At 37.1% G+C, this 70,629-nt stretch overlaps 6 protein-coding genes and 1 non-coding gene across 14 annotated transcripts; 5 read left to right on the top strand and 2 right to left on the bottom strand.

Annotated features, from left to right (window-relative positions):
* The first annotated feature begins 17,016 nt into the window (after positions 1-17,016).
* LOC113298725 (pentatricopeptide repeat-containing protein At2g01860-like) lies at positions 17,017-19,471 on the top strand. Of its 5 annotated transcripts, none has more exons than XM_026547566.1 (3): positions 17,017-17,158; positions 17,426-17,521; positions 17,745-19,471. In XM_026547566.1, the coding sequence occupies exon 3, from the start codon at positions 17,846-17,848 to the stop codon at positions 19,376-19,378; it is 1,533 nt and encodes a 510-aa protein (XP_026403351.1). In that variant the 5' UTR covers positions 17,017-17,158; positions 17,426-17,521; positions 17,745-17,845; the 3' UTR covers positions 19,379-19,471. The 5 variants fall into 5 exon arrangements, with proteins under 5 accessions (XP_026403351.1, XP_026403336.1, XP_026403344.1 ...); XM_026547551.1 differs by having other exon boundaries at positions 17,725-19,471; XM_026547559.1 differs by lacking the exon at positions 17,426-17,521 and having other exon boundaries at positions 17,029-17,158.
* LOC113342259 lies at positions 17,495-17,557 on the top strand. The gene has a single exon (XR_003356539.1). It is a non-coding gene; the product is annotated as a small nucleolar RNA snoR101 (small nucleolar RNA).
* Positions 19,472-21,057: 1,586 nt separating the features above from the next.
* LOC113298698 (BTB/POZ domain-containing protein At5g48800-like) lies at positions 21,058-28,546 on the bottom strand. Of its 3 annotated transcripts, XM_026547518.1 has the most exons (9): positions 28,251-28,546; positions 28,097-28,161; positions 27,819-27,994; positions 26,038-26,146; positions 25,120-25,409; positions 23,743-23,809; positions 22,469-23,641; positions 21,845-22,384; positions 21,058-21,553 (listed from the first exon to the last, which is right to left on the bottom strand). In XM_026547518.1, the coding sequence occupies exons 1-8, from the start codon at positions 28,513-28,515 to the stop codon at positions 21,845-21,847; spliced, it is 2,685 nt and encodes an 894-aa protein (XP_026403303.1). In that variant the 5' UTR covers positions 28,516-28,546; the 3' UTR covers positions 21,058-21,553. The 3 variants fall into 3 exon arrangements, with proteins under 3 accessions (XP_026403303.1, XP_026403296.1, XP_026403309.1); XM_026547511.1 differs by having other exon boundaries at positions 21,058-22,384; XM_026547524.1 differs by lacking the exons at positions 25,120-25,409; positions 26,038-26,146; positions 27,819-27,994; positions 28,097-28,161; positions 28,251-28,546 and adding an exon at positions 24,239-24,529 and having other exon boundaries at positions 21,058-22,384.
* Positions 28,547-28,682: 136 nt separating this feature from the next.
* On the top strand, positions 28,683-31,505 carry LOC113298718 (probable pectinesterase/pectinesterase inhibitor 51). The gene is made up of 2 exons (XM_026547536.1): positions 28,683-30,012; positions 30,646-31,505. Exons 1-2 carry the CDS (start codon positions 28,956-28,958, stop codon positions 31,329-31,331), a joined length of 1,743 nt encoding a protein of 580 aa, XP_026403321.1. The 5' UTR covers positions 28,683-28,955; the 3' UTR covers positions 31,332-31,505.
* Positions 31,506-32,105: 600 nt separating this feature from the next.
* LOC113298680 (transport and Golgi organization 2 homolog) lies at positions 32,106-34,516 on the bottom strand. The gene is made up of 5 exons (XM_026547490.1): positions 33,949-34,516; positions 33,652-33,835; positions 33,051-33,257; positions 32,605-32,802; positions 32,106-32,508 (listed from the first exon to the last, which is right to left on the bottom strand). Exons 1-5 carry the CDS (start codon positions 34,029-34,031, stop codon positions 32,338-32,340), a joined length of 843 nt encoding a protein of 280 aa, XP_026403275.1. The 5' UTR covers positions 34,032-34,516; the 3' UTR covers positions 32,106-32,337.
* Positions 34,517-34,649: 133 nt separating this feature from the next.
* On the top strand, positions 34,650-38,968 carry LOC113298670. 2 transcript variants are annotated; one of them, XM_026547477.1, is made up of 10 exons: positions 34,650-35,084; positions 35,543-35,591; positions 35,671-35,752; positions 35,868-35,913; positions 36,013-36,111; positions 36,767-36,835; positions 36,919-37,216; positions 37,331-37,470; positions 37,660-38,656; positions 38,853-38,968. In XM_026547477.1, the coding sequence occupies exons 1-9, from the start codon at positions 34,689-34,691 to the stop codon at positions 38,653-38,655; spliced, it is 2,175 nt and encodes a 724-aa protein (XP_026403262.1). In that variant the 5' UTR covers positions 34,650-34,688; the 3' UTR covers position 38,656; positions 38,853-38,968. The 2 variants fall into 2 exon arrangements, with proteins under 2 accessions (XP_026403262.1, XP_026403254.1); XM_026547469.1 differs by lacking the exon at positions 38,853-38,968 and having other exon boundaries at positions 37,660-38,822.
* Positions 38,969-39,022: 54 nt separating this feature from the next.
* Positions 39,023-41,534, top strand: LOC113298689 (protein RKD5-like). Its single transcript, XM_026547501.1, has 5 exons — positions 39,023-39,446; positions 39,672-39,843; positions 40,497-40,746; positions 40,966-41,186; positions 41,269-41,534. The coding sequence occupies exons 3-5, from the start codon at positions 40,599-40,601 to the stop codon at positions 41,464-41,466; spliced, it is 567 nt and encodes a 188-aa protein (XP_026403286.1). The 5' UTR covers positions 39,023-39,446; positions 39,672-39,843; positions 40,497-40,598; the 3' UTR covers positions 41,467-41,534.
* The last annotated feature ends 29,095 nt before the right edge of the window (positions 41,535-70,629 follow it).

The following is a 70,629-nucleotide window of genomic DNA, read 5'->3' as shown; positions in this document are numbered from 1 at the left end:
TATGGGAAGAAATCAAGATGCCACCTCTAAATGAAAGTGTGGAGAAGATATGGGAAGCTATAATCTTGATGGAAAATATACCAACACCGTGGAACATGGGAACGGAACCACCTCCAAACCACAGAAGTCATGAATTTTGTTCTTATCATCATTTTCATGGACATACCACAAACGATTGCAAAAATGTAAAAAGAATTATTTTGAGAATGATAGATCAAGGAAAACTAAATGAATCTCTGGTAGGGCATCCGCAATCTCAACCATTACCACCACCACCAGAACATCACAAAGTGAATACGATGAAAAAGAAAGAAACATTCTTCATAGAAGTTGGTGCAAAAGCAAAAAATCTATTCTGTCACTCTATCGTACATTCATATAAGACAATTGAAGATTTTCATGATAATGTTTTGAGTAGAGTGTTCGCAAGAGATAATGATGGAAGAGAAATTATGAATATTGCGAAAATATCGCCACTAGAGGAATGGCAGAAACAGATCATTTCTTTTACTGCAGAAGAAATTCCCGAAGGAGAAAAGGTGCATGACAATCCATTGGTAATAAAATTAGAAATTAATCCAAAACCGAAAGAAGGTGAGGATGATGAATCTTAAGATTCATGGGCAATCAATAGAATTATAGTCGATACTGGAAGCTCTGTGAACATCTTATTTTATCATACTTATAAAACCATGGGTGGAAGAGATGATGATCTTATACCATCAACATATAAGATATATGGTTTTAATGGTACTGCTAACAAGCCTAAAGGGGAGGTTACTATGCGAATTCCATTGAAGGGAATATCTTATGAAATCTCATTCTGTGTCGTTGATGTAGAATCACCCTACAATGCGTTAATTGGTCGACCTTGGCTACATGGGATTCTAGGTGTAGCTTCAACTTTCCACCAATGCATCAAATTCCCTCACCCCAATGGTGTAGGAATCATAAAAGGGAGATTGGGTCGAAGAAAAGAGATGTTACGAAACTGAGATAGAATCTTGCGAAGGAAGAGCAAACAAGAAGGAAAACTGGCGACACAAAATCAAAGATGTACAAAGAAGTTAGAGGTTGATGGTGGATACAATCGAAAGGAAAGGAGAAGAGATGTTGCGAAATTAATGCTAGCTCGGAATAAAAATGATGAACATACCACTACCAAGGAAGCAGTAGCAGAAAATAGTAAAGAAGCAGAGGATGGCAAAGGTAATAAAAACAAGAAATGTATGAATGATTAAGTTGTTGCGATAATCTCGCAATAAGTAAATTTCTCAAAAACAAAAAAAAAACATTTGATTGAACAACAAAATTGAGATTGCAAAATTCAGATACAATATAATGATTTGCGAGACTCTCGCGGAGATAATGAATTTTACAGAAATTAATTAGAGAAGAATGACAAAAGAGAAAGAGGCGAACCTTTATGGCGTACACCCTAGTTCGCGAATACAATTTCGCAAGAGGCAAATGTAAGACCTAAAGTACGTCATATAAGGGGGTACCTATTGCATGACTCAGGAAAAGGCTACACCGCCACCGGAACCTGAGTCATGGAGATTTGGGGTCAATGAATCCCATCCGGGAGAGGCACCTTGGATTCTCAACTTAAGCATATGACTTAGGTTGGGCGACTAAGGTAATAAGGACTCTCCCAAGGAGTGCAGATCTGATCAAGGCGCCGAGGTACACGGTTGAGTCAAGAGTGCCAGAGACGTTTGAAGCGTACTTTGCCATTCTTGACAAGTCTTGGATTATACTGCACTCGTCCTGAAAAAAACCCCACTTAGGGTGCAGTCTCGTAACCATAAACCCTATAGGTAAAAGGGATAAGAGGCTGCGAAAACAACTGGTTGTTGTTAAGACCGGATGGGAGGAGCTAACCTTGTATGGTAGAAGTACGCCTCCTTGAAGGGGCAACCAGGGGGGAGATAAGGGCGGCACCCTCCATTAGGGAGATGATAAGTGTCTTAAGACACAAATGTCATGAGGCTTCTTATTCGCAAGGATATTAAGACTTGTCATATTTGTGCAACAATCCTGAAGAGGAAATAATACAAAAGAAAAGGATAAGACGAGATCAATGGGTTTTCGCATGAAAGTGCGAAGACGTCCTGCGATTTCGTCGCAAGACAGCAATGTCATGGGGCTTCATTTTCGCAAGAATATTTAGGCCTGTCATATTGTCGCAACATTCCTGAAGAGGCCATAATACAAAAGAAAAAGTTAAGGCAAGATCAATGGGTTTTTGCATGAAAGTGCAAGGACGTCCTGCGATTTTGTCGCAATGACAAGAGGTGGCATAATAAAACCTTTAATTAGGAAGTCAAAATAAGACCACACAAGAATGAGATTTTGAAAAGAAACAAAATTCACTTCGCAAAAGGTTGCGAAGTTATACAATAAGAATTTTTTTTATGAAATCTTTCATTTGGATTCAAATAACAGAGGCAAGTATGGGAATGTATGAAATTAGAAAATGTTATTTGTTTCCATATGAGAGATTTACTCAAAAATTCAAGAATTAATGATTATATTGATTAACTGTATTGCAAATAAGAATTGTTTTAATTTATGCAGGTCAAAATGAAAGAAACACAAATATACAAAAAGAAGAAATAAATGTACAAGTATTACAAAGAATCAAAGAAAGAAGTAAAGACTATTTCTTGGTTAATCCTTCATTATCTTTATCAGACTTGTTTTCTTCTTCATCTGCGTCAGAATCTTCATCACCATCAGAACTTCCATCACTATCAGATTCTTCATCGTTAGCTTCGCTATCAGAGATAATCAAACTGGGAGTATTCTGTGGGATTTCTTCTAAAATACAAAGATAATCAGAATGTGGGATATTATGATCATCACAAACCATTTGGATGGTTTGATTGCGAAAATGCATAGCGTCATTCTTAAAATTCGCAACGGTGATCTTGATTTGATTCTTTAATCTAGAATACTTGTCGTCGCGAGAAGAAAGATTCTTTGCGAGTTCCTCCTTTTCAGCTTCAAGTTCTTCAATCTTTTCACGATATTTATTTTCAGAATCTGCGAACAAAAGACAATCAATTATTAACTTGATGAAAATTCATAAGAAGAAAAAGATTAGTAAAGAAGAGCAATTAGCAACCTTCTCTGTCAGAAATCATATCTCTAATCAAGGCTGTATGTTCAACTTGGAGACTAACATTTACGCCTAAATCTTTTCTAGCATCATCTAAAATTTTCGCAGCCCAAATAAATTCATCCTCACTACTTATGAGAAGACGAGAACGAATTTGATTTTCCCTTTCGCAGAGTTCAACATTCTTGCGGTTAGCTTCATCTCGCTCAAGTTGAACTTCAAGGAGAGCCTCTTGGAATTTCTCCAAAGCCTTGGCACCTTGATCAGAGATACGATCCTTATCATCTATGAGACCGCTAATTTTGGTTCTTAACTCATTAGTTTTCTCTTTGGAATCAATAAGGAGACGCTTAAATCTGTTGGCTAAGCCTAAACTGGATCTATGATCAATTTCTTAGAGGCGGAATTTAGATCTAAGTTCATTTAGAGAAAGAGATGAAATTCTATCATTTGAGAAGCTATTTAAGGAATTTTTAAGACGTTCAAGAAGGGTATCATTGTCCAAGGCATTAGGAAATGAGCGAAGAAGGGTAGCTTTATCAGAAAGACCATAAATGTCTGCAAAAAGGATCATTTAAATAAGATAAAACAACAATATGAATGAATAAAGAGAAAAGAGAAAAGTAACATACCGTAAAGTTGATTATTAGCTTGCTGAAGACTAGAAATTTTGTTCTTATACGAGGAAGAATCAATTTCCAATTGTCTATTCTTCTCGCGAAGAACTTTAACTTTAACTTCAGCTTCCAATTCTTCATTCTTTTTGCGAAATTGAAGATTCTTCTTTTCAAGATTTTCACGTCTTCTCTCTAGATATGAGGCAACGACAAAATAAGCTTTTCCAGCCTGCGAAAAAATATAAAAAATATTAATATAGAAAGAAATTTTGAATTATAACAATGAATAAGTAAAAGGATAAAAATATACCAGACTATTAAGAGAATGCAAAAAATCGGGAGTCACTGATCTAGAAACTCCGCGAAGAGAGCTATCACCATCCAATAAAGGAACATCGCAAAGGGTAGCGAGAGCTTTGCAGGTATCTGCGAATTGGCTATCTCCCATTCCATGTAGAGAATCAGAAAAGAGGCCAGATAACTTAGCCATAGAAGATTCAGGTGGAGAATCTTCACTTGCAGCAATATCATCGTTGTCCTCATCACCCTTATCACTTTCAGAATTTTCGTGAGGAGGAATATTTGAAGGGGAAGAAGAACGAACTTTACTTTTCTTTGGATGAGGACCAATTGATTTTTCCCTGCGAAGAGTACCTTTACCTTTATCACCAATCTTCGCAACATCGGAAGATTCTTCTACTTCAGCAATAATCTTCACACAAAGACAGAAATAAGAAATGGAAGCATGGGAATAACAGTATACTATTTAAAATCAAAAGAAAAAGTTGAAGAAAATTTAAAATCATAAGAGAAAATTTCTTACCTCATCTGTGTAGGAGCGAAGAGCTAACAGAGTACTAGATTTCCCAGTCCTGTTATAACTATCTTTCAGTTTTTGGATCTGCGGAATGCCGCAAGAGTTAGCGAATAGAATAATAAAAATAAATAAAGAAATATAAAGTAAGTTAAATGAGAAGAAACGTATCTCTTTCTCCTTTTCGGGCCAAGAGAAAACCCAAGGTTGATAAGCAGCGAGGTTCGCAGGAAGAATATTTGACCCAGCAATGTAGGGTCCCTTTAGCATTAAAGGAAAAACACACCATTTATCATCTTTAGATTGGCGAGGAGTTGTGTTTTTACCAGAATGCCGGTCAATATCTTGCATGAGAACTTTTGCTTCATCAATGTTATCTTTCCTTTTTAAACGAATACCCCAGCGAGTATTCTCTTTCTTCATGGACATAAGTTCATAGTTCTCAAAGAAATTCGCCACTGTATACTTCTCAGCAACTATCTCTAGGTTTGTGAATTTAGGATCCCTAAGTTCTTTGGAGTACAGAGATCCTCTACCAGCACCACGATTAGCGAACTCTAGCATCAGACGGATGCAGTCCCCACTCAGTTGGAAGATGGCTCGCGAAAATCCCGAATGAGCGAGAATTTCATAATATAAAGGAAGATCTGGGTTATAAAGAGGAATGGGGAGACCTGCGAGAATCTGACCTAGCGAAATTATGATTGATTGATCATCACAATATTGATCAGAGAAAAGCTTGACAGAAAGAATTGATTTGGCATTCTCACCAGGAATGGTGGAGAGTGTGAAACCTTTATCAGCAAGATCTTTTTGGACATCTTGTAAATTCTTCTCATATCTATGACCACTTTAAGCCATGTTTGAATATAGAGTATGGGAATGTATGGAAAGTAAAAGGATTGAAGGAAGAAAAAGTTACAGCAACAGAATTTGCAGAAGGATAACAGAGTTGCAGAGATGAGAGAATAAAAATAGAAGAGAAAGTAAAAAGAAAAACAGAAAGAATAGTAAGATGAATATATAAAGGAGATTTTTTTTACTCGAAGAAATAAACACCATTAAGACGAAGAGACGTGAGTGGTTGAAAAGTTGCGGTTACAGAAGATGTGTCAAGAAACAAATGGACAAAAGAATACTGTGATAAATGCAGAATATGAAAAGATGAACAGCTGCGGCATTTCTCATATCATTTTCTACTTTGCAGAGAAGATATGAGAAGAGGCAAGATGTAGGATCAGAATCTCGCAATAATAATGTTTCAGCGAAATTATCATTGACACAGCATAACAGCGTCGCAGAACAGTTTCAGAAATGATAGAATAAATGACGCCATCTAAGATCACGAGAAAGATGTGATAGTCCTGCGAAGATTAGAGAGTTTGCGAAATTAATGATTGTAAGTTTGCGAGAATATCGCAAATGATATCCGAAAATAAAGGACAGATTAGTTGTCATCCACTATGTATTTTCTTATAAATAGTCGTTCGAGTTGTAAAAAAAGGGAGAGATCTTTTTTGAGTAAGAAACAAGTAAATAGGAGAGAGAAAGTTTAGAGCAGAGATCATTCTTGACTTCTTTATCTTTCTTGTAAGAACATTCAAAGATTTATCAATAAAATTAAGAGTGTAAACCTAAAAATGAGTTGATCAACAATGAAATCATATGAGGGGTGTCGTGTAGGATTTCCTGCAACTATAAAAAGCATTCCTTAGTTTAAATAAACATGAGTTCAAGAACAACCGGTTTTAGATATAACCTACTCAAGTTCGCGGACTGGGTTCGTGGACTTAAGCTCATGGAAGAGTTCACAAGATCCAGCAGAAATTCTCGGGTCGAAAACTTCCGCCAGTTCGCAGACTGAGTTCGTGGACTTAGTTTGCGGACTTGGCTCACGCCACTTCCATTTCTCTTGATCAACAAAGTTCGCAAACTTTGGTTCAAGGAATAAGGACTTATACATATATGTGTTTCCACAATAATGCTTATATCCTACCAATGGTTATGTAATCTAAACTCTCATTTCAATCATTGAAACATTCTCAGAGGACGGATATAGCCGTTATTCACTGACCATTTTTCGTCAGAGCAATTTTCAAAGTGATTGAAACATAACATGACTTTCGTCACTAGGTAAAGATGAATTCAGCTAAAGCGAAAGCTTACCAACACATATTTCGAGAAATAGATAGGCGAGATAAACTCGGCTCGAAATAGCAAATGTGTATAATGAAAGTCTATATATCAAAACGACTTTTGTCTCAAGAGTAGGAGATAGGATAGATAGATTTTTGAGTGACATATAAGTTCAAGTCTCCACATACCTTTTAGTCGATGAAGATCCACCAGTTCCTTGAGTAGTCCTTCGTCTTGTATGATGATTGCCATGGAGTTATTGAGCTCAACTACACTTTCTATCCTATTCCGAGACCTTTAGCTATGTAGGCTAGAAATCAAGACTTATAGTTTTGATCACTAACATTGACAAACATGCTTGAGATAGCAACACATGCGAGTTCGACCGAGCAATGCTCTAACAATATCTACTACATATGATGTCGGGTTAGGTAGATGGACTTTTACAAATTTAGCCCTGAACTAAAAACCACCATCAACATTAAGTACCCTGCTTAGCTCGTAACAGTGGCATTTTTGCGGAGTAAGCATGAGATGGTAACAGACAAGGATAAAAATCAAAAGGGCAAGTCATGAAGAGATTTCCAGGGAGAATTTGGCTAACCTTTGGCAGGAGGCATGAGTAATCTGTGATCCTTGTATTGGCGACTTTGCGTAACTCCGGCTTGGCCATAGGGTGCTGGGCAGATATGGCGCTGCAACTTGGTCCGCGGATCGGTGGATGACGCTAGCTGGCTAGGTCACGGAATGTATGGAGATGGCGATTGGCTTCAGTCCGGGGAATGGTGGAAACTGGATTCAGTTCATGGAATGGTGGAAACTGGCTTCAGTCCATGGAATGGTGGAAACTGGCTTCAGTCCATGGAATGGTGGAAATTGGCTTCAGTCCGTGGAATGGTGAAAATATGGCGCTGGAACTTTGGCTACCAAACAGTGATGAAGGCGCTGGAACTTCGGCTACCAAATGGTGATGATGGCGCTGATGGCTTCAGTTCGTGGAATGGTGGAAATGGCACTTGGAAGGCTTGCTGGCTGGATCACGGAATGTCGGAGCGTTGGCGCTAACTTAATCATAGAGTTCTGGAGCCATGGAGAGTTGGCTTGACCACGGAGTGCTGGAGCCATGGAGAGTTGGCTTGATCACGTAGTGCTGGAGCCATGGAGAGTTGGATTGACCACATATTTTTGGTGCCATGAAGCGTTGTAGGTTGAGCGACTGGTGTTCCTCGTGTTGCCGTGCTGCTGGTTCAGTCATGAAGCGGAGATATTGGAACACTACTTGTTCGGCTATGGAGCATGAGCGTGGTGCGCGTAGTCATCTATTCCCGTTCATGGAGCAATAATGAATCCTTATTCTGTCCAAGCTCTAGAAACTGCGTTCGTATGAAAAGGGGTATCGACCCTCTTCTGTTTTTGTTGTTTGTCCGTCTCCATGCTTTCATCTGCAACATCTTGCTCCTATTCGTCATTTGTTAGCGATGGTAGAGCGAGCATTAATGGAAACAAATCAATCTCCAATAGTTATAATCAACAGCAAGGCAAGCCAGGAGAACTCAAGGTAGGTGCTCTCGCATGTATCCACCCAACAGTACCATCGATCTTCTCCAGAATGTGTAATAAGGTTCTAACTCCAGAAGAACGAGTATCTTACCTCTCTGGTGAATTTCAAAATTTACCAAACTTAATTGCGCTCTTGGGATGAATGGATGAAATAATGTCGGGTATAATCTTGGAGATTGTGGTTGCGTTGTTGGTTCATCCTTGACTTTAGGTTATTTGGTACCTAGACTTTCTGATTGCGATGATGATATGCTGCGGATGCTTGTATGGTCGAAATCTTCCGGAGCCATTGGGTGAAATAGATGAGTTGAGAGACGTTCCGTTGCCGATGTGTTGCTATCAAGTCTTTAAGGACTTCGTTCCAAGCGACATCCTTTGAACCATCTTCTGAATCTTGGACTAGTGCATGGAACGGGATGCGATGAGCAGTCCTCATTTATACTTCTGTTAGATCCTATGGCGTAGTCGGATATGTGAACGATCTCTGTGGCTTGCTTTTGGAGTCTTTGATGGTTGTCAGGATGGACTGCAATGAGCAGTCCCCAGTCGCACTTCTCTTTAGTTTCTGAAGTTGTTTTCTCCGAGTAGGTTTGGGATCCGCCGCGGCCTCGTAAAGTGTTGCGGGCGCCTTCTAGACAGAGAGGTGATGATGTTCTTACGCTACACCCTTGAAGAGTAGATGGCCTTGTCGTGGTTATGACCTTTTGGTTGACCGTGTCTTTTAAGCTTTTACAGTGAAGGGATTCCGTGTAGAGCCTCAGTCCCCAAGTGTGGTTTACATGTTTCTATCTGGTGTGGTCGGTGGGTTGACCATGATAAAGATATCGCCGTCTTGCATCAGTACTGGTGACTTTGTAGTAATTGTTGCTATGGTGAAGCTCTGGATGGTATCAACAAACGAGCGAGTAAACTGTCCACGACCACGAGCTTTTGGCGGTATGGATCAAAAGGTGGCAACGACTACAAACCCTGGCTGGCTGCGATCATGATCCTCGACAGGGGGAGTGTGGCAGCTACGACACGATACTTGGAAGTAAGAAGTGGCTTCTATGACACGATCCTTGGAAGGAAGGAGTGGCGGCTACGACACAATCCTTGGCAAGGAGGAGCGGCGGCTACAGGGGAGAATGTTGCGACTTCGGGAGCGAACGTTGAAGCGGAGCAGCTTTTGGAGAAAAACATTGAAGAGGCTCCTTCTGAGTTGTGGCCATGTCCGTATGAGTTCTGGCAAGAACTTCCTGTCTCTCCATTAAATCAATAATGGTAATGGGAAGTTTGGTTTCTTCTGGCTCTTCTAGTCTCTCGTTCTGACGAGGAAGTGGTGGCAGCTCTGGTGATGATTGGAGGTGGTCATGCTCGAAGAAATATTAGGAGTAGCGGCGGCTCTGGCTCGGTAATAAGAGGCGTCACGTCAGAGGGGATGCTTCTGGTGCCGCTGGTGTTGGTGGTATAGGATGTAACGCCATGGGACGCGCTGACTGCGCTTGCGGATGGTACATTGTTGTTGGCCATTCCCTTTTTGCTCTCGTCTGATACATCCACATACTCTATTCGCTTAGGGTCTCTCCACAAACTGAATTTTCAGGTTGCAAATCTGAGTTTATTATGTGACGCAATCCTGGCCGCGAGAAGTCCCTGGTCGTCCTTTATTTTCTGTGTAACATCTTTATGCCGATCTGCGAAAAGACGGAGGATCTCCAGTCCCCGGGCGCAATTCCCCTGAATCTATATTTTCTTGGATGATGCGTTTCAGAGCATTGCATTCACTGGTAGGATGATTGACGAACCTGTGGTAATGGAAATACTTGGGATTTGCCATTTGTTCTTCAGTTGGTAGGCGCATAACATGAGGTAGTTTGATGGCATCATCTTGAATCCATACTTCCAGGAGTTTGATTACTTTCTCGATCGGGAACGAGAAGTTTGGAGCAGTATATCCAGTTTCTTGTTGTTGCACAGGAACCTTAGCCGCGACCTTCTGGGGTGAAGCCAACTGATGCGCTGGTGCCACACGTTTGGGTTGTTGTTCCGCTGCTGGAGTTTTTCTCTTTCTCCCTTCATTAGCGATTGACTGGAGGTTGGATATTTTATTAGAAAGACGCCTGCTTTCCTGAATGTCTTTACAAGCTTCTTCATTCTGGAACGGTTCAGATCGACTGAGTAAAGCAGCAGCGGATCTCTTAGCAGCTTCTGATGCAATATGGGAATTGATATTTTCCAAGAAGGATGCACATAATGAAATCACCTTTTCATTGCGAGGACTCTGATGAGAATGTGATAAATCCCACGAGTTTTCTTTCCGATCTTGAGGAAACATCTTTTGATCTTCATGAGCAGACAAGTTAGCTTGGTGGATACCTTTCCATTCAACGTGACCATAGGCTTCATCCTCCTCACTAGGAGTAGGAATATGAGTCTTGGAAAAAGGACTACCACCATCAGCATTGATCCAAAATGAATGGTTGATAGCGCTTCCCACAGAATGAACACGCATTGGTTCCTTTAACAGTTGATCTGTGAGCGCTTTCAAAAGCGTAAATACTCCGTCCCGCGTCTTGACAATAATAGCTTGATTCTCGACAATATCATTCAGGATTTTCGTCAGATCATGAACAGTTGTTAAATATCGAGACTCCATAGCCTCGACAATGGTTTTGAATGAAAGAACGGATTCAGGGATAATATGTGGAGTATTTTCGGTGCTAGGAGAAGTAAAATTGGGATTGAGGGTTTCTGAAGCATTCCTAAGATCAACCATCTTGAGAAATTTAGGAAATTAAAAATGGGTTTGAATTTGGCCTAAGACCAATTGGGATGAAAATGAAATTGGGAATTGAATTTGCAACCGAGAGATTTGATCTCCCACTGTGGTTGCCAATTGTTTGTGGGTGAAAACTGTTTCTATTGTTTTTGGTAAATTTGGGTGTGTGGATGAGAAGCAAGTCTAGACCCTAAACAATGCACTGCACGGGAGTACTTTTGATTCGAGAGATCAATCTGTACATTCCTGGCCTAAACCAAGAAATGGTTGTTCCATTCTTGCTTCGGTCACAAAGTGAAGGAGAAGGGTTGGTCTTAGGGTGGGAAGCGAAGAAAGTGTTGAGACCAGAATGGTTAATTATGAAGGTGTGGCTGTTTTATGACTTGTATTAGAAAGTGGAACTGGCTTGCAGAAAGCTATCAGTTCTTTGGTGATTTCTGAATACTATGTTGTTGCTGACCAAAACTTGTTCTTTGGTGTAAATAGGTGAAAAATATTTATACAAGCCATAATAAAACATACCTTGGTCTCGTAGGAAGTGGGAACGATTGAGTGATGGAAGAGTGTGTAACCGCCAGAAACCGTGCTTCCATGATGAAGGAAGTGGATCCGTTTACATCCGTTACTTCTTTCTACCATTAATCGTCCCGCTTCATGACACTTTCTTGTAACCGGCGTATTGCACGCCGCACGCTGTAAACCGCCAGACCAATACCCTGATGGGTATCCCCCAGTTTGTACATGTTTGATGTCTCGAGCGTTTTCGTGGAAAACATGTAGCAGTTTTCTACGTGTGGCAAGTCAAAGTAAATAGACTTGCCGCAGGAAAATAACATGTGATGCTATTAGGCTCATCTTGGCTTGCCACAGGCCTGTCAATTCGGTAGCGAACTTGGACGGCCGAGATTATATCTCGTGAGGAAGGGTATCCATCGATTATGGCCACAACATGTTGATGCATGGCAATGGCGTAGTGGCGTTTTTTAGTGTATGCGAGTGGCACCGCGGCATGGATGACATAGTTCATGCATGTCAGTGGCACAGAGGTGCAAGTGGTGCCTAGCGTAGCCATGGCCACTAGATTTAGGCTCATCTCGGCTGGTCACCTAAAACTTTCTACAAGTCTGTCAGTTCGGTGGCGAACTTGGATGGCCGAGATTGCATCTCATGAGGAAGGGTAGCCATTGATTATGACCACATCTTGTTGGCGCCTGATAATGGTACAGTGGCGCCTTTAGCGCATGCCAGTGGCACTGCGGCATGGATGGCATAGTTCGTACATGACGGTGGCACGGTGGAATGGCTGGCATAGCCTGTGCATGCCAGCGGCGCGATGGTGCAAGTAGCGCCTGGCGTAGCCATGGTCACTAGATTTTGGCACATTGGTGTTAGACTCCAATGTGGTGTGGAAACATCAGTTTCAGTGGCCACATCAATCCCAATGCTCTGTGGAACATTATCTGACTTGGTTGGCGTAACAACTTTGCCTAAATTAGGTTTTGGCATGCCGAAACCCTAATTAGCGCATATGACATGCGGCATGCGGTAGGTGGTCATGGCATGTCATTTTCTACAAACGGTGTCGGAATCATGCCAGAGGAGCCATAGGCAGGCCACCATGTAGAAACGGTCACAAGAGCAAATATTTCCACGAGTGGCTGTGGCTTGGCACCTTTTTTAGGGTTTCCTAAGTCCGCACGGCTTGTGGCATGTTGTGGACCCGAGGCGGCATAGTTTTGTGCCACGATTAGAAGTTAGGGTTCCATCCACCGCTACTAGAGCATGGTCGCGCTTACAGTTAGGCTAGCCAAAATTGAAGTCTGTTGTGATGCTGGTCACGAATAGAGAGTGGGTACGTTTTGGCATGTTGCCGAGGTAAGTGACACGTTTGGCATGTGTACTTGGCATGCCCATTTGGCATGTGTGCTGGCATGCTCGTTTTGGCATGTTTAGCATGCCGTTAGTATGTTGGCGCGGTTTTTGGGAAGCCAACTTAGTATGACGACCTCTTGACACAATTTCCACCTCTTTTAAAGTTGTGGCAGGTTTGGAGCAACCTGATTGGTCAATAAAAGTAGGGGGTCGTCCAAGCACGGGCGTGGCCACCCTTTTGGTGCATGTGGCAGGTTTAATGAGACCTGATTGGTCGATGGGGAATAAGGTCGGCAAGTATGGGCCCAACCATAACTCATGGAAGCGTGGTAGGCTTAAAGCGATCTGATTGGTCGACAAAGGAATTAGGGCCGGTTGGGTAGCATAGGGTGTGGCCAAGTGGCGCCGGCTGGCCTAGGGCATGGCCATGCTTCCCTCGTTGTTGCTCCTACTCCGCGGTTCTGTTTATTCTTTGCTTTATGACTGAGTATTTTGTGCAAGGGCCTTAACCTTAGTACTTAGAGGTCCGTGCTACTCTGCTGCGAGTGAACAAAAATCCGTCATGCTATACCAATATTAAGGGTTCTGCCGAGGAACATAAGCACAAGAAAAGTACTCGACAGGCTCCGGCATTTGTGAGTAATGCAACTAAGAGCTTATACACTCATTAGGCTCTATACTAGTGAACAATTCATCTAGGAGCTTGAGTTTCAATATAATATGAAGAAAGACATAAGCACTCATCAGATTTTGATATATTCTCCAAATTCCCTGCGAAATATAGACATATCAATATCTACTACATCTGATGTCGGGTTAGGTAAATGGACTTTTACAAATTTAGCCCTGAACTAAAAACCACCATTAACAATACCACATGTCAAATCTCATACCATATTTTTCTATAAATGCAACATTATTAATAAATGAGACGGAGAGAACAAGACAACTTGCAAGAATGGAAGTAGACTACCAGAAAAAGAAAGAGTTGGCTGATTTTAGCATACGAACAGAGACAAGAATGAAGGCCACACAGGAAAAGACTGCAAAAAAGTTGTTAAAACAGAAGAATAGACTAAACTTCAAATTATATGATAACAAATTAGATTAACAAGTCTTATCTTGGATAACCACAAAAAGGATTGGTAACAAAGATTATGTCATGACCCGACCAAACTTCACATTAACCAAACTACGCGGTAACGCAAGACCATAAACCCCTGCTACCCATAAAAATCTCCTACCACAAAATGCCAGGGAGGCATTAAAAACAAGAGGGATCCTTGGCTTTAAGACCAAAATTACGTATTTTTAGGAAAAGGAGGTACCTCCTCAACAATTTGGGACTTCTCAATGGAGTATTAGACTTCACGGGATTTTACACGGTCCGTGTAGCATCACTCCTTGTTTTTTAGTTTTCTCTTCTATGTGACGTGTTAAGAGGAGTAATCTCCAATTTAAGACACATCACTAGACACGTCTCATTCGCTAGTATTAGTCGGTTACACCGCTGGTCATCTAGCACGATTGAGTTCAAATTTGTTCACACTCCTCTAACGAGTGTATATTTCACATATTTTTATGATTGGTTGATTATTTAACTGATGACCCCATTACCATCCATATTTAGAATCACGACCCTCGTTACATAACTCCCTAAATTAAATTAGGGATATAGATTGAAATGTGAAATATACACTCGTTAAGGAATGTGCACAAATTCACACTTGACGTTTAATAATCGCCCATGCAGAGTTGGCAAGCTGATGTGCTACCAATTCACGCGAATTTTTCTGACTTGGATTTTCATTTCTCTCTCTCTGTCCAAGTTCTTCGATTCTCTTCCTCTCCTTCTCTCGATTACCTTTTCTTCCTTAAATACAAGTCCAAACTCTTTTCAATCACTGTTAGTTTCTGCTTTCAAGGCTCACCAAACTTACCACTTCATGATTGCCTACCAATTGGGAATTGCAAATTGTTTTTTTCCCTCAACATATCTCTACAATGTTAGGAAAAAGAAAAATACCAAAATTCGAATTCCATCTCAACACAAAGGAAGATCTATCACTTAAATCAACTAATCAATTTCATAAACTATGATCCTGAATAAATTTTGAAGAAAGACCGGAAGGAAATGAAAATCCTAAAATTGAATAAAAATCAATACTTTATCAACTGCATCTAAAAAGTAATTTTCATCTGAATTAATAGATGCATATCCACAAACCCAATTGACTGTTCTTCGATAAAAAGAATGAAAGGAATTTTTCGGTTCAAGTTTCTGTGAACTCTAATGGGTAGCAATAGATTAAAAGTTAGCTTACAATCGAACCTCGATAAATGAATGTTTTCGGGACCAAGAAAAAATATTTTTTTAACGGGGTTATTTATTTATCGATAAATAAATACGAATATTTATTCATTTAAACAATATTTTCTTAATTAAGAAGTTAAATTGTATAGGAGAAAATGTACAAATATACCTAGGAAATATTGGTCAAAATTCTTATCAATAATTCAATTAACATTCATTTTCTTTTGGATTAAGTGGTGTCATTTCTAATTTACGTTATAGAAATGTGATGGACGTCGAACATCTTTTGAACTATCCTAACGAGAATGATGCAGTTATGGAGTCTCCAACAGACGAAGAAATTATTGAGTAAGAATGAATAATGAGAATGATCCCGAACCAGATGATAGTAGCGTTGTACCAAATGTGTCATCTAAAGATTCTTTTCAAGCAATGGTCATATTAAAAAATTACTTGCTACAACACGAGCAAAATATTCCAGAAATTGTGCAAGCATTGCATAAAATTAAGGATATGGTGCATTTAGTTTGGGTGGAAGAAAAAGACAACCATAGATGATTTTTTTTTATTTCATTCCTACATATATTTTTATGTAAAATTTTCTGATTATGTATTTTGATTTAATTTTATATATATTTTTCATATATAATTCAGTGATTATTCGTTTATATTTCTATAGGGCCTTTAAGGATCCAATTTTATTTATTCATTAATGTATTAAGCGAGGTTATTCATTTATCACCTTGGCCCAAATCGGGACCAGAGAAAATTATTTATTTGGCGAGGTTATTCATTTATCGAGGTTCGACTGTATTTCAATTTGCTTAAGTTTGAGAGCGCGGAAGAACAAGATAAGAGGGAACACAGATATAGAGATCAAAGGTTAAGAACCCTATTAGGCACAAATAAATTAAGAACACAGTTCTTAGAATCTCCGGCTTTCATCAGGGGGAGAATAAGTAGAGACAGAGATAAAAGAGTTCGCCTGATCTAATACGTGGCTTCAACTTTTTGTACAACTCATATAGCCACGTTAGATGGGCGGAGAATAGGGCGCTGAGTGGGGCTTAGAGCATCTCCAATGCAAGGGGTAAAGGTCTTAAAATTGAATGACACGTAGGATTCAAGATTTTTTGCACCAAATTTCCATCTCCAACACAAGGGTCAAGGTCATAGAGAGAGATGACATGGCTAAGTGGGGGTAATGGAGAAAGTGTAAATAAGACTTCCACTATGACCTTGGGTCTTAAAGCCACATCATTATTTTGTCTCTAAATTCAAATAATGTTTGTTAGATAATACCTTGGGGGTTGGAGATCAACTTGAGGTAAAAAAATTTACATTTTTTTTTGTCATTTAGCAATGACCCACACGTAAGAATGTGTTAACAAGTCCTCCACGTAGGATGACCTTGGCCCTATGCATTGGAGATGCTCTTAGAAAAGCACTTCCGTATTTTGTATGTTGGGTAATCAAAATAATGACACATGGCGACTATATATTGGTGAGACACAGTGAGACACCTAACTAGGAGATAGGCAACCCGAAGTCCTATCCAGCACCGGTGCGGCTACGATGTGGTCGGGCCACATCATAAGTATGTGACCCATCTTTAAATAGTGACACATAGATTTTTTTTATCCAAAATAGTTTCATTACCTAACTTTTTGTCTTTACTTCCTACTTATTTTTCAAAAAGATAAATCAATTACGGGGATTTAGAGGGGGCAGATTTTTAATTTGAGTACATGTCAACATACGAAGAGGGGCCACATACAACATATATGCGGCCCGACCACATCATAATCCGAGCGATCCAGCACCAAGGCCTATCAGTTGCGTAACCTCTTCTCTCGGGTTCATTAACGGAACTGGTAGTAAGGAACCAAAACCGATCCCTAATTGACTTTGAGTTCACTATTCTCCTTTAAAAGCAACATCCTGGTTAGGGTTTCCTCAGGTATATCTTTCTTCTTTCTCCGTCTTTTTTTTTTCCCTCCAAAGATTTACAATGAACTGTAATAGATAAGGAATTTCGTCTGTGTGTATTGAGCTATTACGATTTCCTCTTTATGTATCTTCACTGAAATCGTTTGTGTGGATAAAAACTTTTCTTGCATTTTTTGGTGAGGGTGCAAAACCCTAATTAACACCTCCATACATTTAGGGTTTAGGGTTTTAAAAGTAGGATATATACTGATATACTTATATGTTTCGCATGTGGTAGCATTTTTCATCAGTAGCACACGCCTAATTTTATCATCTCGGTTTCTTGAGTTGTCTATGAGCAAATGATGTTTTACACTTGATCGCTGAACTTGAGGTAAGTTAATGTTAGACATGATTAAAAGCTGATGCTCTCTGTTGCCGCCCTAATACTTGTTTTTATTGCTTCTGTATATTTGTTTATCAGACTCATAATTGTTCTTATGTTTTAGTGTATGTAGTGTCTTAATCTTGATTCCGTTGAGTTGTTCAGAATGTTTACGAGTTCATATTTACTGATGTTACTTTCTCTTTGTTGAGTCCGACTTTGATTTGAGTAGGGATGTCCGGGTGGAGATACCAAAACATTGGAGTACTTCTTTAGGTGGTCTGTACAAGTTCAGGAAGAAATGGAACATCTATAAGTTCAATAACCTTGGCAATGGATTCAGTGCTGTGCAATTTTCATGCAATATTTGGAAGACAAAGTTATCCGTTCCTGGGACAGTCTGTTGGTTCTCATTTCATCGCAGTTAGGGTATCAAATTCTCGGGGAAGCTCAAGCAGTGTAACTCGAACGAATGCTGGGAATCCTCACCGGAAATTAACCAAGAACCTTCGATACCCTCGGCGTGCAAAACTTCCTCCAGATCCCAGAAGTAATCTATTCTTTCAGAAGAACAACACTATTGAGGAGGACCTAAATTGTAATGAGCTGCCCAACATTGATGACGAGGATGGTGGTGATGGTTTAGAATGGAGCGCAGATGAGGTCGATGCAATTTCTTCTCTTTTCCAAGGTAGAATTCCTCAGAAACCTGGCGAACTGAATAGGGAAAGGCCTCTCCCACTTCCCCTGCCTCATAAACTTAGACCATTAGGGCTTCCAACACCAAAGAGGCATGTGAGAATGGCTTCCCCCATGTTATCTTCTTCACGAGCATCTGTATGTAAGAGAGTTTACAAGAACCCAGAATTCCTCATCCATTTAGCTAAAGAAATCAGAAGTCTACCATCGGATAAAAATGTTTCTGAAGTTCTTAGCAAATGGGTTCGATTCCTCCGGAAAGGATCACTTTCTATGACAATACGAGAACTGGGTCATATGGGTCTTCCAGACAGAGCTCTACAGACTTTCTGTTGGGCAGAACAACAACCTCAATTGTTCCCTGATGATCGCATTCTAGCCTCAACAGTCGAGATCTTAGCAAGGACCCGGGAACTGAAAATGCCATTCGACTTGCAGAAATTCACAAGCAAAGCAAGTCGGCCAGTTATTGAAGCTTTAGCAAGGGGTTTCATAAGAGGAGGAAGTTTATATCTGGCTAGAAAGCTCCTTTTAGTAGCTAAGGATAATAATAGAACACTGGATGCTAGCATTCATGCTAAGCTGATTTTGGAACTTGGGAAGAACCCTGACAAATACAAGCTTGTATTAACTTTGTTGGATGATCTAGGTGAGAGAGATGACCTAGAATTGAGCCAGCAGGATTGTACATCAGTCATGAAAGTGTGTGTAAAGCTCGAGAGATATGATACTGTTGAAAGTTTGTATAGTTGGTTCAAGGAATCGGTACGAGAGCCAAGTGTTGTTATGTACACAACAATGATACATAGCCGGTATAAGGAGAAGAAATACAGGGAGGCATTTGCCTTGATCTGGGAAATGGAAGGATCAAACTGTCTCTTTGATCTTCCAGCTTATCATGTCGCAATAAAATTATTTGTTGCACTGAAAGATCTCCCAAGGGCTGTTAGATATTTTTCGAGACTTAAGGAGGCTGGTTTTGCTGCAACCTTTGACATTTACAGGGATATGATAAAGATGTATGCAGTGTCAGGAAGGTTGGCCAAGTGCAAGGAGCTTTGCAAGGAGATTGAAAAGGCAGGATTCAAGTTAGATAAACAGGTGGAATCTCTAATGCTTCAAATGATAAAAGATGTTGGGTCAGTTAAGAGCTGTACTGAGTTTTAAGTAGAGTCAAATATTGTAATTTCTTAATTGTATCTGTTGGACATTGTTAAAATGAAATTAGTGGAGCAAAATCTTAATCTTATAGTTGAGCAACGCTTCCAGCCTTCCAGGCAAAATCTTAACACGACGAACTTAAATATGCAGCTCCTTTTTGGGGGCAGGGAGTCTGCCAGTTCCACCACCACCTTTACTAAACGTTTGCAGCAAACCCAGATATCAAAACATTCCATGTAACAGTCTCTGTAATGCACCAACTTACTAACCCCGATAGCACTGGCTTCTTACTAGAGCCAAAACAAAACCTTTCAACAAAGCATAATACGTTTACAATTAAATATGTTACTTTGATTCATAAACAAAATTTAAAAACAATCTTATTATAAGGGCGGCATGTTTTATTAGAAGGGCGGCATTCTAATAGGACAAAAAGGGTCATTACATGATCATTCAAGGTGTCCCTTATCAAAAAATTGAAAATGACAAATTAACCTTCATTATTGATAACCTAGTTTAGTGATGATAATCAAGTTTAGTGTTAATGATTAATTTCATTTATATTAACTCAATCAAAACAAAATCAGATTTTTAGAGTTAAAAAGAAAAAAGTTTAGAGGAGAAGAAAAAGAAAAACTTTTGTGATATTTGTGAAACCCTAGATTTTGATTCACTCAACCAAAATGAGTGATTCCAGTGACCCGGTATACTTCTAAATTAGTTCCCATTAGCTTTTTCTCGCTCAAAATTATCTAAAGTACCTAACAAAATCAAAACTTTTAAATTTTCAGAAGAACTTACGGTTGCAATTTTGCTCGTGACCAACCGTAACTCTTAGTTACAGTTCGTAAGTTATCGAATACCAACCGTAACTGGTTAAATTTGGGGAAGATCCAATTGTAAAACCAGTTACAGTTTGTAATTAAATTTGGACAACAACCGTAACTAAATTACGGTTGGTAAGTAATGAACCGAGACCAACCGTAACTACCCTACGGTTGGTGTGTCAACTTAACTTTTGAACCGTAAATCATTATTTGATAAATTCTTAAGACACAGGATTATTTACGGTTGGTATGGTTGTTTGAGTAACAAACCGTAAATCAATTACGGTTGATAAATATGATGCAAATACAAACCGTAACTGAACATATTTCTCAAAACTAAGAACTTACGGTTGGTATTTGAGTTAACACCAACCGTAACATCAACCCAATCTACAGTTACGGTTCGTATTTGAGTTATTACCGTAACTCACATGCAACCAGAAATTTCAATTTCAATTTTCATACAAAACCCTAATTTTTGATACAAAATTAACTTAAATCCAACACTATAAACTAAACCCTAACTGGGCTTTCCCAAACATTTTTCGAATCGTCGATTAATCGAAGACGATGAAATTTTCAGTTTTAATGGAGGTTACGGTTGATGGAGGAGAAGAGAAGATGAAGAAGATGATGAAAAAAAAAACTGATTTGATTTTTTCTGATTCATTAGGTTTAAAAAAAATTGATTTGATTTTGGTTGATTTAAGGTGAAAAGGGTAATCTAGTCAATTTACATCCCCTTTAGGACATCCCCTAACCAACTAAAGGGACATTACTATCACAATGCCGACCCTCTAATAAATCATGCCGCCCCTATAATAAGCTTGTTTAAAAAGCATAAAACTTTTCTGCCCATAAGAAAAAAAAATCTGATCTTATAATAATTATAATACAAACCTCGTTATTGGTAAGTTCAGTCCAATATTTGTTGTATTTAAGAAGAGCAAAATTACCACATACCTGACGCATAGCCTGGGTTTCCCACTGGTTTAATTTGGTAAATGGTAATGAATAAAAGAAGTATGAAACAGAAGCATTGATTGAGAAAACACTTCAACTATCAATAGCCAAATGAGATGTTCTCAAACAACACAGACACACTCCATAAATGAGCACTATTCTTGCAACCTGTGGAAACATAAACTTGACATCCTGGTGGCCAAAAGGAGCAACAGGTTTTGGCTTACCGGCCATCAAAACCTGAAGGGTGGTGTCTAGATCAGCCACGCCCATTAAAATTTCATTGGCCTGATAATCTGCGCTCTGGCATATGACCTGGATTTCTCAGTGATGTGAAATGAGATTTACAGTTGAGGCACTTACCATCTGTACACATCTTTAAAAAAGAGACCTGGTTACAGAATACCGAACAGTCAATCTGAAAGGTCAAGTACTACTCGATCTCTTCAAAACTAAGGACGGAAACTGTAATGTGTATGTGTAGATCTTTTTCTACTGAAGGAGACTTAGCACAAACATAGAGCACGGTTAAGATCAAAGTTCTTAGGATGATATGAAATAAATAATAAAGGCCTAGACTATACTTCCTAGAAAATCTATTGTCTGTTTACTACCACTCATAAATATGATCAGTTCAGACTTTAGGAAGACAAAATATACGCTGTATAGAGCATGCAGTTACCTAGTATATATGTGCCTCACTCATTTTCCTAGTCATCTTAAAATCTGTTTCTTGTGAGTGTTCTGATGGCGACGACGATCCCCGAGAAGAACTATGACTAAACAAACTCATCTTCTTCATCATCCACGAAAAACCAGTCAAGTTATGAGAGCCAGAAGATTTTTCCATGTTCTTTTTCATGCAAACATGGTCTTTTTCCAGATCATTGAGCCTCATTCTCAATCGAGTTAGTTCAAGTTTCAGCTCTCGGTTCTCTCTTCTTAATGATGCATAATTGTCTTTCGGAGACATAGCTGCACTGAGCCCACCACTTCCAACCCGCCATGACTGATGTAATGTTGGTTTATGATCAGGGTCTGGATATGAGCTGCATAAGTTATTTCGAAGCCTTAATTGCTCAAAATAGAGAACTTGAACAATGGACTGGATTGGAAGGCGTTCATTTTGTGCAGCATGAGCACCAGCTTCCTGTGAAAGCTTTTGGAAATCAACTAGTTTGCAGATCCTCCTTTTCTCTGTATCAGAGAGTCCCTGATGGGCCTGAAAAAGTTCAACCACTAAGGGTTAGAAAAGATATCTGATTATACTTAAATAATCCGGCAAGGACAAGTAATAGATGCCTACTTTTAAATAAATATCAATGGCTCGGTATAAACCATCATGGGATGTCCGAGCATGTTCTGGTAAAGATTCTGCAATGGCCATGAACTTGGTGAACTTCAGGTTTGCATCAGGAGCTATTTCAGCCAAGTAGGTGTCAATTAATTTCGCAACTTTGAGCAATGCACTCTGAAAAGGAGAATGAGATCCTTCAGACTCGTAGGCAGAAGCGTATTCCATATCATCTTCACTGTCATCCTGCTGAGAGAAATTTACCAAGATTCTATGAACTGTATCAACATCAAATAAAGTATCATTAGGATGGCGAAAGGATGGGATCAATAGATCATCCAGAGTAGCTATTTCCAGTTGTGACCCAATCCTCCTTTCGAGATCAAGCCTGCAATTACTCGTGCAATCAAGCATCATTGCAGTTCGTAACATTCCAAAAAGGAAAGAGATAGGGATGATGAGTTTCTCCACAGGTAATAAATTGACAATTGTCTCAACTACTAGTCTTTGGAGATGATCGAAGGAACCGACAATATCGTCTTTTGGTTGAACAGCTGAATCCCATTGGCTGGACTTTTTAATCAAAACTTTTTCCGCATAATCCATAAGTGATACACCGATGCTCTCTGGACGAAGCCCTCGACATCTCATGGCTGTTATGACTCTCTGATATAAATCAATTCGAAGAACAGAAAGATCTTCAATCCACCAATCTCCATCACCATTGGCCTGCCTAGTTGTTTGAAGCCTGCCTGAGCTGCTGTATTCTAAGCGTGAAAAACTTGATGCTATTTGTTCAACGCATGCTTTGGAAGCAATTGCATCAGTACATTTACTAACTATTTTCAGCTCGTCAGCAAGAGGGAGAAGGTTCTCACACTGTTGCAGCACTTGAACGCACATCTCAAGATTCTTGCACACAATGGTATCTATGTAGGTTTCTGCACGAAAACCAAGATTACCTTTTGCATATTCCTCGGTCATTTCTAGGTAATTAGAAATGCAACAAAGTTGAGCAACATTTGAGGACGTGATCTCAAAGTTTACTCCATAACAGAACTTTCCAGCTAACTCAAATGATTCTGCACCCCCAGGTAAACCACAAAGTTCAACCCTTGAAAGATCAGTATCTCTATGATCTGCAACTAACTTTCGAATTCGTCCACAACGAGAAACGAGAGGGAACTGTATTCCACGGGTAAAACAGATCAGAAGATGTCACACAAGAAAAAGGACAATACAAAGGAATCAAAAGATATGCATATAGTAACATAAAATACATATACCTTATGTAATGCAAACGTTGCTCCATCCACTTCTATAGTAATGTCACTATGGACATCCAAGAAAATCCTGCACAAGTAGTGGAAGAAAATAAATTAAAAGAAATCCATAACGTAAATGATTTATCTCTAACCGGACAATCTCCATCTTAACAAGTGTGCAAGGAAAATTCAAGAGACAAAATAATTCTACTCCAGAGGTTTAAAGTAAGTAAATTAACACATAAGCATATTTTGTGTAAACTGCTTGTGTTAATTTTGAACTCATTCCAAATGACCAAGATTTCACCTTGGAATACAAAAAACAGAGTGAAAGAAAAAATAAATAAAAAGATAACTATATCACCTCCTCTTCTTTAATCATCAAATTTAAAGTTTTTAAAGCAAAAATATATAGAAATTAGAAACCAAAGAGAAGTGGATTTTGAACTTAAACAAAAAGATATACTAGTAATAAACATGGATATGTTTTAGAGAGAGAGAGAGAGAGCGTAAATACCATCGAGTGTTGCAGCGTTGCTTAGGACATTTGGACAAGCAGAGATGGTGGTTATGGTGATTGAAGTTCATGTCCATGACAGAAAAGAATGGGGAAGAGAAGTGCAGTGAAGTGAAGTGGAGGAAGAAACAAGAATAACAAAAGTAGAAGGCAAGGGAAGTATAGACAGACTGGAGAGAGAGAGGGAGGAAGAATTTGTTGTTGTTGCGGAGTCATTTTCAACAAATAGTTGACGTGCATAGAAAAGGAAAGGAAACACTTGATTAAGTTTGAGTGCGCAACTATCTTCACAGGCACGAGTGTGGTGGTTGGTGGGTCATAGCTAATTCCACACACTCTTTCTCTATCCAAATTTGAGGAAGAGAGGGAGGGGGAGGAGGAAGAGGCATGAATGGAGGAGGAAAATATATTGAAAGAAAACAGGAAAATCCTGGAAAGAAAAAGTGAAAGAGCATTACTGTAGGTAACAACTGGATTCTTGACACTAGTTGTCTACTAGTAGTAGTGTAACACCACAACCAATTTTAAAGAGCTCCCCGCAAATTCTGCTCTCTCAAAATAGTCAAACGGTGAATTGCAAGCTCAATTTCAGTACCATATGAATTGGCTTTGACAATTGTTGGAAGCATTTCTGTTAACAGATGTTTCGAAGAAGAAGAATGCAATAGTCTTTAATTTTGCAAATTAAATTCTAGGCCCTGTGTATTCAGGCATCTGAAATTAGACATGATAAATAGTTACATATACTTCTAACTCTAACCATCTTCTAGATAACCAGACCTCTATTTCTTCCTATCTATTTCAGCTCCCTTTTAATCATACTCCCACGTCACTTGATATATTAAGCAAAAATTCAGGTATCAGAATACAAACGAACTAACCGTAAAGACTGAAATGGCGTGTTCAAACGCCAGTCTCTTTGTTTTTTGTTAAGCGGTCTTCCTTTCCCTGCTTTCTCTCTATTAACCCTCACATCAGCGATACCCCAAACGCAAACCGCCAAATCCAAATCGAAAGAAACAAGCCTGAAGATACCGTCACCTTCCTCTACTGAAACACCACCTGTTTCATCAACAGACTCTAGAAAATACTTCACGTACATAGCCCGATCTTTGAACCGGTCCAGGTCTTGTGGAATACGAACAACTCTTTCGACACCCGGGGAAGAGACCTAAAATTTACATCTTTATCTTGTCAAACCTCTGAAAGACAACCTATTAAGCACAAAGGTCTAATGACAACTATCAGAATAATAACTTAATAATACAGCTCTTGTAACATTCAATTACTAAAGAATGAACCAAGTAAAAGGAGAATCAGAAAAACTTGATTCTCAATAGTAAACCAAACTTCTCATAGGATGTATTGAAACATGATTTTTCTCTGAACCAACTAGCTTCACAACTACCATTAAGGCATGTCTAACGATGAATTTTGAGATGTTTCAACCACGAAATGATTCAGCTAAAATTAAAAGTAGAAATTGATCAACATTTGCTTAAAGCACCCCTAATATAGTCATATCTGACAACTCAGCCGCGCCAAACAAGATTGTTGTCCAACAAAAGGCTTACATCCCTTCCTTCCTCTGAATTTGAGGCTAAAGCCCAGCATGAAGTGACAGATCTAATGAGAAGTTAAACTGGATCAAGCGTGTAAACCCCCCAAAAGAAAGAAAGAGTAAGGTGTAAATCAACCACGAAGCTACAGGTTTGGCTTGCAGTTTGTTAAGGTAACATGGGGGTATTTTGTCAAACTCGCCAAACCAATACAAGTAAAATAGGGTTAAAGAGTTCTACCTCCAACGACACATTCTTGGGTACAGATCCAGCCTCCTCTGCTTCGTCTAACCGTGCTCTATAAGCAGACGAAAAAGCTTCAATGTCGGCCATAGTTGGAGAACTAGACCTATCAAAATCAATTTATTACATTATGATTCTGTTTTGATGAAAAACATAAGAAGGATAACAAGTATAAAGTTCGTAAACAAAAATGGACAGAGGTAATCACAGTGTGAAACATGGAAATTATTGGGTACCATCGCACAAATTGATTAGCGGAAATTCATTATAGTTAAGAAAGGAAGTAGGTGTAGATCCATGTCATATCTTCTATGTTTAATAACATATAACTGCACCTGATAAGAGAAACATAATAACCTAAGTTACAAATTTGAAAGAACAAAAACCCTCACCTGAAGTTCCAAAAAGTTTTCATGCACAGCAATCACTTGTGGGCGAGACAGACCTTTAAAAGTTAATCTTCTTTCAGATGTTATGGATGTCTAGGAGAGAGCTAGTCCTAACTGGTTAAGGAGATTTCGGCAGCAAAATACAAGTCTTTAAAGCTAAGTATAAAGTTTCCGAAAAATGCTTTTCTAAGAGCACCAAAAGCACGCAATTAAGATTTTACAAGCAAGAATGTACAATTTCATTCTTCCAATGGAACACTCATAATTTATGAAGCACTTCCTTTACAGGTGCAGACAATCCAGTTGAGTACTCTTTGGTATGCGCGGAAACGTGATGCGCAACAAGGTTGTTTTCCATTGTTAAGGATCTCTCTTTCTACTTCTACATGAATCACTAATATACATAACTTATTTTCCCCCACGGGTATAACAACAGAAGATGGTAGTTCCAGCATTTTACCAGACTATTAAAATTTGAGCTTCATCCAGTTTTGGTGCTATATATTATAAGACACTCGTACTTACATAGACAATCTATGGGCACTATCAAAATCTAAGGAACGTAAGCAGATAATAACTATCACACATGCAAGTGCAGTATGTCCAAAAGAGCCTTAGCTAATAACTATACATATCTTAAAAACAAACAAACAAAAAAGAGCAGATACATATAGCATGGTTAAAGCAAATAGAGTGTTGGCCTTTATCAGTTACAAGCTTCATTTTCCAATCATCAATGTTATTATTTTCCGCATACATTGTACACGTCATACCATCGAGCTGAAACCATCCCAAGGATTACCGCAAAGCAACATAGTTCTCAATCCATTCAAAGATGTTTAATCTTAACTAGTTTGAACCATCAACACCACGATATTTTTTCATGTTTTGACAGTCTTGACGACTGAAAATTTGCTACGGGGTTTGCTTTTACTGAGACGTTGATCGTAGAAGCTAGGCCTTATTCCGTTAAGTGACAACTCTATTTTCGCTTTTGTCATTTACAGTAGAAGCTAGTGTCTCTCGAATTTATAATGTGGTATCATTGCCAAATTTTGACAATGGTAGAAGGTAGGCTCTATCAGAAAGAATCTAAGTGGGGTGCAGGGGCAATCCCTGCGTGTTCAGTGGTCAGGTCACTGGGTTTGCTGGAATGCTTAAAATTTTTCAACTGTAAGCATCAAATACTTGTGTCCAACAGACCTGAGTCACGATTGCCCCTCGAACAAACCTAAACTGTATAGTACTAAGGTTTTAAGCAGGTCTTTGTAAATCCAAACACTATTAACAAAGAGTTCGTTCAGATAGATCTATGTAAATTTGTTCATGAAAGGATGTAAGCAATATTTGTTCATGTGGCTTGAGAAAAAGATAGTTGTATCTACTCACTTATTTGAGAGCTTCTCAATGCGAACTCGAATAGTGGAATTCACAAGTGTCTTAAATGCATATATTTTTAAGTCACCATCAAGTGAATTTGAAACTTCCTCAGCTATGGCCAATGCTTCTTTATCCCACGTCGTCCCAGCTAGTGAAATTCCACCTCCACCACCTCCATCTCCAACCTTCCAAACAGTTAGGTAGTAGAGTATCATAACTTCATATGTCAGTAACAGAAACCTAACAACAGTTAAGCTTCAATGTAAAACAATCACAGTATAACTCACATAAAGTTCGCCCTCGTCACTCTCATATAAATCTTCATCAAAATCATCATCATCACCAAATTCCCCTGCAAAAAAACTCAATTTTCCAATAAACAAAATGAAAAGGAATTGAAAATCATAGAAAGAAATTGAAAGAGTACGAGAAGGTAATTACCATCTTCATCTTCAAAATCATCATCATCTTCTTCTAGTTCCGCTACAATATCTTCATCCTCTTGCTGTTCTTCCTCTCTCACAAGAGGTGAATTCCTCTTCTTCTTGGCATGGCTAATAATTATCCGACCATGATTATGAAAGCTTTTTAGGTTTAGAGAAATACAAGAAGGAGGAGGGTAATGAAACGGGAAGCGAGTTTGAAGGTAGTACCCTAACGAATTACAACTAAAGCTTTTTAGTACCAAATTCTGAGATGCCGCCATTCCCCCAATTTTTCAGCAACAGCTTGAACAGGAAGGAGAGCAGGAAGGAGCTCCTCGTCCTTAGCATGTGGGGGCCATATGGGGAGAGCAGTGGGTCCATTGCTACCAAACTTGGCCCAACCAGTCCCTCCACCTAGTCCTACAGAGTACCAGGGATATAGATTATAGAGTAGAAAAATGTTTGATGGAAACAGCCAATAATAACACTCTTTAGGTTTACACTTTCCTGTTTATGACACTGTGTGATGAAACTAGCTGCATACTAAGAACCCATTTCCCAGTGTCTCTATCCCATCTTCAGTGGATATCCCACTGCAAATCCCGTGACTCCCCCACTCAAAAATTACCCAGATTTGGCAACATCAACAACGACGTTAGACATTATCTCGGCTAGGATTACCCACCATTAATATCACTCACTCACTATTTCTCTCTCTCACATGCCTAGAAAACCCTTAAAACCCTTCTCATCTCCATCTTCCTCATCATGTATTCTGAAAAAGAGAAAAATCTTACTGATTTCCATGGCTTCATTTCTAATTCTCACGATTTTCTCTCTCATCCTTTTCTTTTCTTTATCACCATCCTCTGCAACTCACCGCCACCATCACTTAAAACCACCACCATCACCACAGCAACAAAATCAACTAACCCTTTCAAAGATTGAATTATCATGCAACGCTACGAGGTATCCTGAAATCTGCAAAACCAGTCTATCACAATCTGGAAACCTTCCACAAGATCCGAAACCGGTGGAGATCATTCAAGCTGCAATTTCTATTTCAACCCAGAATTTCAAAACTGCCCAATCAATGGTTAAGAGCATAATTGATGATTCTATGAGCAATCCGAACCGTTCAGCAGCAGCAAAGAATTGTATAGAGTTCTTGCACAATTCTGAGTATAGATTAACATCAGCCAATGATGTTTTACAAAGTGGAAGAATCAAAGATGCTAGGGCCTGGATGAGTGCTGCTTTACTTTACCAATATGATAGCTGGTCCGCTCTAAAGTACGTCAACGACAGTCAATTAGTCAACAAGACAATGTCATTTATGGATTCATTAATGGGTTTCACCAGTAATGCCCTAAGTATGGTCGTTTCATACGACTTGTTTGGTGATGAAACAGCTTCATGGAAACCACCTAAAACCGAGAGAGATGGCTTTTGGGAGAATAATAATGGTGGTGGGGTGGATTTGAGTACAAAAGGTGGTTGCCCGTCGGATCTAACAGTAGATGTTACAGTGTGTAAAGAAAAAGGAGAGGGGTGTAAATATAATAAAATTCAAGATGCTGTAGATGCTGCACCAGATAACAATGGGGAAGGGAAATTTGTGATCAAAATTAAACAAGGGAGGTACAAGGAGATTGTAAGGGTACCACTCGAGAAGAAAAATGTAGTGTTTTTAGGAGAAGGGATGGGGAAAACAGTGATTTCAGGATCTCTGAGCGTGCAGCAACCGGGTCTTTCTACATACAACACAGCAACCGTCGGTAAGTATGCATAATACTGCACAGACTTTGATTTTTTTCTAGATTTTTGGTGGTACAGCAGCTTATATTTCTCCTTTGGTCCTTAGTTAGTGTTACGCAGGGCCGGAAGTAATTTGCTGCTTTATAATCCGATCGTGTTAGTAGTGCAATTTTTACAAGTTGCACCACCTAAAAATTGTGCACCTTTCTCGGAGGGAATGCACTGGTCTAAAAATTCGTAAGGTTTCACATCATAGTCGTCGGCAAGATATTCTGTGGTTATGTATCAATTTCCTTTTTTGATCCTGGTATGTCACATCGAGAAGCAGTGTCCTGCATGTGATGCCCTTAGTAATGCTTTAAACTTAGTCAATGGGTTGCTGACTTTGGTCCTACATAGAAAGATGAAATGCTGTGTGTCGGGCTTTTTATTTCTTTCATTTTCTTGTTGGAGGATGTTTTCTGTCTCGAGAAGAAAACTACCAGAGTTTGAAATATACTGCGGCTTAATGATTTTGGAGTTTATTGAGTAATGGTGATTGCTTAGTATTAATAGCATTTGTTTGTCTCTGACTACAATATTGCCAATTTATTGAAGTTAAAATTCTCACTGTAAGATGCATTTTGAGATTTGATAGTGTATGCTTGCTGCAGGAGTCAGCGGGGATGGATTTATGGCTCGGGATATAACATTTGAAAATGCAGCTGGTGGAGAACAACACCAAGCAGTGGCATTTAGATCAGACAGTGATCTTTCCGTAATTGAAAACTGTGAATTCCTTGGCAATCAAGATACAGTATATGCTCATTCTTTACGCCAATTCTACAAATCATGCCGTATACAAGGCAATGTCGATTTCATTTTTGGTAACTCAGCTGCAATCTTTCAAGATTCGGTGATTTTAGTTTGTCCTCGCCAACGATCACCAGAAAAGGGAGAAAACAATGCGGTAACCGCCCATGGCCGGACGGATCCAGCACAATCAACAGGTTTTGTCTTTCAGAATTGTTTGATCAATGGTACAGATGAATACATGGATTGGTATTATAAAAAGCCTAAGGTTCATAAGAACTACCTGGGTAGACCTTGGAAGGAATACTCGAGAACCGTTTTCTTAAATTGCTATTTTGGGGAGATTGTTTCCCCACAAGGGTGGATGCCCTGGACTGGAGATTTTGCGTTATCAACTCTTTATTATGGGGAGTTTGAAAACACTGGCCCTGGAGCTAATATTTCTGGCAGGGTTGATTGGAGTAGTCAGGTTCCAGCAAATCATGTCCTTGCATACTCTGTTCAGAATTTTATTCAAGGTGATGAATGGATTCCAGGTTCAACATAGTTTGTCCTAGACCTAGTCGACAGATTGCAGTTACTATCGTTCTCAAAATTACAAGATTGTAAAGTTTTGGTTTCTGTTTGAAAGGGCGAAGTAATTGCATTCAGTATGGTCCATGTACTTACATAAAATAAATGAACCAATACATGAAAATCAAATTATATTATTTCAGTTGCATCTTAGCTCTACCTAGCTTGACTTGTGGTTTCTGGAAGTTTTTTTTTTTTACACAAAACTGCCTATTTTTAGAGACGGAGGTAGTACTTAAGTATATAAGCCAAATCAGAGAAAGGCCATGATGGTTTCTGGAAGAGGTTATTTCTTACTTGTGTTTTCTCCAAAAGAAGTAAACTGAAGCTAGTTTATGGCAACTTCGGAGGCAAAGGGACGAGATATACCATGGCTTGGATTATGCAGCGGTTTGACGCCAGGATTCACTAATCACTAAGTGGGGAGACTCTTTTAGTCCATTTTTTTTATGTGCAATCACTGTTGTTGATTTCACTTTGCCAAGATTGACGAAACGATAATTGCTTCTAGGATCGAGATGCAAACATTGCCAAACCCGACATTCCTTTTTTTTTTTTTCTTTTTCTTTCTTTCAGTCCATGATTTTTACCATTTTAAGGTCAGCCTGTAGGATCTAATGTTCCTCGGAGATGAGGAATGAAGATCTCAGCAGCTGGGGAAGTTCGTTGGGAAGTTGTTGTTCTCATTTTTTCTCATGTACCCTACCCTTGGATTAAGACCAACATATATGCATTACACTTCACAATATGGCAAGAATTCTTTTATTGCTTTTCCTCTCTCAAGAAGAGAGACGTCAAATTAAAAATACAACAAATTTTGTCCAGAATCCAGATGATCTATGACTATAGAATACAGAGAATACAACAAATATGTTACAAGAACCTAAGTTTAACCAGACCATGGAAACACCACTAGAGTTAGAAATCATGTCTAGTTCAAGTAGTCAAGGAAGAGGCAGATGTCTCGAGACTGCTGTCAACTACTTTGGCAGCTTGGCTCCTTTTACATTCTTGGCTCCTTTTACATTCTCTATCTGGTACTCCACTGTCTGTACCTTCCATGTTTCCTTCTCAAGATATTCTTCATAAATGCTTATGTTACCAGTTGCTGTCACAGACAAAGCAGCCGTGCTTCTAGTCCCGTAGCGGCCCTACACATCAAAGAAGGCGTTCTCAAAATGTTGACTTCGAGTAGTGAGCAACAAATTTTTTGTACTCCAATTTGAGCTTTAAGAGATTTATTTTACCATTGGGGTATCACATTCGACGAATATAGAGCTTGCTGGGAGTTCATATTCGGGACGACGTATGCCAGGTAACCTACTACTTTCTGCTCTAACAGTGTCCCTCATCAGTTCTTTCACCATCTCTTTCAACTGAACCTCACCACCGCGTTCACTATGTTTATCAAGTAGTTCTTTGAAGTTTTGCCCCAAACGTTCAGTCTGAAATGAGGTTGAACAAATTGTTAGAAGTTGCAACAACGGATTGAATTCTAGTGCACACAACACATTATCCAAAATGAAAACAACAATCAGTCACACATGATGCTTTTCGTTCGAGAACTGAAGTATATCGTATCGACAACAGGCTCTTTGATTGGTTAACTTCTGCAAATCTGGGCCAGGTTTCAGAAACAATTGTACTGATGGCATTGTAGTTTTCAGTTAAGCAATAGGACATGTTATCTTACCTTAAACCAGGGAGAGTCTAATTGTGCATTTGAAAGCACATGTATACCAGGTGAAACCACTTGAACAGAAACACGCACTGCTTTAGGCCTGTTGGTGACATATACCATGACTTTGGAATGGATGTCTGCTAGTACCAGATTAAACCCATTATACTCATCTGCCTCCTTTATCACTTCATTAGCAAATTCCTCGGGACTTTTATCACTCTGCAATAGCAATCAATAAAATAAGAATCCCATAGTAAAACCAACTGCTTAGAATGAGTTGATAATCAAAAGCTGAACATACACTGCAACTAGTAATCAGCCTTTTAGGCACTAAGGTCGGAAAGCAAAGTAACCAAACATTGCTTTTTTCTCCTTTACCGAATCATCATTGATTGAAAACATAAAACTAAGAGATATCACAAGAGGTTCCTATAACAAACTAGAAGCATTAAACATAGTGGGTCGTGGGAATCAAACTGAAAAGATAATGCAGCAATCAGAAAACATCAGCAGTAGTACTAAAACTGGAATTGTTGGGTATCATTCATTGAGAAATTAAAACAAACAAGTACTGGCTTATTCGGGGGTTAAGTAACCAAAACAATTTTGTTACCTCTAAAAATTTCATAATCAATCCTCCTCTGCTTTTCCTCTCAGGATATGGTGGAGGTTCCATGACATTAGTAAGAAACCCTAATTTACCTTTTCTTGAACAAGCTAACCATGTCCCCCCTGCCAATTCATCTTTTCCACCCACTATTTCATCACCTTCCCACCATGATATTGGTTTAGTAGGTCTACAATCAACAAAAACCCATTTCTATAACACCATAAATTCCCTAACAACAAAACCCCATAACAAAAAACCAAAGCCAAATTATAAAAAATATAAAAAATAAAACTTTAGTACCTGTCATGAAATTCATCTCTGTTTAACAAGAGAAGTAGTGGATAGCGTGGATGAGCTTGCCATATAAACACCACTATACACATTGAATTGCTAGATCAATTCACAAAATTCACAATCTAGTGGATTTCAATTCAATGAAATCAGTAAACTAAACTTAGTAATTGAACTCCTTAATCAACATCAATTGGCTTGATCTAGCCATTAGATGATTCATTAAATCAGTTTCTTTTCTATTTTAATAAATAGAAACAAAGTTATCGATCCCTGGATTTCTGATTCTTTTCTTTCTTCTTTTGTTTACTTTTTTATTTTTCAGAATAATAAAAACAAAAACTGCAGCTGAGCAGTGTACGTCTCCACTTGTCACACACTCACAGCAATAAAACAGTACGATCAGTACAACAAAGAATAATCATCGCTTTACTGTGGGTCCATCCAGAAATTCACCCTAATCATTAGTCGCATGATTACCTTTTTCATTTTCCTCATCAGATTTATGATCGGACAGTCATAAACATCTGTATCATAAATTAAAAAATTCCGTGCGACTAAATAAATCGGTGGAGGAGTACGGTTTTATGTTGTACAGGTAACTAGGGTAACGGAACGCTTGCACAAACCCCAAAATATAAAATAAACAAAAAAAAATTACCCTGTTTCTTCTTAGAGAGAGAGAGAAGAGGGAGGCGGAGAGAGCACAACCACAAAGATAATACTATTGAATACAATCAAAAAATCAAATGGGTAAGATAGTGGAAGAGAAGCCGAAGAAGAAGAAAGGAAGACCTTCTTTATTAGATCTCCAAAAAAGAAAACTTCTTCAGCAACAGCAAGAACAACAAGAATTACAGAAAAGAAACCCTAATTTTTTTGGAAATATCCCCAATTCTAATTGTAATAATGGTGGTGATGAAGATGATGAGGTGGACGCTAATGGGAACAGGAAAGAAAAGAAATTGCAATTTGTTGTTAAATTACAGAATTCACAACAACATCAAAGTCCATTTTTGAATACTAATTCTCATAATTCGGAATCGAATTTATTGTTGGATGATGGGAATGGAGAGAATCCATATAAGAAAAGAAAGATCAATGATGTTGTTGGAGATGGATCTGCTCAATTTTTTGATCAAACGGTGGGTTTAATTTTCTTAAATTGGTATCTGTGGAATTGGGTATTTTTATAGATCTAGGGTTTTTGTTGAATGTTTTAACGGCGCCAAATTTATATGAGAATTTTTATGGACACTATCGTTGTCTGAAAGAATATTTGTAGATGGATTTTGGAGATCGTATTTGACCAATATTTGTAGATGGACTTTGGTTATTTTATTTTATTTTATTTTATTTATTCTGGATTGCATTTAATCAAGATACCTAAATATTAAACTATCTTGTCTGGAGGAAAAGTTTGTATTTGTCTTATCTTTCTCTCAAATTTCCCACCTTTTTTTTCTTCTTCTTTCTTTTTACTCTGATTTTATATCTGTACTTTCAGTTCTACTATTTCAAACCCATTTTGGGTTTCATGTAAAATTACTAATCCTAGCTCAACAAGTGTTTTTAATTAATATTTTTGTATATTTTTTTGCAGGGAGAGAGACACGATTTCAACTTCAACTCAACAAGTAATACTCATCAGGGTAAGTTATTAACATCTGAAGCTGGATTTTTTATTGATTGAATAATGTTTTCTGATTTTCTGTTTATGATGTTTATTAGCAGGATTACCTTTGGAATCAGGACCCACAACACCTTTACCAGACAAAAAGTTGTTGTTTGTCATCTTGGACAGGCTTCAAAAGTGTGTGTTTTAGCTTCTTCAACATTCCGCTTTACTTTTGTTTTTAATTTTCCCACTTAATGATATGTAGGATTTTGATGTTAATGGTTTTCTTTTTCTGTCTTTTTTAATGCAGGAAAGACACTTACAGTGTATTCTCGGAACCTGTGGATCCAGAAGAGGTGCTTTGATTTTCAACAATGAATACAGTTCTGTTCTTGCAATGCTATTTGATTTCTGATTAATTTGATGAGGATTTTCTGTTCTGTTTCCTTGAACAGCTACCAGATTATTTCGAGATTATACAGCATCCAATGGATTTTGGAACTGTTAGAAAAAAGTTGGATGTCGGGGCATATGCTTCATTAGAGCAATTCGAGGTTTGTTATATACAGTTCTTACATTCCAGTCACTGAAGTCTTTCGGTGGTTGTGAATTTTCTGTCTGAATCGGTTTCTCCTACTTTTCATTCTTTCAGTATTGATAGAGTTGGTTTTGCAATTCAGTGACTAGTTATTTACTTATTTAGTGTTATGATCATCTAGGGCAGTGATTGCTATAGAATATCGGATTCTGGCTTGGCTCTATTAAAGAAAATTGTGATTTATTTGATTTAGCGATTTGTTTCTGAACAGAGAGAATTATCATAATCTAGTTTGAAACCAACTGTTTATCTTGATTCCTTCTGTTCTCCTTTTCATCTGTCAGTGGCTCTCCAATGATATTGCTGTAGGTTTATGAGTAGAAAACAAACGTATTTGCTGCAGCTAGATTTTGTTAGCATCTCATTGTATGTGGTGAATGTTAAATTTATGGCTACTTCAATCCAATTGAAAGTCGTTGGTGTTGATCACCATAATTTTGTTCGGCCCTAGTTCGTTATGCGCTCAATTTATTTTTATTTTTATGTCGTCGTTGTGTTCCCCCCTCCTTGTGTTATTCTACGATGCAGGAAGCTTTTCTTTGAAGTATATACTGAGTGAGTGATACTGTTTATGGGTTTCTTGAAATTTATTTCCTCATACTTTCTTGCAGAAAGATGTCTTTTTGATCTGTTCAAATGCAATGGAATATAATGCACCAGATACCATCTACTTCCGACAGGTATCGCTGACATTCTACTAATTCTTGAAAGTCAATTTATGTTTCTTTTGCCCCGCGCTCAATATATGATTGTCTGTTTCCAGGCAAGATCGATAAATGAGCTGGCAAAAAAGGATTTTGAGAACTTAAGGCAAGATAATACTGGTCCTGAAGCACAACCAAGAGTAGTAAGAAGAGGTAGGCCACCAAAGCATCTGAAAAAGCCTGAAATCTTTTCAGATGCAGCTCTAGCAACAGGAGTAGATAATAGCATTTTCTCAAACTCGTATAATCTAAGGAAAGGGCCTGTATCCATTGCTAATGATACACCGGCAAAGACTCGATATAAGGAGGCTAGTTGGTCGACAGAGCGTAAGTGGGATAGAAATGACGATTTTTCAGGTTTGAAATTAAACTCATTACTGTTTATTTTGTTTGAATTTCTGTTCTTTATCTACCTTTTAGGTCTTCTGCGGCCCTGCTTCAGTTTCTAAGTTAGTTTTATTCTGTCCACAGGTATGACATTCAAGGCAATGTCAATGAAGATTGGAAAAAAGCAAATCATCCTAGATGAAAATCGTCGCAACACGTATTTTCTGCAACCAGAGCCTTCAATTTTTACCATCATAGATGATGAAGAGAAACAGTTAATGAATGTAAGTGTTTTCAGCATCTTGTGTGTTTTAAGTTTTAGACTTCCTAGTATGCATACTTGGATAATTGAAGTGTCTTTTCACCTCAAATTTGATCTAGCATATTTCCCAGTGGGTGTCACAATGAAACTATAGTTGCCTGCTAATGTTTATTTCAAGGATTTGTCTTAAAAGTACATTACCCTGGATCAGGTGGGGCTTCATGTGGAGCGTGGGTATGCAGAAAGCATGGCTAAATTTGCTGCGAATCTTGGGCCTACTGCATGGAAAGTAGCTGCTAAGAAGATTTCAAGGACTCTGCCTCCAGGAACCAACTTTGGCCCTGGCTGGGTTGAAGAAAAAGAGGTTGTTCCACCACATCTACAGATGCCTCAGTCAACGTGTTCACCCCAACGGCCACCACCACATCCTCAACAACAACTGTTTTCTGTGCCGCAATTCTCACCATCTGCTACTACTTCTCCAATGGAAGTGAAAGGTGCTAAATTGTTGGATAATCATGAATTTTCAGATAGGTTGAGGTCTGATATGCATCTGATCAGAAGTTTCCCTTCGTCATCTACTTCTGTCCCTTCTTCGATATTTATGAACAAGGCACCTGAATCAATTATTGAGCATCAGATGTCCACTGTGAAAGGACCTCAAACTGGGTACGATTCAATGAACAGTAGCAGCAGTTCCGGGATTAAACATCCTCACTTCCAGATTCGTCAAAATCCAGCTAAGCTTACTCCTAATTTGAATGGTTTTACCGGTGGGTTCGGATATAACCCTGCCAATCAGGTGGCAAACCATTGGCAAACTGGGCACTTTAGTTCGGAGGGTTCTGCACGAATACCAGATGTACTTTCCGGAAGCAACAACTTGGCTCATTCAGTGGCTATGAACCATTTTGAATCTGAAGAGCATAGGTTTTTAGCACCATCAGGGTCTGCTAGTCCAATGAATTTCAGTATGTCTTTATCTGGTACCCACCACAACGAGGCATCAGCAGTGTCAGGAAACACTGGAATGATTCAAATGCATCCAAATTGGAGGGGAATAGGATCATCAACGTCGGCCCTACAACAACAGCAGAAACAAATTTCTGTTCCACCAGACTTGAACGTGATGTTCCAGTTACCGAGCTCCCCTAATCCAAACATACGAGGTGATTCACCCCAGCCGGATTTGGCATTACAACTCTGAGGTTAGATTAGTTCATTTTTGATCAATTTTTTTCTTGTAATGGCAGTTTTGTACAGATTCAATTAAATCATTTTTACCCTATTTTTTAGATAGAATAAACGAAAATCTCATTTGTAACCAACAATGACATGGTTTTAGTTTTAAAGAGAAAATTTTGTACAGTTACTTTCTGAATATTTTACTACTGATTATTACAGCGGTTTGCTGGGTTCTAAATGTGTGTTATGATTTGATGACACTTCTCCAACATGCGGGACTGTGTCAGATCTTACTTTTTGATTTGACAAGAATGCCCTCAACTGTTTGTTCATATCTGCTGATATCGGCGCTCTTGTTTAGGGGTATTATCGTGAGGAAATTTTTACTATGGAATCCACTCAATGGTGTAACCTAGGATTCTTGAGCTGGGGCTTGTGTACTCCCGAGGAAACCAAAATGTGCATATGTCCAATTTCAACCGTCGGATGAGCTTCACCAGCTCTAAATAGTTTAATCTCAAGGTAATTCAGCGGGTGGAAGAATGAGGATGACATTGGCCAAGGAGGATGTCAATTTTTTGTTGTGCAAAACAAACAAATTTCTTAACTGAATCACTGCTTTTAATCATTAGACATGTTCACAATTATACCCTTTTCTCTTTGTTAATATCACCAGAACAAATCCTCTCAACTCTTTTTCTTCTTTTCTACTTCTTCTATTTACTTCTCAGAATTTCTCAGTTTCTTCAACTTCTTCTTGAAATGACTCACTTCTAACCTCACTTGCAGTTTTCAAGAAAGTCTTAAATGAAGGTATGTTACAATCTCAATTGTCCTCTAGTTTTTGTTCTCTGATTGATTTTTTGCTTATTTTCTTTTCACTCATCTGGAGAATTTAGATTTTCATTTGTCTATCTGGTTGTATGAATATTTTCTTTTATCATATAAGAAGTGTTCATTTTAATGAATTTTGAGGATGGGAAAGATAAAGAGTGCAGAAATCAAGAGAATTTATGTTCTCAGCTTGTTCTTATGCAGAGATAGTTGTAGCTCATCACCATCCACTACGCTCAAATTGTCAAGAGTTGAAGAATCGAAACTAATTGAAGGGCAAGAAACTGGACATTGGTTTCGCATTTTTGTGTTCCATGCCAATTATCCACTTGTAGTCTTGTAGCTTTCTCCATTCATACTGCACTAGTTATTTCAGGTACCCCTTTTTCTTTTATTTCTTTTTAATTTCACTTTCATGTGTGATATAAAGTTCAAAGTGATCCTGTCATCATAAACATATGCAGTTAACTTACTTTGTTTTGTTCATAAAGAATGCTTAGATCATTGTCTGGGTTAGAAGAACTCTGTTTTTATTTGATAATCAACGTTTTTGTATTATAAGAAGTTCACAAATTGTCACCATTGTATTTGCATGTGTTTACCCAAACCCTTCTTGAAGGTTTTGAAGAAGTTAGTTAAGTTGTTTCTGATATAGTTGGCTTATTTTGTTTTATTCTTAGTAAGCCTAAACCACTTTTTGGTAGAATTTGTTCTTTTGTCCTAGTTGATAATTACAAGTGCTCGTCATGCGCACGTGCATTGCACATTGGTAAACACTGTAAAGCGAAACAAGGCAAGGTTCATCTTCTAGTTAAGGTGCTGACACAATGGATGAATGGCTTGTTTGAAGCTTTGGAACATTGGCTAGAGATAAAGTTAATATTGTGGCATTTCAAAATTCAAGAACAATTGATTCACTATTCGTTTTCAGTCGGATTATGTTAATATCTCATAGCTAGCTAGATTTGATTGGCATATTCTATCTGCGGTAAAAAAAAATCTTTACCAAATATTGTGTTTCTTTTTCAGTTACCCAAGTTACGAGCTATCCCAGCACCGGCTAATGATCTCGAAAAGGTTTTCAGCTTGAGTTGTGGAGAAGAAAACATTGAGACATCAGTACTTGGAAAAATGGACATGGCTGAAGAAAGCAAAGATAAGTTCCATCACTCTGCTAGAGTATTAGCCATGCTTGGTCAAGATCTTAACTGTCTTCCTCATCCCATCACTGAATCAAGAATGCCGGAAAATCTTCAACAAAGTGACAAACTTGAATCAGGTTGGAAAAGTTTCCTAGTAGTTCAATCTTTTATCCATTATAACATTTAATCTCCCACTGGAATCTAAATTACTTAAATAGGACTAAAGTCATACGACACTACAAAGCATGGTTGAATTTTATATCTGATACCTTTTACGAGAGTAATTGTTGTATGTTTGGTCATTTCGTGTATTTTACAATCGTTCATCTTCTTATTGTTTGAATGCAAGACTGCAGACGCTGTAGTGAAGAATAACAAAAAGAGGGCAGCAACAGACCACATAGCTAGAATTGCTTTAGCCGATCTTGCAAAATACTTCGACCTTCCAATAGCAGAAGCTTCAAGAAATCTGAAGGTTGGACTCACTGTGCTCAAGAGGAAATGCAGGGAACTCGGTATACCTCGTTGGCCACATAGGAAAATCAAATCCCTCGACACTCTCATACGAAATCTTCAGGTGCATTTCAGTAATTGATAGCCTTGTAAATTTATATATAATGCCTAAAAATCATCGTCGACTGACATGAGAGATGCAACAGGAAGAGGCAACAAGGCAGGAGAGAGAGAACAAAGCAGCGGCAGCTATGGCTGTAACGAAGAGGCAAAAAATGCTAGAAAGAGAAAAACAAGGCATAGAGAGTAAACCATTCATGGAAATACAAAATGAGACTAAGAGATTTAGACAAGATGTTTTCAAGAGAAGACATAGAGCTAGAGTTGTTAACAAAAGATGCTAGCCATAATGGCCACATCTCCATTTAGCTAGATGCCTTCACATTCCAGCAACAAACAATGCATAAATAATGGAATCTTGATAATAATATTAAAAACTTTTCATTTTGCTATTAAATCTCTTTGTTTTCCACCATTTTCACTTGTAATTACGGCTTTGCTTGACTGTTTCAGGGTTCAGGAGCCCTAGAATCTTTAGGAGCCCTCACTTGTAATTACGGCTTTGCTTGACTGTTTCTAGTCTGGCAAAGTCAGTTGAGCCCCAATACATTTTAGGTGCGCCATCCAGAGCTTCAACCAACTTGAGTTTTTAATCCGAATCTGTTACCATTTCTTTCGAAACCTATTATAAGGGTTCCAAGATTTGAGTTTTGAGGACTCCTAAAGATTCTAGTGTCCCAAAAGGGGATAAAGGGGGACCTAAACCATATTCAAATATACTAAAATATCCTTCATCCCTTAAATACATAAACCTATACCAAAGAAACCAAAATCAGTTTCATTCTATTCCTTCACATCCATCGCCTCACCCTCTTCTTCTCCCACATCGCTCTCCATCACTTCTTTTTCCATTAATCGTCGATTATCAAAATTATTCATCGTCGATTAGAACCTCTATAAAGATTATGGAACGTACTGATGATTCTAAGAGAAACAAGAATCGTAAGAATCAACCAGTTAAAATCCATCACGTGGAATACCAAATGATGAAGATGAAGAGTTAATCAACCCGAAATGACTTCAACAAGGTAAAAATAAAAAAACCCATCTTATTTCATTAGTTTTTATTGCATGAATACGCATATTCGATTGGATTAGGATTTTCAAAAAACTGTTTCAGGAGTGACCTATAGTTTGGAGTTCTTATTTTTCATACCGTAGGCACTTGTCATTAGTGGAAAATCAAAAAAATAAGTCTGCCAGAAAAGGACTTAACATCACTAAAAACGACGGCTTCTGGGGGCCCTAGAATTGTAGTATTATTTCTCAAAACGACTGTTTCTGAGATTCCTTTAATTTTTTGAATTACGACTTAGTTCAATAGACTCACAATAAGTACTAACATACACAAACGTTTCATTAATTCAATATAAAAACTATAAAAGCTAATCTACAGTAATATGGGTCTGAATAATTTCAAAAAAGCTGATTCGCTGATTCGTCTGAATCGCAGTCTAACTGGTATTTCTGACTGAACCTATATCAGAAAATCTGATTCATCTGAATCCTTCGACTCATTTCTGACTGAAGATTAGAAACTCATTAAATTCAAATTAAAAACATATTTCATACACTAATATATCAAAACATTCACCATTAAATTCAAATTTAAAATTTGTTGTACCATATTAACTGAATTCACATGTGAATTGAGCTGACACTTAGGTCAAAACCCCAAAAAGCTCTGCACAACTACTGAATTTACACCAATTTAAGTTCTTACAGATGTATTTTCTTATAATAGGTGGAAACCAACCTACAAATAATGAAAATATATTAAAACCAATATAAAGATGAACTGCTCCGCCAACTGATCGATATAGTATACCTGCGGCAAAATAAGTTCGGGCATTAGAAGTTTAAAAACAAAGTTCTGACAGCATAGTATGACTGGTTCTCACAAACAAGCAATTCTTTAAGAGCTGATGATGTTAAAGAAAAAGAGTATGGTGCTCATTAACTTAAACTGGTGATGACAAAAAAAATCAAGGAGCTGCTGCAATCAACAATCATAGAATGGTGATCATTAACTTGTAAAGAAGATATATACCTGAATGACACGCTGCAATCCTCGGTTTTAGCTTGTTTCCTGATAACATGAAGAAGACCATGTGTTCAGCTCTCCATGTACATAGAAAAAAAGAGAAAAAAGCAAAATTCAAGTATTCAGTCAAAAATTATTACCTGATCTCCATTCCAATACTTATTGTCAGCTACAGATTTTGAAATTAATGGAGCTTGATTCGCAGATGCAGTAAACACATAAGGATCTTCATAAGCATTCACATTTACGCGTGGTCATTTGAGAGATTCTAAAACAAGATGCCAATGTTTCCTAATCTCATCGCCGCAATAAAAAACTTGGCTAGATTGAGAAGCATGGATGAATAGTTCGTCGACATCTTTAGACTTGCTCGTAAACCTTTCGAAGTTAACGAACCTCAAATTGATCTCTGCATCCACATACGATCCATGTTTTTTGTCTTCCACTCGAACCCAATTACATAAAAAAACCACTTCTGTGAAATCTTCATAATCGAGTTCAAGTATCTTTTGCACAATGCAGAAGTAAGAAGTATCATCAACCACCAAGTTAGAATCTCTAGCAAGTGTCTTTGTATTCTTCCATGCCTTATGTGCCCTTTTAAGTACTTTGTCCTTGACAACTTCAGGAACCATGTAGTCATTAGTAATACTCTTCCATATCGATTCCTTTACTGGCGGCGAGACATTCTTCCAAGTTACATAACCTGGTGAGACAAGATTTCTAGTTATCTTTCCAAGTTTGGTGGAAAATGTCCTACGGGTAGGGCCTATAGGTTGTCTATTGTCATTGAATGCAATTGGAATACGTTGATCACCTACACAAAACAATACAAAAATAATTAGAGGTTCTACAAAGCTTGATATATTAAGGGAAGTAAAAGAAAACAACTCGTTGCATTACCAATTACGCTTTCTTCATTATTGTCAGCTTCACTATCGGTGTTTGTCCGCTGTAAAGCCTCAGGCCATGGCTCACCCCCATACAATGGACTCCCCTGACCAGGAGAATGCTCACCCTCGGACGATGGAAGATACCTATGCCCATTACTTGCAGATGGACTTCCATGACTGCCTAAACCATCATTTGATGTAGATCTTCGTGTATCAACCAAAGGACACCAAGTAGATGCTAAATTTGTGCTAGGAGTTGTAGAACTGCGAGATCTGTTGCTACTTCTAGGACCCCTAGCCATAGTTATCTAATAAAAAAAACATATTAAGTATCTCTTAAGCCACATACATCCATATCAGAAATCATATGCAATACACAAGCTTATAGGGAATCAAATATAGCTACATATGCAAATAGATGATCAAACTGGTCCACAACAAAATTTAGACATTATCCTTTTAGATACATCTTAATCATCAACACCAATATCAAAGACTGATATTATCCTTGAACATTAAAATTTGAGTTGTAGAACACAAATAAAATTTAGACATTATCCTTCTAGATACTACTAAAACACAATACCATAAATTGAACATTAACGACCTCAATATAAAACACAAAGTTTAGACAGTCATGACATAAAGCTTCACAACCAAAGGACCTCAATAACATAATGTCCAAACATAAAGCTTCACGACCCTATATTTAGGTCGTTAACTTGAACATTAAATTGAAAAACTCAGATGCAAAAAATGATTGCCATGACCTATGCAAAAAAACTCAGCTTCATCACAATCTCAAAATCCAAATTCAACTATAAGAATATATAAAAGATCCTAATTCTAAGAACATCAAGATAATAGACAATACACAGATCAAAGCAAAATTTGAAAAGCCAGATTTCAAGATTCTCAAACCATAGAAAACAATATAACAAACATCAAACATATACAAATTTATTTAACAGTTAGCATCTAAAGAGAAATCCTATTATATAAAAATAAAAGTAAAAATCATCCAAGAAACAAGAACAAAGCAACTAAATTTAATATCATATCGAATCAAATAATATCAGAAGTTATACCTGAAGTTCTTTAAGAAATCCAACTGATGACCTGAATATCTGCATTAAAAAAATAACAAAAATAATTAAAACTGATTAAGTTTTTTTTTGTTGTTGTAGTAATGAGGTTCAAACTCTCGGATTTGTGAAGATTAAATTTAAATATTTGATAAAATTAAATATATATACAAAAATATTAACAATGGGCGAGAGGTACTGGGACTAAGGATTTGGCCGAATTCACTACACAGGGTTCATTCATATATTCTTTGACAAATAAAACTCAATAAAATTAACATAGACTCTGATTTTGCCAAGATAGATTCTCAAAACATCGATTGTAAGTCCTAAGCATGATGTATCAAAACAACTAAGCTAAGCATACATCATCAAATTAAATAACAACCAATTAATTCAAATCATATTTCACTTTTAGATTAATGCAAAAGTCATAAAAAAGAATAAAATAAATTACCCCAAGGATGAAATTCAGCCTCTTCCGTCGTCCCAGTGTTGGGTTTTATCTCCTCATGATGAAAACACGCTCAAAATATATTTTTATAGCTCAAATGGTGTTTATAATGGAGAGAAAAGGAGAAAATAGTGTAAAACTGTAATCTGCGACGCACAAAAAGCGTCACAGAATGAACGATAAAACACAAGTGCTGCTGATGTTTAGACTGCACTGCGACCCACGGCTGTGCGTCTTAGACACTGTTGATAAACCACTGTTCTTGCGAGTCTGTTCTTCGTGTTCTTGGTGTTCTTCATCAGCATCAGCAGAAACAGAGTTTCATCAACTCTTGATTTCTGCTTCTCTGGACCTTCTCTCGACCCCAAACTCTCGACACCCATTCTCTGTGATACCAGAAATCTATTTATACTCCTCAGCCTCATTTAATCACGCCATAACTCAAGATAATTCTCTCTTTACTCGGCTTAAAGAGAAAATATTTTTTGGATATTTTCTTCCTTTAATTAGCTCTCCACGTGCTGAAATGATGTATAAACACTCCAAACATGATGTTACACGCTGTAGAATTGATTCAACACTCTCCAAACACATGAGTACACGTCTAAATTTGATGTGATCGTGTGATATTCATTTCTTGAACGTGCTTCCTGATTTCTTGATTGCGATGATTCCAGCCCAATTATGATCGATCCTAACACCCAAAATGTCTTCCTCTATCCATATCACAAATACCCATTGAAAATCAGAGGTTTAATCGAACTCTAACCCCTCCAAAAATCGATCGACCCAACTGCCAGTGAGAAGAAATATTTTCCCGCCTTTTTTCCAAAATTTGAATTATGAGAAGAAAAGTGTCCTCCCCCTAATCCTGTATGGGTGTCCCTTTAGCAATTTGGGTGGAAATAGTAATTTTGGGGTGGAAATAGTAATTTTTTTTGGGTTCCTCCGGTACATTTCTGGGACGCTTCCGGTGCATTTCTGAGGTGCCTCCGGTACATTATCCTGGGGTGTAAAACGCTACTTTTCGAGCTCATTTCGCCACAAAGGCTTATTTCTCTAAAAACATCTACAAAAACACAAAATAACACAATAAGTACTTAATCGAGTCTAACAATACAGAATATTGAAAACAAAATAGACACATAAATGTGTCTATCAAATACCCCCAAACTTATTATTTGCTAGTCCTCGAGCAAAACTAATAAAAAAATAAATAAAACCGAGTTAATCTTGGGAGGGTTTACCAGAGGTGTGCCCACAAAACCATTACTCCTAATTGGTCACAAGTATCCAAAGAGCTATGAGGACATACATATTCTCAACCTATCTCCAAGTAAGTAGAATGCCAGAGAAATTAAAGGTGTTAGCTCTAAAGCTGACTGAAGAAAAGGGGAGACACATCCACACGACTGCTAGATAAAGAGATATCCGCTACACAGCTAGATAAACATTGTAAGATGCGTCTGCTGCTTTACAGCTGGATAAGATTAGGAGAGAGATAAAAATGAGAGGGACATCTCTACACAGCTGGACTAATTACGTGTGATGAGTTAAACCAGTGCTAGAAAGATTTTGTGCCAGATTGAAAGCAGACTAACAAAGCAACCAAAATGCATCTTTCTTCGACTCTCTCACAGTGCTCAGTAGAAATAACGTCTTCTTCGGTCTTCAACTGTTGATGATAAACTCTCGAACCTCATAGAACCTTGACAATTAACTCTTCTCTTCGATTTCTTGCTTGACTTATAAATTTCTTCTTCCCTATGGCCTTATTGAACAAAAAGAACGTAATGATGTTTCATTTTTTTTTTATTTTTTTTTGATGAACAAAAAATTACAAGACAAAAATTTACATGGCCATGAGAGAAGGACTTTCAAAACTTGGATCTTCGCAACTTGTGATGTCTTGGTATCATGGATTCTAACAACTTATATCATTTGCTCTTATAACTTCAACTTTGATTTTTGAATTATTCTCTCTATTGTTGCTTCTAAACCTAAAACGTCTTCACTTTCTTCATAGATTTTGATGTCGCTCGCTTGTTGATGATGATAAGTTTCTACTGAGAGAGAGTCGCAATCCAGTAACTAAGACTACATTGTGAGGTTGCTTTGTCTTTCTGGCATTTCCCTGACCTACTTGCCTTTCCATCATGTATGGTTAGGTCCATCACGGTTACCCTCTAAAAGGAACAAGTTCTCTCCTGAATTTCAAGGATCTCAATGTCTTTTTCTCTAATGTCTCAATAAGTTGTTATCTCTAGCATTCCAATTTCTATCTTTTCGGTGAGAAACAGTATGTAAACTTAGCTAACCGGATACCATGTGACGCTAGAAGTTTCAAAAATGCAACTAAAAAGTTTCTCCCTACCCCCAAACTTAAATCTAACATTGTCCTCATGTTCTAAAGATAAAATTAAAAGCATGAACAAGGAGAAACTGTTACCATTGAAGCAAAAGAGATAAGGAAAGATATTACCGTGTCGCATGAATATTGGGTTACCTCCCAAGAAGTGCTAAGTTTAAAGTCTTCAGCCAGACTCAAGGATTAGTCACCACGTAGAATCATATAGAGTAGCCGGAATAACTGTGGGTCATCTGGATCAAAAAGTGTTACCCACAAGAAAGGAAACTGCAACAGACCAAAAGATACCGAACATACCCTTGCTTAAGACAACTACATCTAGTTGTGGCAGGTTCAGTCTATAAAAGGGTCTAAATAAAAGGTTTTCATCGGTTGGATTTCCTCAAAGCTAAGATCCGGTTCAGGTATTAGAGTCTGGAAAAACTCAACTAAGAACTTAGAAGCACATAACAACAACCTGAATAATTGGGGATCCTCTAAGTCAATTAGATTTGACTCACAAAGTTGACCATAATAATGGTCTTCTTAAGAAAATGTGTCGACCCTAATATCCTAAAGTAATTAGGTTTAGTCTCAAAACTTAATATCCGACACATCTGAAAATCAATGTTCCCACAATTGGAAGAAAAGTTTTTGGTGGGAAAACAAAGTCAATCTTGGTATCATAGCCTGGGTTAACCACATCAACCAGAGGATGGGTTTCTAACAACTGAGCTTCTCTATGGACATCATTAGGTTCGGGAAAACATGTATGAAGATAATCTTGTAATATGGTTGAGGCATAAATGTCAAGTCCTACACGAGGGAACTTTCTAAGAGTTAAAGCACATGGAGAATGATAATCACCCCCAAACTTAGAGTTTTCTGTGTCTCTAGAAAGACTAGTCACAACTTCCCTAATTTCTAGGTCATCAGATTCCTGGAAATGGTCAATTGATTCTTCTAAGTCAGGTTCATCCTCACTCATCTCTACGAGTTCATCTTCTTCGTCTAAGACTATTGTTTCTAAATCGCTAGACTCTAAAACATTATTCTCAGAAACTCGTTCCTCTAAATCATTATCGGCTTTGTAAACAGGAAATACTACATCGTCTAAAACGAGGGTATCTCTAGTCAAATCCTCGTCCTTTTGAATAGGTGAATAATTATTAAAATTATTTGGGATTTGAACTAGAAATATATTATCATTGTAAAGCTCAATTGGAGTAACCATTTCCTGATCACTATTCCTACATAAGTATGATTCTCCATCAAACACTATCCTCATCATAATAACATGAAAAGATCGAACCTCATCAAAAAAGTATGCTACCAATTCTAACCTTGTCATCTTGATTATGAAAATAATTATCCTCATTTTTAAGGGTATTATTGGAAACACTATATTGGAAAGTAAGATTATTTCGAGCAAGTCTTTCGTTCGTCTCAGCCATCAGCTTGAGGGATTCCTCTATAGAAAGTTCACTCATTATTGTAGTTCTTTCGTCTATAATTACACTATTCATCTCAGCTAACTTACGCGTCGACTCAGCTAACTCCCTGAGGGACTCTTCTAAAGGAGGAATAGGAACAGAGGGATCATAAAAAGGACTACTTTTCAAAAGTTTGATTGTATCCTCTAGAGACGAAGAACTAGTACTGTATCTTCTTGCTCGTAAGACTGATGCATGTGTGGATAGTAATTGGGCTCACCAGGGTATGACCCATATCCTTCCAAAGGATGGCGTTCCCAACCACTATTCCCAACATGGTCATAAAAAGGATGATGTCCATATTCAAATTCAGGTCGATAATCATTGTATTGGCTTCTATCATACCAGTTCGACATTCTTAATTGCAAGGGAATTCTACACAATCACAAACAAGGCTGACTCGACCAAATCAAACCTATAAAATCTAGCAAACAACAAGCATGATGGCTCCACTTAGATTGTTTCTAGACCATCTTCTAATCCTTCGAAAAGGAATTCGTTACAATTTAAGCAAACCCCTCTGGAATCAATCCGAGTCAAAGTAAGTTGAATTGAGGCGAGGGAAGCTCAGTGGAGCTTTGATACCCAAGGCCTCACCGTTATCACAAGGCGGCGCAGCCACGCATTCAACTCACAGAAACCATCATGAACTTCGAAGTATGCTAAAAGAGTAACCAATATTTTTCGAACGACTTTCCTACTAAGCTCGTTACCCTATAGGTCTCGTTCTAGTCAAAATTTTAAGCTTAGGTTCGCGTTTGGTTTCGTTTTCCTAAAGCGGGCAAGAAGGAAACGATGATGAAATCCGAGTCCTTATCTTAATTTGGCCAGGCCTTGCCCTTTACTAGGAAATTAAAACAACCGTATTCAAATCCTCAGCATATATTCACCTTAAGGCATACAATAAACCCGCTGACAGGGGATTCGCGGGTGTTTCGAAAGCTTACCTCCCGTACCAGACGGGCGAAGAACCGCTGAAGTCGACTCGGGACACGACTCCTATGTCATGTGCGAACCCGAGGGCCGAGACGATATTGTAATCGTCGTCCTTCCCTGCAAACAATTTTATATTTAATGTACCCTTCCTTAGGGTTTAAAAAAAATAATTGTCCAAGTCCAAAGTCCAAATAAAGTGCAAAAGAAAAGAAAAAAAATAAAAAATAATTATAAAAAAATGGAATGTCTCTAAAAAAAATAAAATAAATTCTCTCTCTCTTTTTTTTTTTAATTTTTCTTTCGCTTTCTTTTTTTTTTTTTTTTTTTTGCTTTGTCTTTTTCCTTCTCTTTTGGCTTTAAGCTTTGATTCCAAGTCTTTAGTATCCAACTTCAAACCTGTAATACAAAGACACACCGAAAGAAACGTAAAAAGAACAAATGAAATAAAAAAAAAACCTAAAAATTCTACCTAAGCACAAATCCGCGTCGGCGGCGCCAAAAATGATTGTGTTTTCAAAGTTGTTGTAGATAGTGATAAAAGGGTTGTTTTAAGACTTATGAAGGAAATGAAATTTTTAGATTTAATAAAAATATATATACAAAAATATTAACAATGGGCGAGAGGTACTGGGACTAAGGATTTGGCCGAATTCACTACACAGGGTTCATTCATATATTCTTTGACAAATAAAACTCAATAAAATTAACATAGACTCTGATTTTGCCAAGATAGATTCTCAAAACATCGATTGTAAGTCCTAAGCATGATGTATCAAAACAACTAAGCTAAATATACATCATCAAATTAAATAACAACCAATTAATTCAAATCATATTTCAATTTTAGATTAATGCAAAAGTCATAAAAAAGAATAAAATAAATTACCCCAAGGATGAAATTCAGCCTCCTCCGTCGTCCCAGTGTTGGGTTTTAGCTCCTCATGATGAAAACACGCTCAAAAAATATTTTTATAGCTCAAATGGTGTTTACAATGGAGAGAAAAGGAGAAAATGGTGTAAAACTGTAATCTGCGACGCACAAAAAGCGTCACAGAATGAACGATAAAACACAAGTGTTGTTGATGTTTAGACTGCACTGCGACCCACGGCTCTGCGTCTTAGACACTGTTGATAAACCACTGTTCTTGCGAGTCTGTTCTTCGTGTTCTTGGTGTTCTTCATCATCATCAGCAGCAGAAACAGAGTTTCATCAACTCTTGATTTCTGCTTCTCTGGACCTTCTCTCGACCCCAAACTCTCGACACCCATTCTCTGTAATACCAGAAATCTATTTATACTCCTCAGCCTCATTTAATCACGCCATAACTCAAGATAATTCTCTCTTTAGTCGGCTTAAAGAGAAAATATTTTTTGGATATTTTCTTCCTTTAATTAGCTCTTCACGCGCTGAAATGATGTATAAACACTCCAAACATGATCTTACATGTTGTAGAATTGATTCAACACTCTCCAAACACATGAGTACACGTCTAAATTTGATGTGATCGTGTGATATTCATTTCTTGAACGTGCTTTCTGATTTCTTGATTGTGATGATTCCAGCCAATTATGATCGATCCTAACACCCAAAATGTCTTCCTCTATCCATATCACAAATACCCATTGAAAATCAGAGGTTTAATCGAACTCTAACCCCTCCAAAAATCGATCGACCCAACTGCCAGTGAGAAGAAATATTTTCCCGCCTTTTTCCAATATTTGAATTATGAGAAGAAAAGTGTCCCCCCCCCTTAATCATGTACGGGTATCCCTTTAGCAATTGGGGTGGAATTAGTAATTTTGGGGTGGAAATAGTAATTTTTCTGGGTTCCTCCGGTACATTTCTGGGACGCTTTCGGTGCATTTTTGAGGTGCCTCCGGTACATTATCATGGGGTGTAAAACACTACTTTTCGAGCTCATTTCGCCGCAAAGGCTTATTTCTCTAAAAACATCTACAAAAACACAAAATAACACAATAAGTACTTAATCGAGTCTAACAATACAGAATATTGAGAACAAAATAGACACATAAATGCGTCTATCAAAAACCTAAAAAGAAATTGAAAAATCTAACACAAAATTAACTTCTAGAAATTCAATTCAAATAGGACCAAAGTGAAGAAATCAAATCAAAGAGATGGATATGGTATACCTGAAGATAAACCCAACTTCACTGGAAGGTCTTCTGCATTATCTCCATATGTAATAGAGTTTGTAATTCGTTTATCTCCATATATGTAATAGAGTTTTGTCACTAAATTGACAAAGGGGGAGATTGTTAGAGCACTGCTCGGTTGAACCCACCAAGCGTTGGTATGTCAAGATTGGTTGTCATATTTAGTTCCAAAACTCGAGTCGCTTAATAAGTAAACTACAGTAAACTTTGATAGGTTGACTAGAAATGATAGAAGTATTGTGCTCCAGTTACTCACAAAGATCTGAAGATGGATTGAAGACAACAAAGACATCATCCTTCAGCTTGAGGTTAGTAACTATGACTTGACTTGTTCCATATCTATCTTGTGTCTTTCAAATCTTTTAGATTGAAAACATAACTGCGAAGCTATGAATGATTATACTCTAGTTAGATATAGTATTAAGGAATACAATACGAAGTATAACACTTATCTTTTGAACTTCGTATATAAGACATCGACATAATCGTATGAAATATATTGTGATTATGTATGGGTATGAGATGAAGATTTCATCCTAGGAAACAATATTTTTACATTTGTTTAAAGGAAGTACAATTCATAAACTTGTTTTATGAATCGAAAAGGAAATCGCTAGGCTTATTGGTATTGTTATTCATTGCAAATATTTTGAGTTACCAATATGTGTGTTTAGTATAACTGCTCATGACTTGCTTATGTTCTTGGTAAAACTATTCACAAGGCCTGACTTTTGTATTGGTATGACTTTTATTAGTGAAAACGATCTTAAGTAATCACCTGAGATGGTATGATCGATTTGTTGTAATTGGTATGACCGCCCAGGACTTGCTTATGTTCTTGGTAAAACTATTCACAAGGCCTGACTTTTATATTGGTATGACTTTTATTAGTGAAACCGATCTTAAGTAATCACCTGAGATGGTATGATCGATTTGTTGTAATTGGTATCACAAAAGGGGAATCGATCCTTGTAAGAGGTTCAACAAGTTTCTAGTTATTGGGAACCGATCCTATGAACATGTGGAACCGATCCTATGGACATGTGCACCAAATAAAAGTTAGATACCATATATATGTGGGAACCGATCCTAGTACCTAGTCAACCAAGTTTTGGTAACTAGCGTGACTAATTCTAGTACCCACATGGAGGTAGAACCGAAACTTGTTTTGGTAGAACCGTGAAACCCATCTTTGGTTATTTGATAGAATAATCAATCACATGGTTCTTGGAAGACAGATGAACCAATTCTAAACTTGTTTGGAAGTGTGGAAAATCAGTTCCAAGATTGTAAGTATGAAAAAGAACTTACAAAGTAAAGATGTCGACATACTTTGAACATGTGCAGTAACTCTTATCTTTTATTGTTCAAAGATATTCATTAATAGCTAAAGGAGAATCCTGGATCGAAAATAAATTGAGAATCTTTTAATTCAGGTTTTTAATTTTATATTTGGAAAATAAAATTAGTAATGTGTATTTACTAGGTAGAGATTTTCTAAGAGATTTCGGTCAATATTTGGACAGTGCATTTCCAGGAATTATGGAAACCGAATTTGGTAATATATTACATATCTTGAGAATATTTTCGGTTTTGGAAATTCCTTGGTGTCCAAACTTCCTTGGTCTATAAATATCGAAGTTTGCATTTCGAGCAAACTAATCCCCAGAGCCAGCAAAACTACCTAGTTGTGTTGTTACTGGTGGAGCCGCCTATTCAGAGAGGAAAGTAACCTAATTAGGCGAAATCTCTTACGACCGCTCGGTTTAAAGGCTTCTTTGGGATTGAAAAGCTCTATTAGTACCGTTGGTGGGAAACTAGATGATTGCATTATTATTTTAGTTTTCGGTTATTAATTTGATTGACTAACGGTTTTTGAATCTTTGATTGCACCTAGTTTGTTTATTCTTGAGAACCTTCTCTTCTGATATAAGGCTCACTCAAACAAGATCAAGGATTTAACGTTTCTACGGATCTAAGTTTTTCTAGATTCGTAAGATAAGTTTATTGATTTTCCATTGTTAACAGACTCCGTTCTGTGCGACAAATCAATAAGGAGTCAAGTTTGTTGTTGCAGGTTGTTACTTTGAAGATTAAATCGAAGATTGAAGACTTTGAAGATTTGAAGACTTTTGTTCTTGTGTTTTGATCTAGGTGTAACTTCACGTGACTTGATTTTCCGGGATTAAGAGGTTGTTTATTTTCAATAAACATAATCCTTTTTAGATTAACAAGTAGTTTATGATTTTATCATAAACCTTGTAATCGAGATTGATTATTTCAGTAATCATTGTCTTGAGGAACTTCGGATCTGGTAACAGGTCTTAAAAATAGAAGATCCTTAACTGTGCTTTTATCATATATTTCGGTATTTGTTATTATAAAGTGAGTTTTGTTACCAAACAGTTTATCTTTTACTGTTTGGAATACGATCCAAAGGAATCTTGTCTTTCTAGTTAAAAGATTGGTAGAAAAAGTTAGTGAGAACCATTAAGAAGATATATTAGATTTAGTCCTAAAGAGAACGCATGTTCTGCTAGGATATCTAGTATCAAATATCTATTAAGAACTTCGGTTCTGCTAGATATTATCAAAACAAATATCTATTGAGAACTCCGGTTCTGCTAGATATTATCAAAACAAGAATACTGTTGAAGCTGAATAATTAGGATTTTAGTTTACTTAGTATTATCTACACGAAGTTGCAGGTATACTTTTTGTACCGTCTTAATTCATTGAGTATTCAAAACTGGACTAGGTCCCGGGGTTTTTCTGCATTTGCGGTTTCCTCGTTAACAAAATTCCGGTGTGTGTTATTTTCGCATTATAATTGTTTTTATATGATAATTAAAGTAAATACACTTGTACGTTAACTAGGCACTTGATATTTATCTTATAATATTTCGGTTATCAAGTGAACACTTTGTTGTAGTATTGTCTTGTCATATCCATAGACGATCACACAAAGTGTATTGGATTTCTCCACTTGACTTTGATACTCTCACTTTGTCAGGCCAGTTTGAACTAAACCTATTTCAAGTGGACACCGTGTTGAAATATTCCTTGAGTGATTGTTTCTCCAAGAGGTTTATACACGGTAGAGATTGAATAGGTTGTGATCAAATAAAAAGATTGTGGTGTATTTGAGTACCCCGTCTTTTCAATAAAATTTGGTAACAACAAGAATGACTAAAGTTTATCACTTTAGCCTACCATAAATGAGACGTCAACAGGTTCAAAATGCCTTTTAAAATATAAAGAGAAATTATAACAGTACCTGTAAACGCATTTCAGATTCAGTAAATACTCCTATTCGGCGTAAATGTCCAATTATATGAAGGCATTCGGGCAACTGCATAAAAAGCCATAGAATGGGAAAGATTAGATGTTGTGTACTAACATCATATTTAAAAATCTGCAGAAAAGGAAAAAAGAAAAATGGACAAGTGAGGAAATATTTTGTTGCTTGTGTAGTTGTGTTTCTTATGTTAACGAAATAGTACCTGAATATTAGACCAAAGTTTTTGGAGAAGCTGAGAAAGAAGAGATTGGGTTTGTAATACCACGATATTCGGCAGTGGTTGGACGAATGGAATATAAGTAATGATTTGTCCTTTCCTATCACCGAGTCCTTTTCAGCATATTTGGCTCCAGAGTTGGCAGAAAACTCTGCAGTTAAGCGCGCTCGGGCGGGAGTAATTCAGGGATGGGTGACCATCCGAGAAGTTTCTGCTGGATAACCGCAGCGATGCCCGTTGAAAACCCCACACTGTCGGATGACCGTAGTGGCTAAGTGGAGACAGTATCGGTGGAGATACGGGTCATTACAAATGGTATCAGAGCCGACGACGGGTCACCTTCCGAGGGTGGAAAGGTACGCTGGACGGGGTTGGTCCAGGTGCTTCTCATGAGGGGCAGGGAACGTCGGAGATCTGGGCTTGTACATATTCCGGAGCCGAGGACGGCTCCAATTTAAGGTGGTGGTATTGTAATACCCCGATATTCGGCAGTGGTTGGCCGAATGGAATATAAGTAATGATTTGTCCTTTCCTATCAACGAGGCCTTTTCAGCACAATTGGCTCCAGAGTTGACAGAAAACTCTGCAGTTAAGCGTGCTCGGGCGGGAGTAATTCAGGGATGGATGACCATCCGGGAAGTTGTTGCTGGCTGACCGCAGCGATGCCCGTTGAAAACCCCACACTACCGGATAACCGCAGTGGTTAAATGGAGACACTAATCGCAGTGGCTAAGTTGGGACAGTATCGGTGGAGGGACGGGTCACTACAGGGTTGTATGTGAAATTTCCGCTGCTATTGGCTGAATGACAGGTAGCCTTGGCCAAGAAAAAAGAGGTTTCAATTTCATGGATTAAAACTCTACACTTTTATTTTACTTTTTGGGAGTAATTACTGAAACTTACTTCGGATGCATCGTTGACAGTTTGCAAACAAAGGCTTCCAAATCCAGGGCCTCGTCGTAATTTCCATTCCTTACACTTCTACAAAACGAAGAAACTTTGAGGCCTTGAAAATTGGTCTGATACTCTAATATAGTCTACACTAGTTAGTGAATGACGGCGAATTTCAGTTTTAGATAAATATAATGAAAAAACACTTACGTATATATAAGCTGAGGGATTTCAAGCAAGTCGAGCAATGTACTGTGGTTTGCTAGTGATGTTCGATTCAACTTTCTCTTCTCTAATATCTGTTGTGCAAAGCTAATGAACTCGGTGCAACCGGATGTAAGCTTGTGGAATCTCATTTATATGATTGGAACACAAAATCCCAGCTCAACAATCTCTATTTAATAGAAAATACACCAAATTAAGCAGATGTGATGAGTAAAAGATTACTTAATATGCCCAGAAAATAGAAATGAACAAAGAACATCGGTTGTTGCATCTCATGATCTCATCACAAATTTAAGTTTCAACAAAAAATCTAATCCCGCTAAATAGATTCTACAAAATACTTGCACACATTATTAATTTCTCAAATGTTTTAACGAAGTAGATGTACCCAAAATAACGCATTCCCTACTGTGCAAACATGGGAAAACCCCCACCAATGCTGAAATTTTACATGACAACAAAAGGACAAGTAGTCCAACAACATTTTAGTAATCAAGATCACGACCATGTGACATTAAAACCAAAAAAGAGGAACAGAATACACCAGACACGTGCGAAGCCGTTACATAGCCATAGTATTAGTACTGAACAAACCCTCCCAACATAAATTAAATCACATACAGACTATCTTTGTGTATGGAACCAATTACACAATGTGAACACTCTGTAACAACCTAAACTCGCTTTCTTCAACAAAAAACATCTACCTCTACTTGCATAATCACTTAATTAGTAAATTCTATGGACAAATTGATGCCAAGTTCATATTTCTGTGATTCAATCTATTCTTCGTCCAATGTACCTCTTCATTCAGTTCAAATAACTCAAAGTTTGTCACTTAAATTGCTAATACTAAGACAAAATTTGTTGCATAATCGTCCAACTCAAGTCAAATTTGAGCCTAAAAGGAACCTTAAATTCTATAATTCGAATTACCTTAAATAGAAATGAAGAAAGAACATATGTTGTTGCCTCTCATCTCAAGTTTAAGCTTCAACAGAAAAGCTAATCGTGCAAACTAGATTCTACAAGACCTAGTACGTAACTATCCAGCGTAAAACTCTCACAAAATCTTTCATAAATATCCTTGAAACTGGACAGAACAATACGTATCCTGTTTGGACTTTGATCGCTTCTCCCATCCATTCCAGCCCAAGTTGATCGATAAAATCACTTGCATACGGTCTGTTTAGTCTTAACAGGCCTAGCCCAATTGATTTCAGGGATTTAATCTCCCTCAAAACTGCCCAGAAATCCAATAGCAAATTATCAGACGTGAACTTTAGTTTTCCCGCCAAATTCCATTATTTGAACTTTGAATGTGGTGTCCCCTTAACCAGACTGGGAATCCCTTTAGCATATTCCTTGAAATGGGGTGCCTTTAGCAATTCTTCTGGGATGTTTTCCGCACTTTTTCGGAGTTCCTCCGGGGTATTTCTGGATGTCTCCAACATACTTCTGGGGTGCTTCTGGTAGTTATCAATGGAGGTCCAAATGCCGCATTTTTAGCCAATTTCGCCGCAAAGCCTTATTTATCCAAAAACACCCACAAAAGCATAAAAGACCATAATAAGTACAAAATCGAGCACTAATAATATATACAAATGAGATATATTAGACACATAAATGTGTCTATCAAATACCCCCAAACTTATTATTTGCTAGTCCCGAGCAAATCAAATAGAAAATAAAATCCTAACTCACTGTCGCAAGCATCGTCGATTGCATTTAGCGTATGCAATAAGCCTTTAAACCCCTAGGTGGCCCTAGTGGCCGAGTTATAGTCTCGGGAGGGCTTACCAGAGATATACCCACAAAATCTTTACTCCAGACCCTATCTATCTACGCAGAACCTCGGAAAGCACTAAAGAACCTCCTTGGTTGGCATACTTATTGATTATTGGAGGAAGTACCCTGATGCGAAATTCCAATTGCTCTACACGAGTTTGCACTCAAGCATACTAAGATTCATATAAAGTGACAGAGCTCTACTAAGATAGTTTCACGATGGACATCATATTCGGAGTCAGACTAATCATATGGATAGATTAAGAGATGGATATAGAAAAAATATAGATGGTTTTGATGTTAACTAGGTGAACGATGTTTCTCATATCTGTCTGAAGGCCACTGCCAAAATAAACCTATCCTAAATGACTGAGATAGTCTGACTAATATCAAATCACTGGCATATACAAGGGAACCAGTGTTCGATAATCCTAACTCTAGGTCAACACAACTGGCATATACAAGGGTTCCAGTGGTCGACTTTATTGAATTTTATTCCGTTTGGTCAAATGGTCTGGTCTAATTTTTTTTTTTTTTTTTTTTAACTTTTTTTTTTCAATACTCAGTCACTCTATTTTACCCTAGCAGTGGTAACAACTTGAATCGTGAGCCCCACCTAATCACCTAGAGAAACATAGTTTAAAAATAAAAATAGAAACATAAATGAAAAGGACTCAACGAGATATGGCGAAACTATCATGTTATTTCTAACACCTGAGCTCTGTGCTTTTATGAATAGACTCTTTAGATGTTTCCATCTAGTCAGATTGGTCCCTCAACTCCTAAAACCAAAATGCTTCCATCCACTTATGAATACAAAGTTGCATTATTTATAGTGTCAAATCATCTATATGCTAAAGTAATTGTAACTTCACTTTCCACATGATGCGTATGCTCAAAGATGTGTCATTAAATGTGCATCATAGTGTAGATGCATCATCTTGAAATTATGATATTATGCCATCATTATGCTTGTCCTTGCCAAAAGAAGCGACATATTAACTAATGTTGCTTATCTAAAGAAGTATTGTGATGCTAAGGCAACATCATGCTTGACCTTTACTTGAAGATTTAACATTTCCCCATGTTATAGCTCGGTTGAACCCACCATGCGTTGGTATGTCAAGTTTGGTTGTCATATTTTAGTATCAAAACTCATTTAGAGTCGCTTGATTAAATACTAGAGTCAACTTCGTTTAGGTTAGACTAGAAAGTTTAGGAATGTTGAGACATACAAGTATTACTCCGAAGACCCGAAGAATGTGAAGAAGTAACGAATACAACGACGACATCATCTTTCCACTTGAGGTTAGTAATATTGACTTGAACTTGTTTCAATTACCAACGTATCTTTAAGTCGTGCTATATTGAAAACATAACATGTGAAGCTGTACATATTGTATATATTGTATATACTATTCTAGTAGATAGACATGATCACAATAGATGATCACAATATTAAGGAATTAGAATACAAAGTATAACGCTTATCTTTTGAACTTAATAGTAATAAGACATCGACATAATCTTGTATATATTGTTTATGATTATGTGATTATGGTGAAGATTTCATCCAAGGAAATAATGTGTTACATTTGTTTAAAGGGAGTATGTTCGCGAACTTGTTTCATGCATCGAAAGGGAAATCAATAGATGTATTAGTATAAGTATTCATTGTATATTCATTGGATGACCAATATGTGACTTATGGTTTGGTGTAACCGATCCTAATTAATCACCATGAGATGGTGATGCAGATGAGCAGGCTATAGCCTATTTGGAGGCTAAAAATCCAAGTGTCGTAATTTAGATCCTTAGGGGTCCATTTCGATGGGAAACAAGCCAAAGAACAGGACAAGGAATCTTTGATTGCCTTGGTCTTCAGAATTTAGCCAAATTCCATCGTTTAAGGCATCAAACATACGTTTTTGCTATTTTAGGAAAGTTTTTATTTTGTTAATAACTCTTTCGTTAGGAGTCTGTTTGGGCCGCCGTTTGAGGCGAATTGTTTTATTTTATGAGTACTTTCATTATTTTAGGTCGACCAAAATTTGCCAAAAATAGCAAATTAGGGTCTGAGTCGGTTTAGGGGTTTTTTTCATCCTTTCTTGACTAGCAAGTTAGGGTTTTTCCCCAAGTCTATAAAAGAGTCCATCATAAATTGTTTAGGGCAACTTATTTTGGAATATATATCTTCTTTATCAAACTTTGTTCAAGTTTAATCGATTTTTATCTAAAGTTGAGAAACCGAAGTCTAGATATTAATCAACGTTCATAGTCGATATTCCTAGGAATATTTGAAGTCTGAACAACACTTCTCTTTTCTCTAGTTTCTCTAATATCCGCTGCATCAGTTGGTATCAGAGCCAGGCAACACTCCTGCATCATGTTTCGAGGAAGAAATTATGATGTTGTTCGAAGAGCCGCTCTCAGAGATGAGAAAGAGCAAGCGGTAATAGATGATCTAGAACGGAAGGTTAAGGCGCTCACCCTCCAATTGGCTGAAATGCATCATCAGCAAGAGCCCCATCATGGTCCTAGCCTACAGCGAGTGGAGGAAGTGACCGGTGATGAACAAAAAAACTTCCTTGGCGACAAGGAAGAAGGATTTCAAGGAGTTGCACATGATCCACGAGATTCGTTGGAGTCCGGATTAAAGCTTGAAATCCCAAGGTTTGATGGCATTTTTTCTTTTTCTATGGTTGAGAAAAATAATATTGTCGTGGATTGGAATCTACCACCAATTTATGATATTTATCCTGATGATGAGATCATATTATGTTCTAGTTATGTTGATTCATACTCTCTAAAAGCTTTATGTAGTCAGGTGGATCAACGACATCAACTTCACATTTTCAAAGCGCAAATATTTTTGAGTCCAATAGCAATTATGCCAAGATTATTTAAGTCGACGGATTATAAATATTTTCATCGACGAATTATTTATACAAGAACTAATACTGGCAAAATTCGAGGGCGAATTTTTTCTAAGAAGGGGAGAATGGTGGAGTATTCATGGGATGAAAATATGCTTGGATATTTTCATTATTATTTAATATATTTTAATTATCTAGAAAGATATATTGTAATTAATTAAGATGTTTTCATTTATTAATAATATTTTAGAAATATAATTGTTTATTTAGGGATTTTATATATTAGTTTAGAAATCTCGTATTTTAAGGAATAAGTATTTTGATTAGTGAAAAATACTAGAAACACCCTATTATATGGGTTCAATATTTTGAAGCCCCACCAAATGGATCATATATTGTCAACTCCATACTTTCAGAAAATGATATTGCTAGGCCCAAAGAATCAAATTTTCTTCAGATCTGGCCCATAATTAATTAATACGAATTTTAATAATACCAAGAATACCCTTTAGTATTTATTCAAGAGTAATATCATAATACATTTTCATTTTTCTATTTTCTTTCTCTCTCATCTTGATCTCTCTCTCTCTGCTGTAGAAAAATAGTTTATAGGGTTTCTGAGATTCATCTTTATCTCTATCAGGGTAAATTATTGTCATTGATGGCGACGATGGAGATCACAAATCCACCACCAGGAGAAGGAGGAGTATCAGTTTCAGTAGAAAAAATAAATCCACGAAACAAATTCGAATTAATAGATCCGCAGATTCAACATGAATTCATCAAAAATCTAAGTATGAGTATCATCTTCTATTAATGCATTTCGCTTTCATTTCTTGGTTTGTTAAGACTCTCTCATACGCTGTATTTGTCTCCTTGGACAGTGAAGAAAAAAAATCAAAGCTCTTGTAGAGCCGCAGAGGAATAGTCAAATGAAAATGAATTGCATATATCTGTCAGGGATTTTTTTCCAGATTCGTAATATGATTTTAATCTTTATTTTTGATTTCAGATTTGTAAACAGCTTTGATTAGAAACATTTTTACTATTTCAAATGATATTATTTGATGAACTCGTAACCGGAGTTTACATCTGTTTACATTGGTTTTTAGATGAAAATCTTGAAAACATATTACAAAAATTTGCTAGGTTTCTTTATTGAGAATCAATCAATCTCTTTATCTTAATTCTCGACTGAAATTTTTTTTCAGATTTGATATCAACGAATCGTTATCTTATTAATGCTATAGATTACGTAGCTTATGCTGATGAGATTAAAGAAGGGCTAAAACGTTGTGTTGTCCAATTCTACAGCAATTAGTGAATGATAATTTTTGTTACAGTATGTGTAACCTGAGGTTACACATATATATCATGTTGTATTTTTAGCATGGAATTTGTATTTTTCAGTTTGTTTTTTGTTTTTTATGAATTTACTGTGAGTTTTTTGTTTGATACTGAGAAAAGGATGAAGAAAAAATCTTGTTTCAGAAGAACAACTTTAAATTGATGATGTAGACATGCTGTTTTTTTGTTACAGTATGTGTAACTTGAGGTTACACATATATATCCTGTTGTATTTTTAGCATGGAATTTGTATTTTTCTGTTTGTTTTTTGTTTTTTATGAATTTACTGTGAGTTTTTTGTTTGATACTGTGAAAAGGATGAAGAAAAAATCTTGTTTCAGAAGAACAACTTTAAATTGATGATGTAGACATGCTGTTTTTTTTTGTTACAGTATGTGTGACTTGAGGTTACACATATATATCTTGTTGTATTTTTAGCATGGAATTTGTATTTTTCTATTTGTTTCTTTTTTTTGAATTTTTTGTGAGTTTTTTGTTTGATACCGAGAAGAGGATGAAGAAACAATCTTGTTTTGGAAGAACAACTTTAAATTGATGATGTAGACATGTTGTTTTTTGTTACAGTATGTGTAACTTGAGGTTACACGTATATATCATGTTGTATTTTTAGCATGGAATTTGTATTTTTCTCTTTGTTTCTTGTTTTTTGTGAATTTTTTGTGAGTTTTTTGTTTAATACTGAGAGAAGAGATGAAGAAACAATGTTGTTTCAGAAGAACACCTTCAAATTGATGATGTAGTCATGTTGTTTTTTGTTACAGTATGTGTAACTTGAGGTTACACATATATATCCAGTTGTATTTTTAGCATGGAATTTTTATTTTTCTGTTTGTCTCTTGTTTTTTGTGAATTTTTTGTGAGTTTTTTTTTTATACTGAGAAGAGGATGAAGAAACAATGTTGTTTCAGAAGAACAACTTCAAATTGATAATGTAGTCATGTTGTTTTTTGTTACAGTATGTGTAACTTGAGGTTACACGTATATATCCAGTTTTATTTTTAGCATGTGTAACTTGAAGTTACACATATATATCCTGTTGCATGTGTATTTGTAAATAGTTGTAGCATTTGTATCTTTAAGACACATTTGTATCTATTGCTTTCTGCATATGATATATTTCTCCTGTTGAGTATGTTGATGACTCATTTTTGTTTAGCTTGTCGGAAGCTATTGGTTATTAAGTTGTGGTGGTGTTGATGGTGGAGGTGCAGGTTTTGGAGGAGGATGAGGAAGCAGTGGTGGTGGTGGTGGTGGTACTGGATGATATTTGGAGGATAATTTGTATTTGGAGTTAGTGGTGGTGTTTTGGTATGAAGCTGAGAGGTTTGGTATGGATGTTAGAGCTGTATTAGACACTGTAAGTTGGATCTACTTTACATTATGCTTGTCTTAGTGGTGGTGTTTTGGTATGGATGTGTTAGACATTGTAATTTGGATCTACTTTACATTCTGCTTGTCTTAGTGATGGTGTTTTGGTATGGATGTGTCATTTTTAGTTACACATGCTAATTACATGTGTAACTTCTAGTTACACAATCTAAATAGATGTGTAATTTCTAGTTACATATGCTAATTAGATGTGTAACCTTTACTTACACATACTTTGCTTTAGGTAACTTACGCTTGCAAGTTCATGATAAATGGCATATTTCATATGCAGGTGTAACTCCTAGTTACATAAGCCAGATGCATGTGTATCTCCTAGTTACACATGTTATATGCATGTGTAACTCTCAGTTACACAATTCAGATGCATCTAGTCAGATGCTTGTGAAACTGAATATACACTGTTGTATGTACTGTTCATTTTAATCTTATAAATACTGATTGTTTGTTGTTATATTTTAGGTTTCAGATAACTTCTTAAAAGCTAATTGCTTAAATGTGGTAATGGTCTCGCTGGAGCTGGAGTTGACGCTGAATACACAAGTCAGATGCATGTGTAACTCTCAATTACACTAGATAGACACATATGTAACTCTCAATTACACTAGACAGATGTGTGTGTAAATTCTAGTTACACATGCTAAGAAATTGTTGTAAATGAATATTAAAGTAATACATGTATTTCTTTTGTGTTTTCTTTTTGATGTTTATTTTCTACATATATATATACAAGTGTAACTTTGCATTACACATATCATAAGATGTGTAACTTCTGGTTACACATGCCATATGCATGTGTAACTTCTGTTTACACCTTCACACTGTATTTTAATAATTTCGGGCCTAGATTTAATAATTTTGGGCCTAGATTTAAATTTTATTTAATTATGGGCTTGACAACATGCATAAGGGTATCAAGGTCTTTTAAAAACTCGGGGCCTAGATTTAAACTTTTTTTAATTAAGGGCCTCATATTATGGGTTATCCATGGGTTGGGTCTGAGCCTAATTTCCCCTTTTGATTATTTGTCTGGAAGTTATCTATATAAAGAGCTCCATGTTTTCATATTAGAGAGGAAGATTTTGATTAATTGAAAAGTAGTATTTTCCTTGAGAGTGGTATCTCGGAAATATGTTGTTTTGGATTTAATACTATTCAACGCTTCCGCCCTGCATCAGTAATGGTGGAGTATTCATGGGATGAAAATATGCTTGGATATTTTCATTATTATTTAATATATTTTAATTATCTAGAAAGATATATTGTAATTAATTAAGATGTTTTCATTTATTAATAATATTTTAGAATATAATTGTTTATTTAGGGATTTTATATATTAGTTTAGAAATCTCGTATTCTAAGGAATAAGTATTTTGATTATTTGTCTGGAAGTTATCTATATAAAGAGCTCCATGTTTTCATATTAGAGGGGAAGATTTTGATTAATTGAAAAGTAGTATTTTCCTTGAGAGTGGTATCTCGGAAATATGTTGTTTTGGATTTAATACTATTCAACGCTTCCGCCCTGCATCAGTAATGGTGGAGTATTCATGGGATGAAAATATGCTTGGATATTTTCATTATTATTTAATATATTTTAATTATCTAGAAAGATATATTGTAATTAATTAAGATGTTTTCATTTATTAATAATATTTTAGAAATATAATTGTTTATTTAGGGATTTTATATATTAGTTTAGAAATCTCGTATTTTAAGGAATAAGTATTTTGATTATTTGTCTGGAAGTTATCTATATAAAGAGCTCCATGTTTTCATATTAGAGGGGAAGATTTTGATTAATAAAAAAGTAGTGTTTTTTCTTGAGAGTGGTATCTCGGAAACATGAGTTTTAGATTTTAATTCTATTCGACGCTTCCGCCATGCATCAGTTGGTATTAGAGATTGGACCACACCCACTACACTGCACGAGGTAAGGAGTTTTCATGGTTTCGCTTCTTTTTACCGGCGTTTTATTCATCACTTCAGCACCATTATGGAACCCATTACTGAATGCATGAAAGTAGGAAAGTTCTCATGGTCTGAGGAAGCTGACAAAGCCTTTGAAGCATTCAAGACAAAACTAATAACCGCACCACTATTGGTGTTACCTGATTTCAACAAGCCATTTGAATTACACTGTGATGCATCGAAGGTGGGAATTGGAGCTGTTTTGAGTCAGGAAGGACGACCTGTAGCATATTTTAGTGAGAAGTTGAATGGTGCTAAGACCAACTACAGTACTTATGATGTGGAGTTTTATGCCATAGTTCAATCCTCGAAGCATTGGCGACACTATCTAATTCATAACAAATTCATTATGTTTTCTGACCATGATTCTTTAAGGCATATCAATAGGCAAGAGAAGCTTTCATCTATACATGGTAAGTGGGCTTCTTATTTGCAAGAGTTCACTTTTGTACTGAAGCACAAAGCTGGGTCGCAGAATCAAGTTGTTGATGCTTTAAGCCGTCGAAGTATGTTACTCAACACCATGCGAACTGAGGTAATAGATTTTGATTCGTATTCTGAACATATTCTAACCGATCCACACTTTGTGGAGATTGTGGATAATATCAGTCTAGGAAAACGAAGTGATTACCTTATGCATGAAGGATTTCTCTTTAAAGGTAACCAATCGTGTATTCCCGATTCTAGTCTTCGATTGAATATTATTAAGGAGTTACATGACGAGGGGCACATGGGTAGAGATAAGACTTTCCAGCTTGTTTCAAAATCATATTACTGGCCAACAATGAGGCGTGAAGTTGCTAAATTCGTGGACAGATGTCGAATCTGTCAAGTTTCAAAAGGAAAAGCAACCAATGCAGGGTTATATATACCACTAAAAGTTCCAAGCCAACCATGGTCAGATTTGAGTATGGATTTCGTATTGGGTTTACCTCGAACTCAGAGGGGGCATGATTCAGTATTTGTTGTTGTCGACCGTTTTTCAAAAATGTCTCACTTTATTGCTTGCAAGAAGACTACTAATGCACTGAAGGTAGCTGAATTGTTCTTCCAAGAAGTGTATCGTCTACATGGATTGCCCTGTTCAATAGTCAGTGATCGAGACACAAGATTCCTTAGTTATTTCTGGAAAACCTTGTGGAAATTGGCTAATACAAGACTTAATTTCAGTAGTGCGTATCATCCTCAAAGTGATGGCCAAACATAAGTTGTGAATCGTTCTTTGGGTGATATACTACGGTGTATGGTTGGAGACAATCCGAAAAGTTGGGACCAGAAACTTTGCCAAGCTGAATTTGCATTTAATCGTTCAGTCAACCGTAGCCTGGGTATGAGTCCGTTCGAGGTTGTTTATGGATACAATCCATGAGCACCAATAGATTTAGCTCGTGTTCCTGATTTGAAGAGAATTGAAGTTCATGCTGAAGAACGTATCCAACAGCTGCAGCAAGTTCACAAGTTGGCCGAAGAACAGTTGCTTCGAGATAATGAAAGGTACAAGGAGGCGGCAGATAAGAAACGCAGAGTTGTCGAGTTTGAAGTAGGGGATTTTGTCTGGGCAATATTGACAAAGGATCGTTTCCCAGTTGGCGAGTACAACAAACTGAAGGCGCGCAAGATTGGTCCCTTGGAAATTGTCGCAAAGATTAATTCCAATGCATACAAGTTGAAGCTTCCAAGTCCCATCCGTACTTCTGATGTTTTTAATGTCAAACACTTAGTGCCTTTTTGTGGTGATAATTCTGATGATGATACGACAAATTCGAGGGAGAATTTCTCCCAACCCCGAGAGAATGATGCAGATAAGCAGGCTATAGCCTATTTGGAGGCTAAAAATCCAAGTGTCGTAATTTAGATCCTTAGGGGTCCATTTCGATGGGAAACAAGCCAAAGAACAGGACAAGGAATCTTTGATTACCTTGGTCTTCAGAATTTAGCCAAATTCCATCGTTTAGGTCACCAAACATACGTTTTTGCTATTTTAGGAAAGTTTTTATTTTGTTAATAACTCTTTCGTTAGGAGTCTGTTTGGGCCGCCGTTTGAGGCGAATTGTTTTATTTTATGAGTACTTTCATTATTTTAGGTCGACCAAAATTTGCCAAAAATAGCAAATTAGGGTCTGAGTCGGTTTAGGGGTTTTTTTCATCCTTTCTTGACTAGCAAGTTAGGGTTTTTCCCCAAGTCTATAAAAGAGTCCATCATAAATTGTTTAGGGAAACTTTTTTTGGAATATATATCTTCTTTATCAAACTTTGTTCAAGTTTAATCGATTTTTATCTAAAGTTGAGAAACCGAAGTCTAGATATTAATCAACGTTCATAGTCGATATTCCTAGGAATATTTGAAGTCTGAACAACACTTCTAGTTTCTCTAATATCTGCTGCATCAGTTGGTATCAGAGCCAGGCAACGCTCCTGCATCATGTTTCGAGGAAGAAATTATGATGTTGTTCGAAGAGCCGCTCTCAGCGATGAGAAAGAGCAAGCGGTAATAGATGATCTAGAACGGAAGGTTAAGGCGCTCACCCTCCAATTGGCTGAAATGCATCATCAGCAAGAGCCCCATCATGGTCCTAGCCTACAACGAGTGGAGGAAGTGACCGGTGATGAAGAAGGATTTCAAGGAATTGCACATGATCCACGAGATTCGTTGGAGTCCGGATTAAAGCTTGAAATCCCAAGGTTTGATGGCATTTTTTCTTTTTCTGTGGTTGAGAAAAATAATATTGCCGTGGATTGGAATCTACCACCAATTTATGATATTTATCCTGATGATGAGATCATATTATGTTCTAGTTATGTTGATTCATACTCTCTAAAAGCTTTATGTAGTCAGGTGGATCAACGACATCAACTTCACATTTTCAAAGTGCAAATATTTTTGAGTCCAATAGAAATTATGCCAAGATTACTTAAGTCGACGGATTATAAATATTTTCATCGACGAATTAATTATACAAGAACTAATACTGGCAAAATTCGAGGGCGAATTTTTTCTGAGAAGGGGAGAATGGTAGAGTATTCATGGGATGAAAATATGCTTGGATATTTTCATTATTATTTAATATATTTTAATTATCTAGAAAGATATACTATAATTAATTAAGATGTTTTCATTTATTAATAATATTTTAGAAATATAATTGTTTATTTAGGGATTTTATATATTAGTTTAGAAATCTTGTATTTTAAGGAATAAGTATTTTGATTATTTGTATGGAAGTTATCTATATAAAGAGCTCCATGTTTTCATATTAGAGGGGAAGATTTTGATTAATTGAAAAGTAGTATTTTCCTTAAGAGTGGTATCTCGGAAATATGTTGTTTTGGATTTAATACTATTCAACGCTTCCGCCCTGCATCAGTAATGGTGGAGTATTCATGGGATGAAAATATGCTTGGATATTTTCATTATTATTTAATATATTTTAATTATCTAGAAAGATATATTGTAATTAATTAAGATGTTTTCATTTATTAATAATATTTTAGAAATATAATTGTTTATTTAGGGATTTTATATATTAGTTTAGAAATCTCGTATTTTAAGGAATAAGTATTTTGATTATTTGTCTGGAAGTTATCTATATAAAGAGCTCCATGTTTTCATATTAGAGGGGAAGATTTTGATTAATAAAAAAGTAGTGTTTTTCCTTGAGAGTGGTATCTCGGAAACATGAGTTTTAGATTTTAATTCTATTCGACGCTTCCGCCCTGCATCAGTTGGTATTAGAGATTGGACCACACCCACTACACTGCACGAGGTAAGGAGTTTTCATGGTTTCGCTTCTTTTTACCGGCGTTTTATTCATCACTTCAGCACCATTATGGCACCCATTACTGAATGCATGAAAGTAGGAACGTTCTCATGGTCTGAGGAAGCTGACAAAGCCTTTGAAGCAGTCAAGACAAAACTAATAACCGCACCACTATTGGTGTTACCTGATTTCAGCAAGCCATTTGAATTACACTGTGATGCATCGAAGGTGGGAAT

Source organism: Papaver somniferum, chromosome 1 (genome assembly GCF_003573695.1).
Source record: "Papaver somniferum cultivar HN1 chromosome 1, ASM357369v1, whole genome shotgun sequence".
Lineage (NCBI taxonomy): Eukaryota > Viridiplantae > Streptophyta > Magnoliopsida > Ranunculales > Papaveraceae > Papaver > Papaver somniferum.
Note: the sequence above shows the minus strand (reverse complement) of the source record. Positions and strands in the feature narration are given on the sequence as shown.

Bases quoted from the DNA above. Each gene is read 5' to 3' on its own strand.
- LOC113298670 (XM_026547477.1), top strand. From the start codon at position 34,689: ATGGGTAAGATAGTGGAAGAGAAGCCGAAGAAGAAGAAAGGAAGACCT. The intron at 35,592-35,670 runs GTAAGTTATTAA...GATGTTTATTAG, and splicing joins AACAAGTAATACTCATCAGG to CAGGATTACCTTTGGAATCA. The intron at 37,471-37,659 runs GTAAGTGTTTTC...ACCCTGGATCAG, and splicing joins AAGAGAAACAGTTAATGAAT to GTGGGGCTTCATGTGGAGCG.
- LOC113298680 (XM_026547490.1), bottom strand. From the start codon at position 34,031: ATGTGTATAGTGGTGTTTATATGGCAAGCTCATCCACGCTATCCACTA. The intron at 33,258-33,651 runs GTAACAAAATTG...TTGCTATTGCAG, and splicing joins TGATTATGAAATTTTTAGAG to AGTGATAAAAGTCCCGAGGA. The intron at 32,509-32,604 runs GTAAAATAAATC...TTTGATGTGTAG, and splicing joins TCGAATGTGATACCCCAATG to GGCCGCTACGGGACTAGAAG.
- LOC113298689 (XM_026547501.1), top strand. From the start codon at position 40,599: ATGGACATGGCTGAAGAAAGCAAAGATAAGTTCCATCACTCTGCTAGA. The intron at 40,747-40,965 runs GTTGGAAAAGTT...GCAAGACTGCAG, and splicing joins AAGTGACAAACTTGAATCAG to ACGCTGTAGTGAAGAATAAC. The intron at 41,187-41,268 runs GTGCATTTCAGT...GAGATGCAACAG, and splicing joins CTCTCATACGAAATCTTCAG to GAAGAGGCAACAAGGCAGGA.
- LOC113298718 (XM_026547536.1), top strand. From the start codon at position 28,956: ATGCCTAGAAAACCCTTAAAACCCTTCTCATCTCCATCTTCCTCATCA. The intron at 30,013-30,645 runs GTAAGTATGCAT...TGCTTGCTGCAG, and splicing joins ATACAACACAGCAACCGTCG to GAGTCAGCGGGGATGGATTT.
- LOC113298698 (XM_026547511.1), bottom strand. From the start codon at position 28,515: ATGGCGGCATCTCAGAATTTGGTACTAAAAAGCTTTAGTTGTAATTCG. The intron at 28,162-28,250 runs GTAATTACCTTC...GTTTTTTTGCAG, and splicing joins TGATTTTGAAGATGAAGATG to GGGAATTTGGTGATGATGAT. The intron at 26,147-27,818 runs GTGAGTAGATAC...TGATTTTGATAG, and splicing joins ATTGAGAAGCTCTCAAATAA to GTCTAGTTCTCCAACTATGG.
- LOC113298725 (XM_026547566.1), top strand. From the start codon at position 17,846: ATGGATTCAGTGCTGTGCAATTTTCATGCAATATTTGGAAGACAAAGT.